The sequence below is a fragment of the Archocentrus centrarchus genome, chromosome 1, assembly GCF_007364275.1.
Source record: "Archocentrus centrarchus isolate MPI-CPG fArcCen1 chromosome 1, fArcCen1, whole genome shotgun sequence".
NCBI classification, from domain to species: domain Eukaryota; kingdom Metazoa; phylum Chordata; class Actinopteri; order Cichliformes; family Cichlidae; genus Archocentrus; species Archocentrus centrarchus.
This window is the reverse complement of record NC_044346.1, coordinates 29,476,807-29,538,197: the sequence shown is the minus strand read 5'-3', so window position 1 is coordinate 29,538,197 and position 61,391 is coordinate 29,476,807. Positions and strand designations below refer to the sequence as shown.

Here is a 61,391-nt window from a genome sequence, read left to right as displayed (position 1 = left end):
ACACTTGGGCAACATTTGTCCAATTTTCTATTGTCCCATTTTGGTGAACCCATGTGATCTGTATGCTCAGTCTTCTGTTCTTAGCTGAGAGGAATGGCACCTGGTGTGGTCTTCAGCTGCTGTAACCCATCTGCTTCAAGGTTCCAGGTGTTATGCATTCAGAGATGCTCTTCTGCATACCTTGGTTGTAACAGTCAGTTATTTGAGTCATTGTTGCTTTCCTATCAGCTTGAAACAGTCTGGCCATTTTCACCCAGAGAACTGTTGCTCACTGGATATTTTATTTTTTCAGACCACACCAAGTGACTGTGTGGGAAAATCCCAGTAGATCAGTGATTTCTTATTACTCAGACCAGTGGGTCTGGCACCAACAACAATGCCACCTGCAAAGTCACTTAAATCACCTTTCTTCTCCATTGTGATGCTCTGTTTGAACTTAAGGTTCTCTTGATTATGTTCACCATGCCTTAAATTCATTGAGTTGCTGCCATGTGATTGGTTGATTAGAAATTTGCTCTGCTAATAAAGCAGAGCCCCATAGAGCTAGATTGTCCTGTTTTCAGATTTATTTCTTCAGCGTTTACAATATTTTATTTATATTATTATTTTACATTACTGTAATCAAGACAATAAAACGTTTATTTGATTGGAAGCAGTATTGACATTAAATACAGTTGCCTGGGTCTTTAGTTAGTTGGATTAGCTTTTATTTTTACTCATTATTTAGTTTAAAACGATTTTTGCAGCGTTGGAACGCTTTAATAAAGCATTTATAGATGATTATAGTATTAATCTGTTATTTACTGATTACATCAAAAACAGTTCGTTTCAGTCACATGACTTCGATGGCACCCAGTTATTCGTTGACTTTATCGTCACGTGCCCGGAAGTTGTAAATGAAGCGGCTGGGGGAGTAGTTTTGAAATGGAAACAAGCCCCGGTTTGTCCCTTCGAGGTTTTAGTCAGTAAATAAATCCATAATGCCACTTTAATTTTAAATGTATGAGAATAAACACTGCGGCAGCCTTCGTAAGCGATGAGGCAGAACGTTAAACAACTAATTCATCAAACATGGGTATGTATAGAGGTGTTAGCCTGAGAAGCTAGCTGATGACATGATTTGTTAAACAGTTGTGTCAGATAGAACTACTTTCATAGGTCTGAATCTAATTATACAGTCTTTGTTTTTATTTAAATCCTGAAGTACCCGCGCAAAATTTCCTTACATGCAAATTAAAACAGTTTCCCTCCATCGTTGCGCACCAGTGGGTCCAGCTTAAACTAGCTGTCTTTTGCAGGGTGACGATAGGCTGAAAAAGCCTCGTTTTGTGAGGAAAAATACGCTGTGATGGACGACTCGGACCAGGATTTTGAAGATCTCAGCCCGAAGGTGCTAAGACGTGTCCGCAAGAAACCAGGTGAACCCAGACAAGCGAGGAAAGCAGGGAGGCAGACCTCCAGTCAAGCAGGTGAAGAGGATAAGAGGAGGAGAAATAACAAAAAAGCTGTTAAGTCTGTGAAAAAGCTGTCTTGGTCCCAGCCTGCTGCTGGTTTTGGTGATGGAGGAGAAAGGTGTTTACTCACTGAAGTGGCTGGACATGAGTCAGGGGATGCTGGGCAATTTGCAGAGCCTTTAAAGGCAGCAGAGCCAAGTCCTCTAAGAGCAAAAGACAAAGTGCTTCTCAGAATGCAACAGTTCAAGAGAGAGAGTCCACAGAAGATGATTCACAAAACCCACATCCAACCAGTAAACCATGAGAACAGCTGTGCACAGCAAAACAATCAAGGTGAGATTACATGATCCTTTCATTAGTTTCATTTGTACTTAGCTTGAAATTTTTCAGTTCAGTTTAGTTTCAGGTAGTTTATAGAGTGTTTAGTTTTTTATAGTTAAAAATGTTTAGCTTTAGTTTTTATTAGAGTCAGTTTTTCTTTATTATCTAACAGGTTGTATTTGTCAGGGGCAAAAATTACCAAGTTCAGAACTGTACAGTAGTAAAAACGCAACAGTATAAACACTCAGCCAAGCGTGCATCTCAGTCTGAATAAACAGATACACCAAAACCTCATGGAATTGGTTCTGACAACAAATTTGACCAAGGCTCTGAAATTATGGATAATATTTTAACAATGAACATAAATATAATTTATTAGATGTTATGCTTTTGGCAAAAATTGTAATCACAATTATTTCAGTGAATATTAACATTTTGATTATTTAAATCAGTTGTTCAGACTTTGGGAAAATAGTGGGTTTATGAAGCTTTTCCATCTTTTAATTAAGCGGATCTTCAACCCTGCTGTGGGGGGACTATAAGCTAGTGTGCTCCTAGTGCAGGAGCCAAGCCCGGATAAATGTCTCAGGAAGGGCATCCGGTGTAAAAGCTTTGCCAAATCAAGCATTCAGTTCATCAATTACAAGTCAGAATACATGTGGGCGAATGAGAAGGACACAGGTGTAACAGCGTAGCTATAAGGAGTATAGGTAGTGAAGGTGAGTTTAAATACCTGTGTTCAACCATCAAAAGCAACAGACAGTACACAAAAGAGGTGAAGAAGAGAGCCCAGGCAGGGTGGAATGGGTGGGTGTGAGTGTCAGTGTTGATTTGTGACAGAAGGGTAGCATCAAGAGTGAAAGGGAAGGTTTACAAGATGGTAGTGAGACCTGCTATGATGTATGGTTTGGAGACGGTGGGGCTGACAAAAAGACAGGAGCCTGAGCTGGAGGTGAACTGAAGATGTCAAGATTTTCACTCAAAGTGAACAGGATGTAATTGTAATTAAAATTAAATTACATAAGCACTCTGGAAAGAATTAGGAGTGAAGCTACGAGGCAGCATTATTCTGCCTGCTTGTGTCGTCATGGGACCTCACATAGCGAAAATGGCAAAATTATGAAGGCAAAGTACAACTTATAAATACTGTAATATTATTTGTAGGGTTCAACATTTTCTGTTTCTGTATTGGTCTGAGACATGTCTTTGCCTAAATTTTAAATTGAGTTCGAGAGGATGGAAAAAGAAATTGGAGTCAAAAGGGATATTTCACTATAGGCCATATAAAATGTAACTTCATAGATTATAGACTATTGAAAAACTACTGCCGACTTGAGTTCCATCCGTTAAAACAGGAAATGTTAGCCATACCTTTTTCTTAACGTGAAATCCTGTTTTCTGAAGTGCTTCTGTTTTTCTTTTTGCTCTTATATTTTGCACTTCAGCAGTTCACATAACCAGTAAAAATACCAGCACAGCCCTTACTTTAACCTGTATATTTCACGACCTCCCCTCTGTTTGCAGATACTCCAGATTCCTTCAGCTCTGCTCCTCCTCCAGAGCCTCAAGACAGTGATGAGGCTCTGGCTCTGCAGCTGCAGCAGGAGCTGGACAGAGAAGCAGCGCAGGTCCAGATTGTGGACTTAGCGGATGGGGGTCTTTTCTTCTGTCAGATCTGCCACAGAGACTTGACACACATGACGCCAGAGGGTCGCACACAGCATCTCAATAGGTCTGTACATTTAGACTGCATTTTAGATGATACCTTTTAATAAAAGTGGACACACAGCAAGGCTTCCTTGATTACATGCACACATTAACTCTTCCATGCATGAATTATGAGAACCTCATTCAAGATTTTTTTTCCTCAGAGGTTTTATTCCACTTTAGGTGAAAAAATAGTTGCAACTGAAATTTTGTTTATGAACCTGTGTTACAAACATGTCCTCTCAGCTGTACACCATGCGTTTGACTTTTCAACCAGAGAAATATGTATTTAACAAACCAATAACAGAAAATGATATAGCATCCTCAGATCCGCAGTCACTACGGCTAGCAGTGACTAATCCCTGATCCTGTTAATTACTTTCAAATAACAAATAAAAATAACTAAAACAACTTACCTTGACTGGCCAATAGGTAGCAGTGTACGGGGTGATGCACAAGCATCTACTGTTTGCTGATATGCAACTATAACAACAAAACACATGCATATACAAGAGAGCAGCTTTTGAATAGCTGTCCAGTGCAGTGACCACTATGCATTAAAGGGCCAAGAAGTAAAACAGTCTTATTTTCACTGTTAAAACACTAGAAGAGATTTTATAATGGACAAGTAACCATCATGTGGAGTTGATTAGTCAGAAAATAAAGCAATGACTTTTCTAATTGTCAATCAGTTCATCAAGCTACAATGACAAACATTTGCTTGGTCTTAAATATGAGGATGCACTTCTTTTCTTATTTATTTAATTAATTTGAGTGTATTCCTTGTAAGAATTTGAAGTAAAGCCATTAGCACTTTAATGATAATGAAAACTAAATTACCAGAAAGAAAAGCATCAGAATTGGAACATATGTAATGACATTTGCCTAAAATAAAGACATCCTGAGATTACAAGTGTTTTCCACCCCTCCACCCCCCCAAAAAAACATCTCCAAGTCTGTGTTTTTAAAAATTTCTTGACTTTGCATTCATAAAGATGCATAGGTGTGAATGTGAGCGTAAATGGTTGTCTGTCTCTCTGTGTCAGCCCTGCGACAGACTGGCGACCTGTCCAGGATGTACCCTGCCTCTCGCCCTAGGTCAGATGGGATAGACTCCAGCCCCCCCCCCCCCCCCCCCCCCCCCCCCCACACACACACACACACACACACACACACACACACAACCCTGAATTAGATAAGCAGAAGTGCTGAAGTGCCTCTGAATAATCAAAATGCTTTCCTTTATAGTTTTTTTTTAATGAATAATCTCTTTTTACAGGTGTTTAGATGAGAGTGAAAAGAGTGGTCCAGCTCCTCCTCCTCCTCCTCCACCTCCACCTTCTGGTGTTCCTGATTGTCCCATCTGTGGTAAGAAGTTCAAGTCCCAGATGAGCCGCTCAGTCCACTTGAAGCGCTGTTCTTCAGATATGGGCATCTCTCCAGCTGTACTTGTGCAAGCTCTGCAGAGACAGGCTGAGGAAAACCAGAGTGCTACTACTGCTAACTTACTGTGAGTCAGCCTCAGAACTTCTCAGACGAGATACAAGGAAGACTTTTGATGATAACTTTGTTGCATGGCTTATGAGAACTAAAAATGTAAATGACAGCTCACTCTAGTTACTATCTTCTTTAGCATTCAGGCTGTTGGCACCAAAAGGAAAGGCCCGTCCAAGCCAGGCCTCCCAGCAAGGAAGAAGTCCAGGAAGAAGCCTGAACCCTTGGATGAAGAGACCATGGTGGCTCTGGCTCTGTCCTCCTCCCTGCTGGAACAGGAGAAAGAGGCAGAGAGGCAGTATCAAACAGAGACTGCTGCCCTTCACACGTCAGTGACTCAAGAGCTGAAGTGGAGGCCAGACGCAGGTACTGAAGCATCATTCGTATCATCTGTGTTTGTCAAAAAGCTTTCTTATGAAAGAGCAGGATAGACCTGAGTTTGTTTTAATTAAAGTTCATAACAGCAAATAATTACATAATGCATTTCAGGTTACTTTACATAGTAAACTCAAGACCTTGGGGTATTACAGAGAAAAACTTAACAATTACCCTTTTGGCAAGCTCTTGGTGGGGAGAGGCTGGGTGAGGGGAGAGCAAAGAGATAAAACAAGAGTACCAAGCAACATTAGCCAATACAGTACCTCAACATGTTTGTAAAAAAAAATGTTCCAATTCCAATCTTCTCCTCATCTCAAGAATGTCTTGTTCCAGCTGTATCCAGCTTGTCATGTGGTTTTCAGCCTTATGTTAGCACACCTCAGAAATGTGCAGCTCCAGACACAGAGATGCCGGCAGAAAGCAAGGTCACAGAGGGAAAACTGTCAAAGAGAGAAGACACGTTTAAAATAACTGAATTCCCAACTTATGAAGTCAGAAACCTAAGTGCGTTTTATTAATTTGACTTCTGAGCTTCAGTTTAATATTTAATGATCAGCATTCCCTGGAGCCAGGATACCCTGCCTTAGACTTTGTTTTAGCTTTGTCGCTAATTATGATCATTGATTACTTCTGGTCATTTCTCAGTTATCATACAAGAGAGAATAAATAACAGCTCAAAAGCCAAAGTGAACAAAGCAAAGTGCATTTTGTCTCTTGAGTTTTGTGTTTGGGTTGTAGGAAAAGGTTTTAACGGAGGCAGTTTTCATGTTGGATGTCAATGAGGAATAAGTATTTAAAAGTACAGTTTGATGATTGTGGGTTTGCATGTCTGATGCCTTTCAAAGCCCTGCAGCAGTGACTATATGACTGTCTGTTAGATGATAATTAACTAAAATACATGACTATACAGTTTAAATACCTGCTTTTAGGTCACGTTTGTTTTCACTCAAATTTAAATTCACTCATATTAAAATCATGCTTTAAATACTCATATTAGCTGCAGATGTGGTTTTTAGATGGAGGGAGCTCCTAAATCTTCTGCTCTCCTGGGTGCAGGTAAAGGACGTAGAAAAGGGAAAAAAGGAGTCGTCGCTCGCCCTCCTCCATTACTTCTCATTCAGGGTGCTGAGGGGGCACTGAGGAGGTTGCAGGAGCGCGTTTCTGCTCTTCTCCTACGCAACCCACCCAACTTTCCCCCCACCCCGCCCCACAGCCCCAGCACTCTGCCTGGCTGGAGTGGTGCTGCCCCCCTCTGGGAGAAAAGTCGACTGCTTGACGGAGATTCCGCCTGTCAGTCTGATTTCTACGTTCCGGAGCTCCGGGAATTCTTCACGCCCTGTGAATCAGCAATGGTGAGAGAGACCAAAGAGATGTTTACATATTTTACTGTATTATTTCTGTCAGGTTTGAACTGAGAGGAGGATTTATTTAATCAGACTGAATGGAAGGTTCTCTTTGTTTGCTTGTTTTAATCAGATGCAATTTTAAACAGAGAAAAATGTTGTTTGGAATCAGTAACAGCTGCCAGTGGATCAAAATTTTTTCCATTTTTCCAAAGAATACAAGCGATGTCTACCTAGTTAAATAAATATATCCTGTATGTTTTGTTTTGTTTTTTTGCTGAAATTACATACTTGTAAGTCATGATGAGCTGGATTTACAGTTGGTTTCACACATTTTTATCCAAAAGTTGAGTGTCCTTTTCAAAAAGCCCCTCACACAGTTCTCTTTACCAACATGGAAATAGAAATGGACTTATGTAGCACTTGTCTAGCCTTACTGACCAAGCCACATGTACCCATAAAGTTGATAAAGTGCTTTATTCTGCACACTTCAGGCACTTTATCCATGACCTGTGTAGAATCACCAGTTAACCTAACATGCACATCTTTTGGCTGAGGGAGGAAGCTGGATGCAGGAAACCCATGCAGGCACAGGGAGAACATGCAGACTCAGAAAGGCTCTAGCTGAGCAGGAGATTGAAACCTTCCTGTTGGGTGGCAGTGCTAAACGCTGCACCACCATGCCACCCAACAGTGACAGTAGAGACATAAACCTTTCATAAGTGAACTCAGTACGAAGAAAGCAACTGTTAATAAAAAAGGCTATTTCCTCTATTTCCTGTAGATTTTATTAGATTTGTTTAAGCCAAATGCATCTGCGTATGTTACAATATCTGACCAAAGACTGAGCATTAAATCAGCATTAAATTTGTGCTGTTCTCCTCCACTTCTAGACTAATGCAGCCTCAGTAGGCTCCAGCGACAAGCCTGAGTCTTCTATCCAACCTGTGGGCGAAGGAACCCCCGTCACTGGATCCAGGGCCTCCATCCTACCATCCTCTGCCAAGACGACTCCCTGCTCTCCAGCTGCCTCCACGCCCGGCACAGGGCAGCTCTCAGTGAGCAGTCAGGCTCTGCGAGACCTGATGGACCTGGCTGAAGATGGCATGACACTCACACAGTATGGATACACAGCCAAAGGTAACACACACAGGCAAAATTTATATTGTAAAACATTTTTTTAATGTAGGGTAGCATTATACCCTTAGCTATCCATCCATCCATTCTCTTCTGCTTATCCTGTTCAGGGTTGCGCAGTACCCTTAGCTAATGTAATGCAAAATTTGATATACAAATTTATGAAAGAAAATCTTCCTGTTTTTTGGACCTGCACAGGGAGGCAAAGAAAATGAGTGTTTCTTCAATTTTATTTAGTGAATTTTAGATGCCTTGATATAAAATGATTCCTCTTTTTTGTTGTGACTTTGCTGTTCATAGTGTGTTTTTCTCCAAATCCTTCCAAAGGTAGTGAGGTTTCAGTAGGTTTTAAGCAGAAATCTGATTGGCAAATAATGTATTTACTTGGTACATGTGTTATTAGAGATTAATTGATTGGTTTACATTTGATACTATATAAAATAATCATATTAAATATTAAAAATATGAGATAGCTTTTTTTTTTTTACTGGAAGCATTTTGTGAGCTGTCCTTGTTGTAAATTATAATTGATGTAATTTTTCTGCTGGCAGGCTTAAAATATGTGTGAACACATCACATACACACCTTTGCACACTTTTTTTCCTGTTTTGATTGAGCAAAAACAGCGGGCCTTGTTATACAAACAGTATTTAAAATTGAACATTTTTCGTTCATATATACTGCTAAACGATTTAATCCCATTTTTGCAGACAATGCCAATGAGAGCGGCTTCATCCAGGAGGAATCAGAGGAGCAGGGTGACCTCTGTGCCAGCGGTTTCCTGCCAGAAAGTGCCCACACGCATGCAGAGGAAAGTCACAGCCAAACGATGACAGCGGCTGATCAGTCAAAAGGCAGCCACCAATCAGTAAGGCGTTTCTTAACATTTCCCACCAGTTATTTTCTCTCCATTTCATCCTTTAATCCTTTAAGTACCATTTCTGTAAGATAGCTTTTTTTTTTTTTTTCTTCTTTTCCTTCTTGCAGTTAGGGCCATACGTATTTGGAAATATATGCATTTCTTTTGTACTCCACCAATTATCTCCCCATTCTTTTGGTTTGTGTTAGTCCTGGTTTCATCTGTCCTTGTTCTTGAGTGTAACCAGTGGTTTGCTGTAAACGCTCTGTATTTGCATTCATGAGGAAGTCTCTTGATTGCAGACCTTGACAGTGATACATCTACCTCCTTGAAAATGCTCGTAACTTGGCTAGATGTTCTGAATTTGTTTATCTTAACCAAAGAAAGAATTTGCTCTAGTGGTCTTCTGTGGTCTTTCAGGCCTTTTGGTGTTGCTGAGTTGGCCATTGCATTCCTTCTTTTTAACCATAACCACAGACTGTAGATTTGGCCACTTCTAAAGATATAGCTGTCTCTCTGATAGGCTTATTTTGGTTTTTCAGCCTTCACTTGCATCAACATCTCTTTGGATCTCACATACCAGTGAAAAGCTACCAAATACAAGTTCAACATGTGGGATCACATCCACATATTTTATTTGCTTAATTTGTCATGAAAGAATGAGAGAACAGGCGTCACCTGGCTGTCTTAACTGCTTGTGAGTCCAATTCATTTTGAGCCTCTGAAAATGTGGGACTTTATATAAAAATGTCTGTAGCAGAATAGAATAGAATAGAATAGAATGCCTTTATTGTCATTATACAGGATGTACAATGAGATTGGAGGACCACTCCTGTTCAGTGCCATGTAACAGAAAATCAAACTCTCTAAAATAAAAATATTATGAAAATATTATAATCTAGTATGATCAATATAATCAAGAGATATACAGAAATAAACAATGTGTAAAATATACAAAAAATAGCATGTATAAAAATATATACATACATTGGTGCATCTGTACATTGTAAGAAAAGTAAATATGTGTATACATATAATAATGAAGATGATGAATATTGCACTTGGTGAATGAATATTGCACTAGTGAATGAATACTGGATATTACACAATATAGGAATGTCAGATATTGTTCAGTATGAATAATATAATATTGCACAGTTACAGTGGGTGAGTGTGTGAGTTCAGGGTGGTGATTGCTCTGGCGCAGAAACTGTTCTTAAGTCTGTTTGTTCTGGCTTTGATGCACCTGTAGCGCCTGCCAGAGGGCAGCAGGTCAAACAGGTCAAAGCCAGGGTGTGAGCTGTCCTTGATGATGTTCCTGGCTCTGCTGATGCAGCGGGAGGTGTAGATGTCCATCAGGGAGGGGAGAGGGCAGCCAACGATTCTTTGTGCTGTCTTGACTACCCTCTGAAGCCTGACCCTGTCTGCCTCAGTGCAGCTGCCGTACCATACTGTGATACAGTACGTCAGCAGGCTCTCAATGGATGAGCGGTAGAAGGTCAGCAGCAGGTTTGAGTCCAAGTTGTTCTTCCTGAGGACCCTCAGGAAGTGAAGTCGCTGCTGAGCCTTCTTGATAACAGCTGTGATGTTATCTGACCAAGAGAGATCAGCAGAGATGAGGACACCAAGAAACCTGAAGGTGTGGACCCTCTCCACATGCTCGCCGTTGATGTAGAGGGGAGCTGGGTCAGTCCTGTGCTTCCTGAAGTCGATGATGATCTCTTTGGTTTTCATGGTGTTCAGTACCAGGTTGTTCTCTGAACACCAGGCTGTCAACTTCAAGACCTCCTCTCTGTAAGCTGCCTCATCTCCCTTTGAGATGAGTCCGACCACTGTGGTGTCGTCAGCAAATTTGACGATGAGGTTGTTATAGTGGGCCGGACTGCAGTCATGGGTGTAGAGGCAGTACAGGAGGGGGCTCAGCACACAGCCCTGTGGGGAGCCAGTGCTCAGTGAGCGGGTGGAGGAGAGATGGGGGCCAAGTCTCACAGTCTGGAGCCGGTTGGTTAAGAAGTCCTTGATCCAGGAACATGTGAGAGGGGGGAGGCCCAGGGTGTGCAGTTTGGTGGTGAGAATGTCCGGGATGATTGTGTTGAACGCTGAGCTGTAATCCACAAAGAGCATGCGAGCGTAGCTCTGCTGCTGCTCCAAGTGGCTCAACACAGAGTGGAGAGCTACAGCGATGGCGTCCTCTGTGGATCTGTTTGCTCGATATGCAAACTGATGGGTGTCGAAAGTGGGGGGCAGGTGGTCTTTGATGTGCTGGAGAACCAGCCTCTCAAAGCACTTCATGATTACCGGTGTGAGGGCCACAGGGCGGTAATCATTTAGGCTGGTGACAGATGACCTTTTGGGCACGGGGATGATTGTGGCTGTTTTTAGGCAGGGGGGGATGACTGCTTGGGCCAGGGAGCGGTTGAAAATCCTGGTGAGAATCAGGGTGAGCTGGTGGGCACACGCTCTGATCACCTTGCCAGGTACTCCGTCTGGTCCGGTAGCCTTCCTGGGGTTCACTGCCAGGAGCACGCGCCGTACCTCATGCTCCTGGACAGTGAGTGGGGTGCAGCCTGGTGGGGGGGGCAGGACTGGAGCAGATGGGTGGTCCTGAGGCATCTCAAAGCGAGCAAAGAAACAGTTAAGTTCCTCTGCTAGTGACACACTCAGGTCTCCTGCAGTCACATCACAGCCTCTGAAGTTTGTGATGTTCTGAATGCCCTGCCACACCTCCCGTGTGTTATTGCTGGACAGATGGGACTCTAGCAGTCAAATAGAGTAGCAAAGCACTATATAAAAGCTAGTCTATTTACCATTTTCCCATATCTGATGCAATATACTGTGGTTTAGCTTATGTGTCCATTATAGTTGACTGAAACTGGATTTTTGGGGTAGATGATTAATTGATCATCAGATACTGTGACCACCTCTATAAAAGCCGAGGTTTTGGCAGTTTGGTGGTCTGGAGCATTCAGGTGTGTATTAACACAATGCCACAATATTCTCAGCAGTGGGTACTGGATGTCCCAGCAAATGCACCCCAAGCACCCCATCCAATGCTCAAAGAAACTGCGGAAATGCCAAGAAGTACATCTCAGGCTCTACAGACCTCAGTTAGTATGTTTAATGTTAAAGTTTATGACAGTACAAAAAAGACTGAACAAGTATGGCTTATTTGGAAGAGCTGCCACAAGAAAACCTCTTCTATATAAAAAGAGCATGGCAGCACGGGTTAGGTTTGCAAGGATACGACCAAACAAACCACAAGACTTCTGGAACAATGTTCTTTGGACCCACCGGACCAAAGTGGAAATATTTGGCCATTATGAACGGCTCCACAATTGGTGAAAACGAAACATAACATATTGGTACAAACACCTCATATGGGCTGATATGAGCTGTTGTGTTTGTTTGTGCTGGTGGAGGCATGATAATTGCAGTTTGTTTTGCAGCCACAGGACCTGGGCACCTTGCAGTCATTGAGTTGACCATGAACTCCTCTGAATACCAAATTTCAAATCTAGAACAGAATGGCTGAAAAAAGAAAAGTCAAGTTGTTGCACTAGCCCCAAAGTTCAAACCTCGACCTGATTGAAATATTCTGGTGGGACCTTAAGAACAAATGCACACAAACCTCAATGAACTGCAGCAATTTTATAAAGAAGAACAATTACTCCACAATGATGAGACTGATAAAGTCAAGTTATTGCTGCTGAACATGGTTTTTGAAGCTACTGAATCATGGGGTGTACTGAGTTTTTTATGTATGGCTGCAGGGAGTCCTGTGAAAATTTTTTTTTTCCACAGGACTGTATACATACAGTGTAGTTAGTTATACTGAAAAAGGACAGTGATGATGTCATCATTTCTAAACTTTCCAGCAATGCACAGCTTGACTCAGCATCTCTGTCTGCCCAGATGAGATGCATAATCTTCTGCATGCTACAGCCAGTGCTGAGAGCATTGTACACTCTTAGACAAACTTTGTGATGACATCATTTTTTAAATTACCTCAATTTATTATGTTTTATTAAAGTAACAAAAAAATCTGTACAAATCTTACATTAAATATATGTCTGTCATAGGCCAGTATTGAACTGTAATTCTCCAGTTTACTGACCTCTGTGTGTTGTGATGTTTTTCTCCTCCTGTAGGTGGCGCTATCCAGGCTGGCGTCAGACCTGACCAGCATGGTCAACAACCCTCAGCTCAGTGATGTCCAGCTCCAGGTGGACAGTGGAGAGGTCTTCTTTGCACATTCCTTCATGATGTACGCTCGCTGCCCTCTGCTGGCAGAAATGGTAAATCAGTTATTACTGTGCGTTTAAAAGCCAAACCGTGTTGCTGTGACACCAGGGACGCATTATTGTGTAGGTTGTTTTATTCTTGTGTTTCGCAAGTATGAAATATAATATAAATATTGAAGTAAGTAGTGTAGTAGTAGTAATAATAATAATAATAATAATAGTATAAATGAAGGAGGTAATTAAAGGAATAGACAGATTCACACAGCAGTGTGCAGTGCTGGAAACCAACTAGTCACTTCTAATTAAGCTGAACAGAGGTTTTCTATTGCATTTCAGTTCAGTTGAAAGGTCATGTGAAGGTGAGGTATTTCAAAGCTTTAAAAAAATGATTGGGAATTTTGCTTTGTGTAGTGTGGGTGGTTTATCTACTTATGATACATTCATCTCCACATTTAAACATGTTTGCTCAGATGTGATATCAGCACTTTTACTCCCTGTGCTTTTATATATATATATATATATATATATATATATATATATATATATATATATATAATTTTTTTTTTTTTTTTTTAATTTTATTTTATTATTTTTTTTTTTTTAATTTGACCTTTTGCTCCTGTCACAGGTTCATGAAAGTGGTTTTGGGGTGCAGGAGGAAGGCATGCCTTCTGCTCAGAGGGTGATGATCAGTGATGTCCCGGCCCAGGCAGTGTTCACTCTGCTGCAGTTTCTCTACACAGCCCACTGCTCCATCCCCGCATTGCTGCAGCCTCATTTGCTGGAGCTGGCAGAAAGGTACCAGGAGAGGGAGGACATAAAGTAAAAAGCACAAACTACAGGAGAGCAAGAAGATGCAAAGTTCAAAACGCAAAACTGGCATAAATGCATGCAGAATGAAAGAGAGATAAATAGAGAACAGATGCAGCTTGGAGTTCCCCCTGAACTAGCACTCAATGTTTTAATGCCTAATCTTAAAACTAGAGAGGATGTCTGCCTCCCACAAAAAAACTCAAATGCCTTTTACATACATACATATAATTGCAAATAAATTAGAAACAGTTTACTTAAGATATTTTCAAACATAAATGTGGACAGTATCAGGAGAATCGAGTCAGGTTCTTCCTCATTTTTGTAATTTTGTAAATAATTGCATTGAAGAATGCCCGGTTAGTTTCACATTTTTTTTTTTTTTTTTGGACTTAGAGCTTACCATTTTCTAAATAAAACATTGCAAAATAATTGTTTTACTGTCTTTTGTATTTTCCTGACCTATGCTGAAATTTATGTAAGAACTCAGTTGCAGGTTGTTCTGACGGCTTCTTTCGTTTCTCGTTTGTGTTTCAGGTTTGGCCTGCAGGAGCTACAACAGATTTGTCAGCTCCAGCTAGAGGAGTCAGCGGCTCTGGGAGGCGAAGGCGACTATGTAAACCGGGAGGAGAACATCGGCGACCAAACAGACCAGGCCTTCGTGGAGCTCCTCCGCTCCATGTGGAACGAAGATGATGTTGATGATGATGATGATGGGGCAGATTCACACAGAGGAAGAAATGAAGGGTTGGAAGAGGATCATCAAGCTGATGAGGTCACATCAGGCGATAGAGAGATTCGTGAGGAGCAGGTGAATGAGGAAGAGTTGGAGGAGATCTATGAGTTTGCATTCACGCAGAGAAAGAAGGAGAAGGACTCAGAGGAGGAGGAAGAGGGAGTAGATGAGGAGGAAGATGGAGAAGCAGCGTTCACAAAACTGACAGAAATGAAAAGATGCTTAAGTGACAAAAAACTGCAACCTAACTTTCAGCATGAGCCCGACCCCAGCCTGGATCGCAGCTACAGCCGTCTCTTTTCAGACTCATGGGGGGTGTATGAGGAAGCAGAGCCTTCCTCCTTAGCCTCTACCTCTGGCCTGCCAAAGATGCACCCTTCTCAGCAGTCCTCTCATAAACCATCATACAAACGTTCGGGAAGAGCCTTGCTTCAGTCCTCAGCAAGTGTAGTCAGTGACCCTTCCATCAGCCCTTCACCTGGTACATCCAACCTGCCGGTCCCAGGTCTGTCCCCTGGTCAAGTAGGTGACTTAGGAGGCAGTGGAGACAATGGGAAAGTTGCTGTTGAATTGGAAATGCCTCTAGCTTTGAAGCGAGAAAGCCAAGGTCCTCATAGTATTTGTGGCCGTCATTCTCCTGATTCTCCTCAGAAAAAAGAGGAACCTGAGCTCATAGTTTTGTCAGACTCCAGCGAGGAGATTGAGGCCGATGTTGCTATTCTAAATTCCTGCACCCCTTTACCACTTTCTCCCAGCTATACAGAGATCAAATCCAGTCACAACCCAATACCTAATGAACCAGCTCTGAAGAATAAAGAGGCCAGTAGTATGGAGTTAAGTGCTGGTGATCCACTAGACTGTTCTCCAGAAGTTTCCTGGCTGATCCCATCCACACCTGTTCGACCTGGCAGCAGCACCAGGAGCAGCTCCACTCAGACCAGAAGTAGCATGCGCAGGACAAAGCTGTTCCATAGAGGTGAAACATCCCCACCATCACCCTTTTTTTCTCCTCTCGCTTTTAAGAGCACCCTTCACCCCTCCAGCAGTCAGATCAAGGATTCTTCCCACACTGAACAAAGAAAGGGCAGCATCTCCAGGCTGAAGATGGACAGGAACTTCAGCTTTTCTCCAAAAAGTGACAAAAGTGATGGTTCAAGTAAGGAAGGAGAAGGGTTTAAAGTTCCCCCATCTCAACCTAAACTGTCAAATCTCTCAAGCTCGACTCAACTCGATTCCCTCCAAGCTTCTTCAAAGCATGATACCCCTCTCAAACTGCAGCCCCAACCTTATAGCAGCACTCCCTTACAAACGGTGCTCCACCAGGCCCCTGTGCTTCTCGCTTCTTCCCTGCTTCACACTGACCCCAATAAGCAGAAGCCAACAAATCAGAGAAGGGAGAGGGCACCATTGGATAGCCCAGAGAAGTCAGAGCTCGGGAGCTTTCATCTCTCCCCTTTGTCTGACCCTTCAGGCCCGCGCTCTTTGTCTTCTCATGGTCTTCAAAGTTCACAGAGACACAGCATGTTCTCTAATCAAAGTCAACGTTCTCTTAAGTCCAGCATTAGTAAGTCCAGAAATGAGAAAGAAGGAAGAGAGCTGGATTCTGATAATAAAGAAATGTTCAATGAGGGACTGTCAGAAGAAGCAAAAGGGGAATCCAGAGAGGCAGATGTTGAAGAATCTAGTATTCAGCAGAGTTTCATGGCTATGGATGAGCCTCCCCTAGCTTTCAGTGACTCATGGGGTCTCGATGCCTGTGCAGACGCTGATCCAGGCTGCTTCAGTCTGAGACTGGAGGACAGTGAACAACGAGAATCAAACCAGTCATTGACCAATCAACCTGAATCATCCAGACAGAGTGTCCGGTCTTTGAACAGTCGTGGTGGTGTGACTACCCCTTCCCCACCTAAATGTCTTCAGGCACATGAAAGTCCCTCTATCACTGCGCCACTACCTAAACCCAAATTGCTGAACACACCAGAGATTGACAACGGCCTCCTGGACTCCAAAATATGGGACAGCTGGCAAGAAGAAGGAGAAGAGGAACATCTTCCGCTCTCTCAGAGGGTGAACCCCTCAAATCAGCTTAAGACGCCGGGTAAGTAGTTCTGTTGTGTCATTTTCTAATATCATTCTGAATATTTTTTAAATTGCATATTAGTTTTTGAAGCCTAAATCCCCCCCAAAATATCCCAATAAATAAACATTTCTTCAAGAATGGTTATGATCGTTTTATTTTAAGAATCAAAGAGTAGAATAGTTATTTGCAGATGTTTTATGAGTCAGTTTCCTCCACTAATACATAGTTTTTATAAGAAAGTTGCTCCAAAATCTAATCAGATAGTTTGCTCTACCTGACAGCCTGTGGTGGAAGTACGAAGTTATTCTCTTACTCTGAGTTTTCATGTATTCACTGGGCTCACTAAATCAAAACAGTAGGCATCCCAAGGCACTTTATATTTTAAAGTAGAGACAATACAACAGTATAGATTAAAACCCAACAATCCTCTAATGACAAATAACTTGGTGACAGTGGGGGAAATACTCCTTTTAAACAGGAAAAGAAATTCTGTTAAATAAAAACTGCGATTTAGACTTGAAAAAAACCAAAGCCCAATTAGATTCATTCTTGAAGCCCATTGCACTCTGTTAGATGTTACAGGTGTGCTATGCGTTTAATGTCTGTTTAAGAAATATTTGGTTAGGATTTATTTAAAGTACTGCATGCATTTGTCTTTTGTGTATATTAACTTCTGGTGCAGAACTTAGACATGCCTAAACAGTGTCTTCTTGCCTGTGCTTTGTCAGTTTTGTCCCACAATAAAAGGCAGCACACCTTGGTACCCATCACTCCCATGCCCCACTACTCTGACATGGACACGCCTGAGCTTAAGAACAAGCTCAACAGGTCAGTTGGTTCACTCTCATCCTCTCGTTTAAGGTTAAAGGAAGGCCAGCTTTTTTTCTCTCTCTCTCTAATCACGGCGATTAAGTGAGGAATCTATCCGATTACCTCCCCTGGTGTCACTGTCAGTGCTGTCTGTCTGGCTCTGCTCCCTGTCAGGCTGTTTTCCTCTTCTCCATCTGTTAGTCTGTCTGTGCCTCACAAATGCCTTTAACTTTCACCTCCATGCAGGTTTGGTGTTCGGCCTCTACCAAAGCGTCAGATGGTCCTAAAGCTGAAGGAGATCCACCATTACACACACCAGCTGGTCAGCTCAGACACTGAGGATGAGGCCCCATTCACAGGAGGCACAGCTCAGATGAAGGCCCCTGCCAGCAGGCCTGTATCCTGCGCCCAGACTGTGAGGTTTAGAGAACCCAGAGCACCTACTGATGTGTCCCCTGTGAAGCACAACAGAGATGAGGAGGCAGAGCCGCTGTCTAACTCACAGGACTCCAACACCTCCTCAACTGCTGCCAGTGAAGAATCTGAAAGGTACTCTGTGGTGTGTGGATTGTCTTAGATGTTACATAACAGCACACTTGATTATAGACTCAGTCAGTGCTGTGTGCAGTGACTAAGTCTGTTCTCCAGAAGCCACGTTACTGATGGACCTGGAGTTGCTTGCCTGTGTGCGTATGTGTTAAGACATAGCCGGTAACAAATCAAATGGCATTAAAAGTTCACCGGTGTTGGACACCGTTACCCTCCTTCACACCAGAATAGAATAGCAGCAGTTTGTCTTTAGCAGCTGTGACAGGACCTGCTCTGGTCATTGTGGGTAACTTGTTGTGCTGTTGCCTCAAAATCACACCAAAGGGCACATTTGTGTATATCACCACTCATAACCGCACAGAGTGTGTTTACATTTTTATGTCTTTATTGATTGAACCCTTTGAGCTCTAGGCTGTTGACATTTTTTTTTTCCTACCTGAACAAAAAAAAAAAATCCCTTTATTTAGTCAGTAACAAGTGTACAACTGTAAAGTTGAGATGAACAACCTTTGGCTCTATGGATGAGACTCTTGGGACAAATTTGAAATGCAAGAAATGTCCTTTTGCCTCGTACCAGTGTGATTTAAAAGACTTTAAAAGACCATTATTGGCATGGGCACCTTTTCATTGTATAAAGAGCATGTATATAACAGCCATATGACATTACATTGAACCTGTTTTGAAAATGTTCAGCACTTCCAAATTCGACACAGCAGAAATGAACCACAACTGAACCTACATCCATTGTAGTAGTAGTAGTAGTAGTAGTAGTAGTAGTAGTAGTAGTAGTAGTAGTAGGTGGCTTCAGGTAATGGGCCATTCTTAGTAATCTTCAAAAAATGACACCAGATGCATTTTTCTAACAAATATGGCCTGGGCCCAGGATGGGCCACTGAAAAAGGTTTTTATCTGCTCTCCTCTGTTTTCTTATCTTTGACTTCTGGTCTGTTGGTCATAAAAAAACATATTTGTAAAGTACTAATATACTATGAAGCATTCATTCATATTCAGGAAACAGTCTGTATTATGAGTGATAGGAAACAGCTTTTAAACTTCAGCTTTTCACATTGCCATTAACTTGTGCTGCACATTTAACCTGCTCCCAGGCTCATTTTGTACCCAATAACAGACGAGCATGTATAAAAGCACTACCTACTCACCCAATCATTTTTTCTGAAAAATGGGATTACTTTTGGCAGATCCTGTGACGCTTGGTGGTTGGATTAGGAGGGCAAGAGTTTTCAGAGATGTTTGGCTCGCTTTAAAATTGTTGCATAGAAAGAACGAGAGCGGTTTAAGGTTGCACTGCCCCAATAATGGGGAGGAAAAAAAAAACCTCCACGTCATGCATTAATTGAGTTTCTGGATCTAGGTTAATTTTTTTTCTTTCAACATCAGGATGTCTCCAAATGAATGGAATGACTCCAAAAGTTAATCACTTCACAGTCTCACACTTATCTTTTGAGTGCTAACAGAGAACATGAACATCACATAACCTGCTTGTCAGAGGTATTTAAGCTAAGGTTGTACATCACCCATTAGGTAGAATACTCAGCTATAAATGTAGTCAGCCTGTATTACAGGCTAAACCCGTTCATGTTTTGTGATTGATCATCTGATGCCAACACACTCCTAGCTGGAGTCAGAAAACCTGTAGACTCAAGTTAGATGCCTTTCTCTCATTTACAGTCAGGCTGGGAAAGTGTACCGTGTTGACAGTTACTTTGAAATACATTCATATTAGTGTGTAAAACGAACCGCTTTCTTTTCATCAGGTCCAATCCAGAATTATGCATCTTGTCTGATGGCGACTCTGACAGTGATGGCGGCATCTCGGCCTCTCAAGCAGCATCCCGGCTCCAGGATCGACTCCGGGCTGTGCGTTCCTTCATCTTGTCTGACTCCAAGCTGTACAGTCAGATTCTCCAGTACAAGCCTCTTGTTCTGTCTCAGCTTCAGGAGCAACTCAAGGCAGCTGGGATACGCCTAGGTGCCGCCAAGCTAGCAGACTACCTGGACTCTCAGTGCATCACCTTCACCACAGCCAAGCCTGGCCACTCCGCACCGAGCCGCAGGCGGGTCAAAAGGACAGGCAAGGGGGGCAAAAGCAGGTGATAGGGGAGCAAGCCAGGAAAAGGCATTACAGTCACACTTTTAAACTGGCTGCAAGAATGGTTTTTAATGTACAAACTGAAAGATGGCAGATTTTATTTCCGTGCTTGGAACATTTGTCTGAAAACTGCCGCAAGAAAATATAAATTACGAAGAGTTATAGACTTTATTTCCATGCAACCAAAATCCTCAGTAAAAACAGGTTTAAAAGGATGTAAATATTAACACGGCTTCTTTGGGAGTGGTTGTATTTTAAGTGTTTTTTTTTTCTAGATGTTGCAATTATTAAGAAAATAAATCAGATGAATGATGGCTGTGGTGTGGGGTTTACAAATGGCTGCTTAAGCCCCTTTCAGACATGCACTCCTTCCCATTACATCTTACAAGGTGTCCAAATGAACATCCGGGTCACACTTTCCATAAAAGTCATGACAGCAATCTTAAGACAGAGCAGCATTTACACATCCGCTCACAAGAGAAGATCCTGAACAGCTCTCAGCAGCATGTCATATACACCCTGGTCTTCGTGCTCTCCGTTGTCACTAACATTTAAAAGTTGCAGTTCACTAGAGTTGATATTGATTATGTGCATCGCCCCAACTACAGATTTTTGCAAGTTTGACAACAATTATGCAAGTACGGTGTCTCTTTCCATTGCTGTCACATATGTCTGAATGACAAATGTGTCACTTTAACAGATTAAGCCAGTAATGTTATGTCTGAAAAGGGCTTTTGATTTAAAAATGAGTACAGTGAAGATGATGTATAAAAAGTCAGCCCAGTGAAACAGAAGTTAATTTTCAGCCCAACAGTCAGATGTGTTATTGCAATACAACAACAAACTAAGACCCAATTAACTGCAAAGAAATGCCATCTCACAGAATTTTTTGAAAAAAAAATTTTTTTTTTACATTTTTTTTTTGCTCTTCGGTAGCTTTACATCCAAAGATCGACCAAGACGCTCACAGAGCTGAGCACACTTGAGAAAGGAAGCAGGGTGTGGAACAAGAAAATCTCACAGCTTCTGATACATCATTCAAGTAGAGAGAGAGAAAGAGAGAGAGAGAGAGAGAGAGGGACCCTTTAGAGCAGCACAACACAAGTCAGTGCTGTCAAGAGTTCAGTCAGGTCACTGTGTTTGCATCGTTGTGCACTCAGGTTTCTCTACAGCAGTGTGAAGCACGAGGCGTCAAATCACATTCCAAATTAGAGACAACGGTGCAGATCCTGGAGACGGGCTCGCCTCCTTTCCGCCCGTGCGGCGATGATCAAATATGGCAACTTCTGGATGCATCAGCGCGGTGCTTCTTGTCCCAGCTCGAAGCCTCGCCCCAGTCATGACAGGTTGGCAATGTTGGCAAGGAAGCGCTGAGCCCACCACTCTTCCAGGTCGATGGGCACGAAGTCTGCACAGAAAGGAGGACAACAGCTGAAGCTTAACTTGTGTTCTAAGATTGATTCATTCGGTCCGTTAATGGTTACTTTATTTGGTGTTGTATAAACAGACAGCTTGGCTCAAAATTTCACAACTGGGGCCCATAAGATGAGCAAAAATATTTTCTGCATTAGGGACACAGATTTATAGAAATGCTTGTAGTGACACCTGTTTTGTAACTTTGGCTCCAGCACCGAAGATTTTAAAAGGAAACAACCGAGATGCAAGGGAAACGCACACTTTAGCTCGAAGGGTTGAGCAAAGTGTTACATTAACAGCTGAAGAATTACAACCTGCCTCCTTTTGCCACACGTTGTGCATTCACAGCAACAGCTTCCAAATGCAAATATCACACCTGGAATCAACTCCGCATCTTTTAGTTGCTGCATGAAACAGCTTTTGGGTAAGTGCATCTGACACCTTGAAAATAGGAGAAAGGATTTTTTTTTTTTTTAAATGGCTGTAATTCATTATCAGTTAGTACAATATTTTTGTTCAAACCCTTAAACTGGAGTCTCCTCGGCTTTATTCAGACCCACCTCTCGTTCGTCACGTTCACTTTCATCAGGATGTCAAAACACTGAAGCTCAAGGTTTCAATACAGGACTTTTATACAGTCTCTGCTCTAAACATAAAGAACATTTAAAGCTGATGGGGATGGCATAAACTTTGCAGAAATTTGAGATATTTTAAAAAAAAAATTAAGACTGGACAAAAAAGCTGCACCTGAGGGATACTGTTTGCTCATTGGCTAGTGACATGTCAGTCTTATGACTGACCATTGTTGATCCTCTTTTATGACTAATGGAGGAGACAATTCATAGAATGAACATCTGCTGCAAGCTTTTCGAGGCAGCAATACACAAAGAAGACTGGAACAGACAAGTAGGTGTGTGCACTACATTTGTTTGTCATGTCATGACTGGTTAGTCTGGAGTAGCCACGTTCTCATAAACCAAAGAACAGGTTAAAAATTAAAGCATGGCTATTACAGCAGCTGCCCTCTGACTGCAGATAAAGAACTGTAAAAAACCAAAGAAATACTTTGCATGCTTTTTATTCAGAGAGATGAGAATAACCAATCAGTTCAGAGGTTTAAAGACCCAGACATAATAAATACACAGATTACAGGTTCAAAAGCTGAGCGGCTTAATGTGAAGAAAGACGTTTAGCTGTTAGGATGCCATAAAGCCATATAGTAAGATTACATTAAATGAGTGCAGAGTTACTTTAGTTTCTGAATGGCTGGAGGTGACAAAAAACAAAAAACAAAAAAAAAAAAAACAAGGCACGAGGACTCACTCTTCATCGCAGTACTCGGGGTCTTCTCAGAGTACTGAACGGGCCCTGGGCTGTCAGCCACCTCCCCTCTGTCCTCCAGCTTCTGCTCCACCTCCTGCCATACTGCAAATGGTCACACACACACACACACACACACACACACACACAGTCAGTCCAGCAGTAATTGCTACCTAGATATGTAACATGGTGTTTAAAATACAAATACTTAAAGTGAATTATGTTTGTTTTTCCACCCTCATTTCGTAACTCATCCCAAAGCCTAAAAAAAAACCCCTAAAAATCCACAACCAGCACCTGAACTCAAGGGCGCGTCTACACAGCACCGTCCACTTTTCTGGATAATCTAAATATGAAGGTCATTTGTGGAAACCTTGAGGACTGGACAGGTCAGTGGAGCGCGTTTATCAGCTGAGGGTGAAGGTTTTCCAGCTTAAAAAAAAGATAAACCTCAAGGTCTTGTCTCTGTGGAAGAGTTCTCAGCTCGCTTCGAGCACCAACAATCAGCCAAACATTTATTTAATGTGCGCACTGTTTAACAATGTCAAACAACAAACCAGCTGAACATGTGCATGTTCGTGCATACAATGATTTCTAATGATGTCTGGAGGTTACATGTATTACAATGTTACCATTTTTTGTGAGAACATGTTCAACTGGGAAAAAAACAAAAAAAAAAGCTGCAGGTTTTCTCTCTTCAAACAACTCGACAGAGTGAGAGAGGTTCTTTGTGTCTGAGCAGAGAATAAAAGTCAAGCATTCGTCCTAAGCTGAACTTTATGGTCACAAAAGGACACCGCAGAGCAGTCTTTACTGGCAGTAGCCCAAGAGTAACACAGATAACTGGCTCATGCTGATTCAGTTCCACAAATCATTCAGTCTGAGCACAGCAGGAAATATTGGCCAGCACTAAGGTTTACTGGGTAATCTTCAAGACAGGGTGAACGATGCAGGGCCTGGATTTTTAAGTCATTGTTAGGCTTTACTGACTAGAAGCAACACTCACCTGAGACCCTATTGATGACTTGTTGAATTTTTGCAGTTATGCCAGCTGCAGTTGTTTAGTTCAACACACATCAATAAAACTCCTCATTAAAACATAAAAAATAAATAAATTGAAAATATAAAGAAAAACAGAATTTAAATTTTGCAGATCTGTAGATCCAAAGCATCTCATGTGGAGGAGAAAGTGTGTTGGAGAAGATCATCTGATTTCCACAATGTCCCAGTTTCGCTCATTACAACCTCTAACCTTTTCACCTTAAAGTGGACCTTGTTATGCTTTCCCCCATTTTCCATCATATATATATATATATATATATATATATATATATATATATATATATATATATATATATAAAAACCTGGTTTTACCAGATACCTTTCCTGATGCAACCTTGAACCAGTGACCTGTCATTTGCCAAGTGAATGTGTTAACCACTACATGCCTCTGTATGATGCCTATATGATGCATCTGCATCATTCAAGATGGCGGCGCGCACAGACACAGCGACTCACGGCTCTTCCTTTCGGTGCTCTTTTTTTGTACTTTTTGTATTTCTCCAATCTCATTGTACATCCTGTGTAATGACAATAAAGGCATTCTATTCTATTTATTTCAGTTAGAGTGGAAATCCCCATAATAGTCCTCTCAGGCAGAGGGCTCTGGCTCTAAGCACTGCAGGTTGCCCACTTACTGTGCAAAACCTTCTGTTTGCAAGATGCAACCAATGATAAGAAGAAAGTTGTCTTTAAAAAAAAATGGTCATTTCAGACCAGATGAACTGAAGGGCTACATTACTTCCTAAAAGAGGCTGAAAAGGAACATTAGAAACTACAAATCATCCAGATCTACTCTATTAACTAATACAGTGTTGAACGTGAGAATAACGGGTCCCTTTTAAGAAAAAGATCTCTACCAGCTTCTTGTCTTGGAGGTCTGACCTTGCACTTGACTCACATTACCACCCATCTACTGGTCCTGTCACCCTCACCTTCATATACAAATCTGACATTCTCCTCATGTGCAGGAGTGAATCCCTCCGCTGGGCTCTCGGTCTTCTGCGCGGCTGCACTGTGGTAGCGTTTCCCGTTGAGACGATTGAACACAATCTTTGGAGGTGGAGCGCTACAGAGAAAACAAGAATTAATTGCAGAAGAGTTTTTTTTTTTTGATGAGGACAAGCACAAGAGTTAAGTTACAAAGTATTAAGTTCACTGACTGGTGGACATGCAGCACGGATTAGTTGGTGAAGGTGCAGCTGGTTCATTCTTTACTTTGAATATTATGACTGGACAAAAATGACTTGGGTCTAGTTTTTACAGAACTTTAAATCATCTGGCTGTTTGGACAGAATCTGATCAAGTTTGGGTATAAATAACCAGACTTGATCTAAAGATGCTTTAAACAACTGAAAAGGACATAAAATACTAATTCTGTTGGAATGGATTTCACATTGTGTAATTACAAATATAAAATCTAAAAAGTAGTATTTTAAACTCTGACTTTCACATCTGGCAAAATTTAGCTGCCACTTCATTCTTTTATACACATGATGCTACAGTTTAAGTTTTCTTAAGGTGGACAGTTATTCTCCTGGACATTTTGGAGGCTACAGTTTGTTAAATGTATTGCGATGTAGACTGACAGGTTTTCAGTCTACACCTGAAGAAATTGGAGCAGGTCAGGTGGGACCCCGGGTTCTCACTAACCCTTAACCCGCTGCCGCAGGTAGCAGGGCGGTCGGTTACACCGTGCAGTGTCACACTTGAACTGTACACGCCTCCGGCTGGCCCGAGAAGCCGCGAGAAAAGTTATGTCCGATAATGGATGCAAGCCACGCCGACGTGTTATTTGATCGCACCCGCGGTGCACGTGGAAAGTATTTTGGGCTCGTGCCGCTCACACAGCTGCACGCCCAACTAACCCTCCAAAAAATAAATTCAAGTAAAAACAAAGAGTAAATATACTCACTTTGACGTGAGCCAGGACGTCGGCTTGAGTTTCAAGTCGCCGAACTTGCTCTCGATCTGTTGTGTGTTACCTGCGGCAACAAAAGAGAAAATTGGCGCTTTTGCAGCCTTCACGCTCTCTGCACGTAACCCAGCACGGAACCGTTTCATCTGACGAAATAACCCTGAAACTTTCCCTTTCTTGATCCATAAGCAGTCTGACGTTACATTGCATCACGCCTTAGGTAACAGCCACACTAACTCACCTGTCCTCCGTTGTGTAACGAGTTTGCTGGGACCTCTGGTGATTGTGTACATCATGTGAACGCCTGTACCCTCGAGAAATTTTGCAGTGCCCCTTCTTCTTAATTACTGGGCTCAAACATTGAAGATTGACTCTGAAACTTCTAGGCTTTATCCAGTCCTTCTTGGCTGCCACGAGGTGGGGGGGGGAGTCGCAACGTGTCTCAGTTTGTTGTCCGGGTCAGCTGCTCCACAGTCGGCCAGAGGCCCGCCAGAGGCTCGCTTCGACTTGTTGCCCGCTGTGTACCCAGCTCCTCCCCAGCAGGTGATCCAACTGTGATGAAGCGACGTTCAGTACTCGTGTAAGAGGTTGTGTGTAGGTCATTCAAGGAGAACGCGATTCCACATGCCGGGGATTATTAATGGGAGGCGGGTGCACGCTTTCTGACGTCCCTGGATTGTGACACTCTTACCCTCTCCGCTCTGCTGGTACCCCAGGACCGACTGTACCTCCACCAATTTCTGACAGGTTACAAGGGTACTGCACACTTTATTCTCTTCGGGACTGAAAGCGAACATGCTGGGCTAGAGTCAAGCCAGCTTGAATGTAGAACAGGGCTTCCGCGTAAACCTTTCAAAATAAAACTCCCTTTGGATTCCCTTAGTGTCTTTCTTTGCAAGTGGTTTAGATACAAAAGCTACTTTAAATTCCGAAACACCATTTAAAATACGATAATAATTCCAATACTGAGATGTATTTTCATAGTACATTAAAAACTACGCAGTTCATTTGTGTGCTATTGGGTATCCCGCAAATGCAAATCCTATGCAGATGAAGTCAGATTCTACACCAATCAGCCACAACATTAATAAACTGCTTAATATTACATAGGTCATCCTCTCTGCAGTTCCTCTCCACAGGTCAACCTGCTCTACATCTGGAAAAGTCGTTGACCTCTATGTATGTAGGCTTTAGCAATCATTGTATCAAGACACAAGATGGTTGGTTACAAATGTATTTTCTCATCAAATGAAAAAATGTTTTTAAAGATAGAGTGAGGAGTGCAGCCATTCGGGAGGGGCTCAAAGTAGAGCCGCTGCTCCTCCACATCGAAAGGAGCCAGTTGATATGGTTTAGGCATCTGACTAGGATGCCTCCTGGGTGCCTCTTGGGTGAGGTGTTCTGGGCATGTCCTACTGGAAGGAGGCCCTGGGGCAGACCCAGGAGACGCTGGAGAGATTATATCTCTCGGCTGGCCTGGGAGGTCCCCCCAGATGAGCTGGTGGAGGTGGCTGGGGAGAGGGAGGCCTGGGCTTCTCTCCTTAGGCTGCTGCCCCCATGACCTGGCCCCAGATAAGTGGAAGAAAATGGATAGATGATGGATGGATGGATGGATGGATGCAGGAACTTGTCACTATGGACAAAGATACATTTTTTTCCCTGTTTCTGTTCCTCATTCCTTTCTTCAAGTTTCTCATATTTAATTTCCATTTCTTTTCTAAGCTTCACAAGCTCATTCTTATGGAAGAGGTTCTTTATTTCTGTCAAAAGCCCATTTAGTTGTTGCCTCAGTTGGTATGTACTCTCTCAGATTGGAGTTTTCCTTTTGGACAACATGAATGTTGCCAGAGGAGAGTAGTGCTCCGGTGTACTCAAGTGTGGCGTACTCAACTGTGTTTCTTGGGCAGTACTTCCTTTAAGAGATAGCAACAAATTAAAGATGCTGTGTAGTAATGAAGCTGAAGTACTGGAGTAGTAGTACTGGAGTACTACTGGAATAGACTGTATTTATTTAAAGAGTTTCTCAATACATAAAATACACACTAAAATCTAAAAAAAAGACCCACCATCTTTACAAATAAACAAACAAAAGGACAAACTGTTTTAAATTTTGATAATACACATAGACTCAAATCTAGTAAGCTCAAATATTGATCTGTTGTGCTGCCTCTCTATATACTGGGATGTCTCACACACAATTATTAAAATGTAAATAGTGCCTTAAAATATATATTTTCCATCTATGACCACTGATGTGCTCAGTTGTCTTATGATATTTACTTGTGCACAGAGTATATTAATTTGTCTGTGCATAAAGAGATATGGCAAACTGCACTTATAGCAAAAGATTCATAAGTTTAAACTCAACTCCTTCAAGACATTAAGTTTGCAACAATTTGAAGTATCAAATGTCAGCTCTTACCATGTATCTTTTATTTAACATTTTTCTAATTGTGCTTTTTTCTTTCTTCTTTATTTAAGCTATTTTATTATAGGTTGTGTTTAACATTTTGGCTACTTTAACATGAATTGCCTATTTTGGGGGTAAATTAAATATTTTCTATCTCAAACTCAGTTTTCTCCACTCCTTTTTTTTCATTAATTTGCTATAACAACACAAATTGTATATAGTTTCATAAACTACTACTGTTGAGATTTACATGTATACCTGATATAGCTAAACAATATTATGCTTTTTTTTTTCCCTTTTATTTCTAGCCACATTTTTAGAGCCTTTTATTTTGAAGTCGGAGCTGCTGTGTTTCCGGTCGCGTTTTTTCTGTTTACGTCTGGTTAGTCCTCCTCTATGCGACGTCACTAAACGCCCCTCAGACTGGGTTTGCAGGAGCAACGAAACGATCACCTTTCACCTATTAAACCAAGTACGCAGATATACAGGCTCTTTGACAGTAATGTAGAAAACATAAGAAACTTCTATTTTTCTGCAGTGAGTAGATTTGTTTAAACACTTAAAAATGTTTATTACACAATGACTAAGAACTTTGATGAAATTTGAGAATTTAAAAAATAAAATAAAATGTGTGTGTGTATCAGTTTTGGCACCCTACTCTGTACAAGGACTTATTATCATTACTGTTATCCTTTGATGACTTATACCTGAGAGGCTTTTTTTTTTTGAACACAGGTATACTGGTTGTGTTGCTCAGGTAAAAATCACCTCCAAACGATGTGAACTGAAATTCTGCATTTAGCAGCAACTTAAGATCAGCCGGGACAAGAAGTAGCTCAGACAGGCTTAGCCAGAGTGATATCCAACACTACACCTCCCACTCACCCCCCCATTCATCTGCACTATCTGGGTCAATCGCCTGAGCCTCCAGGCCCAAAAGCTAATAATCAACAGTCCACACTACACAAACTGAGCATTAACAGCATGGGCCAAATGATGGATACATGAACTGATCAGCTTTTACATTACACCTGTACTGTACTGAACTGTCAAATGCATTTTTATGTTTTTGTGTTTGACTGAATGAGGGGCTCTAACATATCGGCTCAAAACTGCTCACCTTTATTAATCCATTTGGTGTACACAGCTGTCACATAATGTTACAATACATGAGATGGCAGTTCCAAAATTCCCACAATTATTAAAATAAAAAAACAAATAGTTATTATACACTAGAACCTGCATTGGTTGACCAATGTTAAAAATCTTCTTTGTTATAAGCATAATACAAAAAAAGTGGGGTAAATTAAAAATGGTCTGATGACATATAGGGTATCTCCTGCCTCAGAATGGGAATAAATTTGCAAGTGACTCTGTACATAAGTAGAACTGGTGAAATGATGAGAATCTGTAGGCAGAAAAAAGCAACATCCACCTTCCACCTTGGTCCGGGCCTTTCTGTGTGGAGTTTGCATGTTCTCCACGTGTCTGTGTGGGTTTGCTCCGGGTACTCCGGTTTCCTCCCACAGCCCAAAGACATGCAGTTACTGGGGTTAGGTTAATTGGTGATTCTAAATTGCCCATAGGTGTGGATGTGAGTGTGAATGGTTGTCTGTATTAGCCCTGCAACAGGCTGGCCACCTGTACAGGATGTACCCTGCCTCCCACCCTATCGCAGCTGGGATAGGCTCCAGCCCCCTGCGACCCTGAACAGAATAAGCGGAAGAGAATGGATGAAAGCTTAAACATTTTTTTTATTTTTTATTCCTGTTTACTTTACATTCAGCATAGATGACATGCAAAAGCATGAGGTTGATTTTTCCCCATACATTCACTCCTTAATTCCTTATTCCCGTGCCACATCTCATCCCTTCCTGTTCCTCTGAAATATCCTCATGTTTTCATACAGTGGGGGAAATAATTTTTTGATCCCCTTCTGAATTTGTAAGTTTGCTCACTTACAAAGAAATGAACAGCCTCTAATTTTGATGGTTGTTTCATATCAATGGAGAGAGACAGAATGTAAACCAAAAAATCCAGAAAAAACACATAAAAGTTATAAATTGATTTGCACATAATTGAGTGAAATTAGTATTTGATCCCCTACGACCCAGCCAGAATTCTGGCTCCCTCAGATTGGTTGCGCGGCACACAGATTATAATCAATCACAGACACTCCTGATCTCAACCAGTTATGTGTATAAAACACACCTGTCCACAGAATCAATTTTTCCATTCCAACTTCTCCATCACCATGGGTAAGACCAAAGAGCTGTCAAAGGATGTCAGGGACAAGACTGTAGACCTGCACAGGGTTGGAATGGGCTATGAGACCATCAGTCGCCCTTGGTCTTGAGCTCCGTGCAAGATCTTGCCTCATGGGGTGAGGATGATCATAAGAAATGTGGTGAGTCAGCCCAAAACTACACAGGAGGATCTTGTTCATGATCTGAAGGCAGTTGGGACCTCAGTCACCAAGAACACCACTGGTAACACACTGTGCCATAATGGACTGAAATCTTTAAGTGTCTGCAAGGTCCCTCTGCTCAAGAAGGCACATGTACAGGCCCGTCTTAAGTTTCCCAGCGAACATCTAAATCAGGGGTGTCCAAACTTGCGGCCCGCTTCCGGCCCCGCCCGCTTCCGGTCCGCGAATTGATGTCAAAAATAACATACAATTTGGCCCTTCAAGTTACTTTTTTGACATTTCGTCTTCCCCTACAATCAAGAGGGTTAAGCGAAATGTTAAAAAAGTAACTTAAAGGGCCAAATTGTATGTTATTTTTGACATCAATTTGCAGACCGGAAGTGGGCGGGGCCAGGAAGAGGCCCGCGGGCCGCAAGTTTGGACACCCCTGATCTAAATGATTCAGAGAAGGCTTGGGAGAAAGTGCTGTGATCAGATTAAACCAAAATCAAGCTCTTTGGCAGCTTGAACCACTGTGTTTGGAGGAAGAGAAATGCTGAGTATGACCCAAAGAACACCATCCCCACAGTCAAGCTCGGAGGTGGAAACATTATGCTTTGGGGCTGTTTTACTGCTAAGGGTACAGGACGACTTCACCGTCCTGAGGGGCCGATGGACAGGGACATGTACCGTAAGATCTAAAACCTCCTTCCTCAGCTAGGACACTGAAGATGGTCTTCCAGCATGACAATGACCCAAAACATACCAACAAAGGAGTGACTAAAGAAGCACATAACCAGTCTATAACTTTTATGTAATGTGCTTTTTTGTGGATTTGCGGTTGATATTCTGTCTCCCGCCATTAAAATGAAGCTACCATAAAAATTAGAGACTATTCATATATTTGAAAGCGAGCAAACTTTCAAATTCAGCAGTGGATTTTTGTTACTGTACTACAGAAAAAAGCACCTTAAAAACAGGAACAATGAGACCATAACAGGAACGACTACATGTCAGTCTAGTATTTCAAAAAAATGTTGACCCCCCCCCCCCAAAAAAAAAATCATCTCTAGGTAGTTTCTCTAAGTTTGACTAATGACCTTTTAGTGAGTAAAAAGCACACTTAGTGCATTGCATCTGCAAGACAGTAAAATAAACACAATTAACACAACAAACAAACAAGCAGTCCTGAGTTGATGAGTACAGTACATTGCTGCAGGTCTTTTATAGACACATATTAGCAGCACCTTGTATCAACAAGTCTGTAAATACAAGAGAAAAATTCTTTATAATATTAAAGTGACTTAGTTGTTATCAAACCTATTACTTGGCCTTTTTGTTATGGCATCCAGTTCGTATTTGACTAGGGAGATAAAACTCATACAAAGGGAACCTGTCTTCATTAAATGATAACATATTGTGCAGTGGGTTTATGTGTATGTCAGAAATGAGGGTCACAGTCTTCCACAATGCTGTCTGTGATGTAGTTGACTTTTAGAACCTCCTGGTAATACTCCTTCTCCACTTGCGTGTTGACGGTCCAGGCTACAACCTCGACCCCCCTCTGGGCCCAGTACTGCACATAGTCCCTGCAGACAGCACACACAAATCAGGGAGTGAAGTTCCTCTGGTCTGAATGATATGATTAAAAGTTTTTAAAGAGTGCAAAGCAACAACAACTTTGTTGCTATAACTTAAACAGACACTCTGGTCTTAATAGACAAATCACAGCAGATAACAGACAGATGATTTGGAGGATGAATGCAGTGTACAGCTTCTATACACTACTTTATGAGCCCGTCACATTTTAAAGTGCACCGCTGTATATAGTGGATGAAAGTTGCAGTTGAGATTTCAAACAATACTGCAAAAATGGGCTATATAAGTATGTGTGTCAAGAAATATTTAACCAAACATTTATAACAGATTTGTATTCTAATAAAATCCATGCTGCATACATATTTTTTAGAATTTAGCTACTATAAATAGTATATGACTGAATGATCCAGCCACAAAAACTCACTGTGAGACAAAGTTCTTCTGTATCAGGAACGCTGAGATGCCACAAAGCTTCCACAAAACGTGATGGTGTGCCCAGTCCAACAAGATGTCCAAAAGCGTCATCCAGTGGTGTTTCCACAGTGATGAGAAACGTGGGGTACCATCCCCAAACCGACTCAGGCTCCAAGGCCGGTGGGTCAATGCTGTGACCACCTCCGGGTCACTCTGTCTCATCTGAACACAAAGTGTTCATGAAAATTAGAAGAGCAGCTACAGCAGAAATACATGACAGGAGTATGTGGGATAAACGCTCTGCCTGTTTTGTTTCAAAACTATTTTTTTTTCCAGTCTTCTTGTGAAGCACATTGAGACTGTGGACGGTCTTAGCATATGCAATAAATACATAAAAACTGTAAACTGCACTGAGACAGTTTTAGCTACACGACAGTTGTTGTCAGGTTATCTTAGATTACACATTAATTTGTAAGAAGTGAATGAAAATGAGAACCAAGAGCTCAGGCACTGAGAGGTCTGTGTGCTCATAATGTTTTACAAAAATCTTATAACACATCACCTGAATGTCAAACTAGTTGCATAACACACAGATGTGCCACAAGTTTGTTTTTTTTTTGTTTTTTTAAATTCTTTTGAAAGTGGTCAGTGTTCATATTCAAGCATAGAGAATTCGGTGCCTGGGTGGCTTAGTGGTGAAGCCAGCGACCACATACATATGCCACGTTGCGGTGCGGGCGGCGCGGGTTCGAGTCCCGGCCCGTCACCAGTTTGCCTGCGTGTCTTCCCTGTATCTTTCCCCCATTTCTTGTCTCTCTCCACTGCCCATAAAAGCCGCTGTGGCCAAAAATGCAAAAAAAAAAAAAAAAAAAAAAAGCATAGAGAATTTAATTTTTAGTTCATTCATGTCGGCTAAACGGAGACAAGCTGACCCACTGTGTGCAAACCTAAGTACCTGAACTTTTTGTATCTTTGCTTTGTGTCTTTTTTTTTTAGGGTGCAATTGCTGCTAAACAACCCCTTTAAAATGACCCCTTTGGGGACAAACAGCACCTGACAGTCACTAGCAATTCTTCATCTGTGTAATCTGACTCATTATGTTTATTAAAAGTTGTCTTTGTGCTACACATTAGTTTGCCTCAGTGTCTTTTTCCTCTAGTTGGGCTAGATCATGTAAAGAAAACCACAGAAGAAACAATGTGTTTACTGACACAAACAAAATTTCCTTCTTTCTTATTGTTTTTTTTAGGCCAGCAAATCTGACTCTTCAGACACAAACTATACACGACTGTCTGCTCTTACCCTGTAGATGACTTTGGGCTCGAAGGAGCAGACGATGCTGCTGTTGTAGAGGACTGGATATTTCTTATACATGTCTTTAAGAGCTGCAGCCGCCTGGGGTGGGAAGGAGAAACAAATGGTTACCGTAGGTCATTCAACCGTTTGCAGTGTCAGGTTTACTGTTTTTGCTTGTGGGTGTTCCTCTCCGACCACTAGGTGGTAACTAGCAGCTGTGTATGCAGACAAACAGGCCCAGAAATCATAAATGTCAGCGCTTGAGCCTCTAGCCACAACAGCAGCTTTTCCTTCCTTAAAAAATGTGCAAACACTGCATTTAAGGAGTTCAGAAAGTAAACTAACTTTAAGCTAAGAGACTACTGCGCCCGGCTCTGTTTTTATGATGCCAACACAAACAAAGTCACATTTACTTGTTAAAGTGCAAACGAACAAAGAACGTCTAACAGCACGCAAAATGTTACCACACACATAAAACATTACTTATCAGAGGTGGTGTCCTGAATTTTTTTTTACAGAGTACAGAGAAAACTGGAACACGTGTTTTGTACACCAGTTTTGGAAAAATAACTGACCTTGTAGTAATGATAAGGAAGGCATTACTTAATTTGTGTTATATTCTCAGCCAGAACCAATTTTAGTGATTAGTCTTATTTCACTAATGCAGTGGCGCAATACACTGTAGCACCAGTCTATTGATAATAAGTGAAAAGTTAGTAATATTGAAATTGTGATCACACATTATTAAGCAATGCTGTCTGAAAATAAATCTATTAAATCAACACGACATAACAGAGACTGCACATCATCATCATCATCATCACAGTTTGTTAGTTTTGTTGGCTGCACCTCGTCTGGATGACCTTTGACATCAAAGTAGATGGTGAGCTGCAGTTTGATGCATTCCTCCACTGCCTCCTCCAGGGTTGGGATCTTCTCTCCTACAAACTTGTCCCTGGTGGGAAGAAAAAAGTAAAGCTTGTTTTAACTGTATTTCTTCTCATATTGCACCAGTAATCTTGCTTTTATACTCACTATCACTTATCACTTTTATACTCGTTTACTCTCATGTGTCATTATTTTCTTGTTCTACATTGTTTACCTGTTTCATTATTTTCCTGGGCTATTTCTTGTTTGTTTTGAGGAATGTGTGTGCAACCTAAGTGGAGTGTGGGTTAAAAAGAACTTGTACATTGAGCTTGTTTGCTTATGTGCGGTTTGTTGATGTTACTATATTGACTGTTTTGTGTTTTATTAAGGCAGTCATGGCTCAAGAGAGTGGGTCATCTATTTGGAAAGTCAGGGATTGATCCTTGGCTCATCCAGTCTGCATGCTGTCCTCGGACAAAATACAGCGTTTATCAAACACAGTGCCATCAAAGTGTCATAGAGAAAGCATTACATGAACATGTGTGTGAATGCATTAATTTGACATGTAGTGTAAAGCGCTTTAAGTTGATTATTGGATTACCAGCTATACAGGTGTGGTCAGAAGTCTAGATACACTCATCATGGGTATGAATGTCACGGTAATTTTGGACTTTTAATGATTGCTTTGAACTGTTCTTTCTCCAGGGTGGAAAGATTGTTCAGCATACATTGTTAATGACTTTAAAAAATAAGAATTGGGTGAACAAGTTTAAATTTATTTTTGATTTTCTCTAATCCAGACAGGTGCAAAAACCCAGGAATCACCAAGGCTCAAGCCTGCCATGAACTGGAAACTGCTGGAACACCAGCATCACTGTCCACAGTGAAGTGAGTTTCAGTCCACCTGAGAGGTTGGCGACCAAGAAAGAAGCTCTTGCTCCAAAAATGATACCTTTGAGCGTAACTGAAAGTAAAGGTGAGGCTTCTAAAATTAAGAACACTGTACCAATTGTCAAGCATGGTGATGGTAGCATCATGCTCTGGGGCTGTTTTGCTGTCAGTGGTACTGGTACATTGCACAAAGTCGATGGAATAATGAAGAAGCAGGACTACCTCCAAAGTCTTCAACTTCACCTCAAATCAGCAGCTAGACGGTTGAAACTTGGACACAACTGGGTATTCCAAAAGGACAATGATCCCAAACACACATCAAAACTGGTTTTGGCTAACATTAAGCTTCTGAAACGGCCTTCCCAAAGCACTGGCCTCAAACCTATTGAAAACTTATGGACTATGCTTAAAAGTCAAGTCAGTGCCAGGAAACCAACCAAATTAAATGAACCAATTTTGCCAATAAGAGCGGTCAAATATCCAGCCAGAATTATGCCAGAAGCTTGCTGACTGCTACCAAAAGCATGTGGTTGAGATGCAGTTTGCTAAAGGACATTTAACCAAATTAACCGTTTAAAGTCATTAAAGATGCATGCTGTACGTTCATTCCACGCTGGAAAAAGAACAGATCGAAGAAATCATTAAAAGCCCCAAAATACCATGACTTCCATAGCAATGATGACTGTATTTAGACTTCTGACCACAACTGTACTTCACTAAGATTATATACCACTCATACCTAGAAGTGACTTCAAGTTTAAAGCAACACTATTAGACAATCAATTGAGAATTTACTGACTGTAAAACATACACACACACAAAAAAACAACAACTATAAAATGACATAATTTTACATTCACATCTTTTTTATATTATGGATATTTTATTTTCTATTTGTCACTAGGTGGATGTTTAAAACTACTAATATCATATCAGTGTACAAGGTGCTTTGTAAGTGCCTCACTGAATATATGTGTCATTCTTACCTGAGTCGATGTTTAGCAGCTGCATCCAGTTTACCCAACTCTGACATTTTCATCTTGCTGAGGGGCCCCGACCCACTGGTTGTCCTGTCCACAGTCTCATCGTGCATCAGTATTGGGATGCCATCTGCAGAGAACTCCAGGTCCAGCTCCACACCAGTTGCCCCATTTTTACTGGCCTACAACAGAACAGCCAAACTTCAGCATTGGATGTTTTTCCAGGTGGAGTCAGTGGTCATAAATCTGTCCTAAAATTTCCCTAGAACAGAAAAAAGCCATCCCTAATTCCCTGCCTTTCTTAAGAACTTCGCAGCAACTTTGCAACACTTAAAACAGGTTAGACAACTACAAAACACTAGCAGGTGTCTTCTTCAGTTGCAAATGTCTCGGTCCATGGACTCACACCTCATATACACCTGATATAAGGATGTGCTCTGAAACTTTACCTGGATAAATGAAACCCAGTGCATGGGTCTAAGCATTTTCAGGTGGTGTTAAAATACATTTTCTTTATCTTGACTTTATCTCAGTATGCAGAGTGGTTAGGCTGGCTGTGAACTGGCTGATAACATTGTGATAACAAGGTGCTGCTAGAAGAGCAGTGACCTTAAAATCCCCTGTACAAATAAGTTATCCAGATACAGGCTGTATGTGAATACCAGAAGTAAAAGATACAAGAGGTCATAGTACTTCCTCTTGTAACCACTGCTAGCACACGCTGAAACTGAAGAGTACCGTGAACAGTATGAATGACCCAAAGGCTCCAAAACCTTCCCACCTCATTCTCTTACCTCTCGGATAGCTGCTATCGTGTTCTCCGGTGCGTCGTGTCCGCCGCCCCGGTGAGCGACAATCGACACCTTGCCGGTGCCCGCCGTGCCCTTGACTGGGTGGAGCACCTTCTGGGTTCGGCTGGCCGGTACCGGTGGGAAGCTGCACATGGCTAGAAAGAGGAAGAGGAAGGCAGTGAGGGCCACAGTCCACATCGGGCTTCGAGTCCCCAGCAGGATCCCCACGAAAATAAGGGAGTACAGGGTCGCTTCATCTCCTAGCTGGAGCATTGTTGTCCTCCTCACTTTGTCTTCCCCACAGGAGCCGAAAGTAACACCTGGCAAAAAACGCGCCGCATGTGAGGAGTAGGACGTTTACTATCCTCCTGACTTTAGATTATTCAAGGCTCTAAATGAAATACGATCAAACTTTGCGCGACTACGAAACACTCAGCACAAGAGCAAAGTCTCAACCCGTGATTCAGCAGGAACCGTGTATGTTTACACTTCCCCATGGACGCTTCCGCAGTGAAATTGACACAAAAACACAAATTAGGTTCAATCAAAATTTCACTAAAATTCTAATTGCTGTCCTAACACGATAATCACTGACATATCTCCCACAGGGTGCCCCGAAACAAACAAAATCTTTTTTTTTTTTTTTTTTTTAAAGAGTTAACAGTAAGCACATCCGGGTCAAACCGCGTAACTACTTCCTGTTAGTTTCAGTTTCAGTCACCTATCTTTCTTGTTTCTTTGTTTTTCTTACATTTAGCTTGTCGAAGATCATGGTAAGCCTCATTTTTCACTCAAACAGCTTTTACTGTTATTATCCGAAACATTAACTATTGGCCACATAAGGTAGTTACTGCTGTCTCTGTGTTACTGCTGTCTCTGTGTGACAGCTCAGTCGGGACGTGCAAGCCCATGTTGTTTTCACACCTGCACAGCAGCTGCTGGCCGTGTACTGTAAGGCTGATGGTTCACTTGTAACTACGTTTATTTAATTTTTTTTAAGCCGTTGCATAATATTCTGTTGTGTATATTGCTTCCACCGCAACTGATAGGTTGGAGTGGCAGGGTGGAGTGGAGACGAGTATCAGGGGTGATCAGTACTATATCAGTGCACATCAGATACCCTCACTGTCATAACAAATGCTTGATCACCCAAACAAAACCATCTAAAGAAAAAAAAAAAACTGTAAAGAGAAACTACCATGGAAGCTATCTATCATATGATGTCAGCTGGACCAGATGTTCATCAATGGTTGAGAGAAGTTAACTGTTGCTAGCATGGTAGCAAGCAGTCTAAACAGGCACTAAGAAACCAAACATTCCTTCTGAGAGAAACTTGGCCTACTGTCAAAGACCACGGGATCTGAACCAGAGGCACCAAGGATATCTGCTGGATTGTCTGAAATTGTCTGAGAAAGCAGATGGATGCAAGCTATATACTAGTGGAGCTTAACATACACGTGGAAAGTGTGTGTTTGAGAATCCATCAGTGTCTCTATTTTCTCCAGAGACTCTGAGTATTTGGTGTTTTTCTTTCTTTTCTTTTAATAGGGCTATTGTAGAGTATATCTTACGTTATGGCATCAGAGAGTGGTTTGGAATAGTCAAGTATAAATCTCAAATTTTTAATTTAATTAAATGGCAGGAGAAATCACAGGAACAATACTCCCCAAGATATTTTTGTGCAGTCTTCTGTTCGGGAGGTTAACAGGATTTAATCTCACCCCTCACACATGTTGTTCTCTGAGGTTGTGTTGATGAAGTCTGGGGTACAGGGTCCCTTTATGTAAGTATAACTGCTATAAATATTAATTTGTTTCTCTGTCAGTTAAACTAATAAATGAACATCTCATGACTAAATGACAGGGAAGTGGCAAAGTGTTTTAGGTTAATTGTTGTTTAATTGCTCATTTATTGTCATTTCGTTTAAAGTCTGGGTGCCTTTTTAGGGTTTTTGTCTTGATTTGTGTTGATGTCTGATTTTTGATGCAGCAGTTGCCTGATCAGGATGGTTTTCTTCTACGGGAGACAAAAAAGTTATCTTAAGTTCAGTTTATTCCCATAGAGGATAGCTGATCAAATATTCTAACAGTTTTGGCTCTAAACACATGCTGAATTTATCTTTTTACAGATCAGGTCAGTGCTCCGGAACAGATTCACCTCCCACATCCTTTCCTTCACCAGAGGATCATGTCTGCTCACGGGTCGGATACCTTACAGTTTGCAGCCTCGTTCACAAAGTCTAACGCCAATTCAGCAACACCTACATGGACCCCTTATCCCTAAAATCACAGCTCTGGTTAAATACTCAGATGTGTCCACACAGAAGTACACTATGATTTACACCCTGCCATACATTAAGCTCCTTAGAGCTGTGTCCAGGCTCAAACTTCTCCAAACTGCAATCACTGTGGTCATCTTGCCCCCGGTGTACATCCTCTATTTCCAGGGAGCCGCCTCCAGCTTTCTTGTCAGCTACACGACCGGGATAGCGCTGTTTGCCGGTGTTATGCTGTACACTGCCAGTCACTTCTTCAGGAGGGTTGTGGGGATGATGTATCTAGACCCATCCCAGTCCACACTCAAAGTGTCCCACCTCACTTTCTGGGGAAAGCGCCATGATATCTACCTGCCAGTGTCCGATGTTATGACCATTGGCGATACAGGGGACAGCGTAAATGAGACCATACTGAAACTTAAGAGATACAGCAGTCCGGAGACGCTGTATTTCTCAACGCATTTTGGGCGTGTGGTGGATAAACAGGCTTTTGAGACGGTGTTTGGAAGTTTAAAATGATTGTTTCAAAAAAAAAAAAAGCTGTAAGGTATTCTGAATAGTATCACAATACATGAGATGCATCTGTTGTCCATGAACAAACTTCAGAAAGTAAAAAATTATACAGTGGAGGATTTTTGCTGTTATAATTTATAACTAAGATATTTTAGCTGACATGGGTCTGAATCATCAACAGTTGATAAATTACTGGATAAAGTATTTTTCTTATTGCTTTTAAATGAATGTTAGTAAGTAAGAGTGCATATTTAAAGAGAAGCAGCAGGACTGTGGCAGGTTAACATGTTTGTTAAACAGTGGCTTTTATGTGTGCAGCAATAAAATAAAATCAAATGAGATTGGCCCAACATTTTGAATGTGTAAATAGTCATGTTGCATCACCAGACCATGGTTGCACAAAACAGGTAAATATCCTAACGCTGTATCCTAACAACCATCAGCGTGTAAGTGTGTTTGATAGATAAAAAGCTTATATAAAAGTGCTTTGAGTACTCAGAGTAGAAATGCACTGTATAAACATAATTCCATGTACATTTACTATATAATATCTAAAATGTTGGCCCTGGAGAAAAATATAAAGTTGTTTCTTTTTTTTTTTTTGTATCATATTACATGACCTCTAACAAAAAGGTTTCGCTCGCGACTCACAAGTTTTGAGAATGATACAAGTATTGGTTTTCATTCAGTTCTCATGATGGCAATTTGCATATACTCCAAAATGTTCTGAACAGTGATCAAAAAAGTTTGATGGCTGTGTTCTCTTTGCCAAAGAACACCGCCGTGAATAAAGAATGGTACCAAAAATCCTCAGAGAGGAAGTTCTCCCAAACATCCGAGAACAGTTTGGTGAAGAATAATGCCTTTTCCCACATGATGGAGCCTCATGCCTTAAGGCAAAAGTGATAACTAAGTGGCTTGGGGAACAAAACATTGAAAAAAATTGGGCCATAACCAGGAAACTCCCCAGAGCTTAATCCCTTTGGGAACTTGTGGTCAATCCTCAAGAGGCAGATAGACAAACAAAAGCCTGCAAATTCTGATAAACTCTAAAGATTGATTATGCAAGAATGGGTTGCTATCAGTCAAGATTTGGTCCAGAAGTTGATTGCCAGGGCAAATTGCAGAAGTTTTAAAGAAGAAGGACCAACACTGCAAATATGTAATTGTCAATGAAAGTCTTTGAAACTTATGAAATGCTTGCCATCATGTTGAGATTGTTCTGTCAACAACTGCTTCAAGGTAAATAAAAAACAAACAAACAAAAAAAACCCCTGAATATTAAAATTTGTTGAAGTGCTCTGAACAATTAAAATGTTTATATCAAAGGTTCCTTAAATTTATCTGTTGAGGATATGATCCAATATAATATGTGATATGATCCAATATTACAAAATGACTGTGTTAAATGTGTGTATGTCAAATTAATGCATACAAAATTCTGAAATTAAACACAGCACATGCAGATTATGAATAAACAATTATTTATATTGGAAAGAAAAATGTTGATGTTTGAACTTTTAAATGATCTAAATAATGAAAACAAGTCAAAGAACTGAATTTGGTACTATTGCATCTGACCCATTACAAAATGTTTTAATGTTGAGTTGTAGTATTCAAACTGATTTATTTTTTGCACACCTTAATGTATTTATTTTTAAAGGATACAATCAAAACACCACCATAACAAAACATGTTTTTAGACTGTATTGCATATTGACAGTCCTCCCTGACCAAGGCCCTTTCTTGCTTGGTTACTTTAGCTCAAGTGTTCAACTTCTGGTAAGAGACCTTTTCACAAAAGATGTTCAACTAATAACATTTTAATCACATAGGGGAAGAGTATTCATTTAATTTTTCTACATCATAAAGTGCCTCTTAATTTAAAGTGCATGCATCATAAAGTAGCTTTTCAAGCAGCTGCATCACCACAAAAGCTCTTTCACTGCCATTAGCTGTCTCAGAAGCAGAAAGCTGTATGTTCCATACAGCAAAACACAGAGTGAGATTAATAAAGGAAAACTCAGAACAAAACACTTCGAAAAACCATCTTGTTTCTGTTTAACTGTTTGCCACGTTCTGATAGTAATGGTCAAACTGAGGAAGATAACATTTGGCTGAATCTAACAGTGTCCATCACCCTTCTTTGGCAGGTCAAGTGTGTCAGAGGTCACATAAAGTACCAGGCAGTAAACCCAGCGAGGATGGCCATCCAGGCAGCCAGAGCCACCTGACAGGGTGGATGTCTGAGAAGCATCATGGCTAACTGGCATGCATAGGTGGGATTTCCACTAATGGCTGTTCAGAGGAGATGAGAATACAGACAATATCAAAAAAGAAAACAAAGCAGGATAATTGAATTAGTTACTTCATGTAACTTTGTGACTCTAAATGGTGGTCTGACACTTCGCAAAATGAAACACTAGTAATAAATGTCATAAATATAGTAAAGAAGATCCATTTCTTACCCATTTTGGCTGCATAGTACGGGCACTTGCTGATATCCCCACCCTGCATAATCTCTGCGTGACTGTGTCCAAACCCTGCATCTTGGACCTCTTCTTTAATGGTCTTTCCAAGTTCTTCAAGCTCTGTGAATACCTGTTTTCAGAATAAAAGTAGATTTTTGTCACCTTTACCTTTCTCTTCCAAACAACGTGGGGTTTTTTTTTTTTGGAACCTGCTGTACACTCTGTCGTTTCTGTCATCAGGTCCCTCACCATCATATTAAAGCCAAAAGCCTGATTGGATTCTTCCACAATCCTGTCTTTGGTCTCAGCATCCAGTTCCAGCTCATTCATCCTGCTGCGGTAAAGCTGCTTGAAGCCTTTGTGACTGTGGATTCCCTCAAACTGGTAGAAGTTGAGACCCTCTCCTGTCGAGGGGAACTTTAAAGCCCTCTGTGCCACTTTCTTAAGGATCTGTCCACCTGAGAGATCACCCATGTAGCGGGTGTAAGAGTGGGCCACCAACAACACTGGGTCCTTCTCCCCCACCTCGTGGATGCGGTCCACATAAGGCTTGGTGCCTGTAGAGAGGCTGATCTGGAGAGAGAACATGGCTGTGAAAGCCCGGCTGTTACAAAACCTGTCTCATATGCATATCAACAGATATAATATTTGATTAAATACGATTTTTGTGGTGATAATAACAGCATAATCATACCTTAATTAAGTAACAGAGAATGTCAGCCACTTCTGAGACTGATATATGACTTTCTACTCACCTGGTTCTCCCAGTCTTCTCCATAGAAATACTCCAGGTCCTGGGCCAGTGCCTCACGCCGGTGCAGCTCTGCGGGGAAATAGATTGGAGCGATATGAGGATGGTCTTTGTTCTTCTCAATCTCCTCCTCCATGGCCGAGTAGACAAAGTATAGAGCTGCTGTGGCTCTCTGACAACAGAGGGAGGAAGGAGGATAGAATAAGTGGGTCATACTGTTAAATAGTGAAATGATTATATTGTATTCCTGACAGCACATTTTGCCAATTTCTTTAGGAGTATTTTTCTGATCATGCTTTAGAACCAGGGCAAAGCGTAAAGTTAGACTATATCACACTGATAACACCAAATATTTCTTTCGGGGTGGTTGGTGGTCATATTTATCCTCTACATTTGCATTAAACATAGCACATGCAGATTCTGAAGAAACAATTATTTATATTAGAAAGAAAAATTTGCAAAGCATGGTCTTAGGGATACTGCTGGGTGTGTTTGTGGCAGAGCAACATTCAGAGGAAAATTATTATTCCCTAAACTGGCTACAGTCATTTCAAACCACTTTGCTGGAGGACGGATTTAAACTGTACATTAATGCAAGATAAAATCGAAGCATACCTTAAACAACTCCCTTTTGATGCGGCCCCTGAGGAAATCTTTGACAAACTGGCAGTTCTCTGCTCTGTCGTGGGACTCCTTGGTCCCCTCGGCCAGCAGCTCAGACAGGTCTGTTGGACTTGGTGAAGCAGAAAAGGACAGACAGGAAGGTGCAAATGAACACTTAACTATTGTTTGAATAACTTCTACAATATGTCAGTAGCAAAATAAGTCGCTGCTTCTTTAGATTTTTTTTTTTTCTTCATACCTGAGAACTTCATGATCATCCTCCTCCTCATCATCCACAACAATTCTTGCCCTTCCTCTTGTTGTGCTGCTGGATGTGGATTCTGGTGTCAGTTTGTTTTCCATCTTACAGGCTGTCTCACAGTATTTTCCCCTTAAGAAGGAAAGACAGAAATACAAATATACAGGTCAAATGAGTGCTGGCAGATGTGAATTATAATGAGAAAACTAATAAAAAACAAACCTCCATGACTTCGATAGAGGGAGTCATCAATATTTATACCACGTTGAGATGTTAGGATACAAAAAACCCCCAGGAAATTTAAAAAGTAAGTATCAAAATAAACAACTTCTCACCGGTATAAACAATTTATTTGAAATAAAAAGGTTACAAATCACTTTATAATGTGACATCAAAAGCAGTTTGTGCCCTACAGTACAATGCAATGTATTTCCCTGTTAGCTGATCAAACACCAGGTGAAGGAATTACTGTATTAACCCTTTAACATATTTTCCTAAAAACACCAGTTTTTGGAAAAATATTGCACCGTCAGAGGCCGATAATCCATAGAGGGCACCTGAGGGGACAGTTACAAAACTGACACTGCGCTTCCGTGTGTTTCGTAAGTAGCTACGGTTACAGCGTGCTGGTCACACTGTAAAGAGCCACTCTCTGTTTGTATAAACACACCACAAACTGCGTGTTATTACAATGTTTTCGGGATATAAGAATGCAAAGCTAACTCACCTTGTCACAAGCCCGCCTGCATAGCTCGTCCGCAAACAGCAGTCTATGTAAAGGGAGGCACGGTTACCGTGACAACAAGCCAATCAGCGGGTTTGCTGTAGCGAAAATGCATTCTGATTGGGTAAATCCTCAGATTCTACACCAATCATAAGTCAGTATGAAAGGCTCGTGGTTTAACCACTCCTGATTGGTGTTTATCCCCATTGCTGTACAACGGTTCTTATTCATCAAATTTCAATTAGTTTTAGATCCTCTGTATGGTTAAAGTTGTTTTCACGTAAATTAAATGCCAGTTTACCCGCTTTTTTTCTGTCACCACACGAATTTCACCCAGTGTTTCACCCAATCATTGATAAACATATCTGTGTATGCATCCAATCACCTGAGGGTGTACAGTACTACGAAGTGAGATCTTAGTTGGTTATGTGGAGCTTAAAGGCAGTTTTCTGTGTCACGACTGTGCCTCTGTTTTTGTAACATAGGAGACTGGTGTGACCTGCACATTGACCACCGGGAAATTGGCACTAATTAGATTAGATTCCCCCTCGTTACACTGTTTTGATTTTAGTGATTTAAAAAAAAAAAAAAAATTGTATTTTAAAATTTTCACTGGTTGTCTTGCTGAGACTGTTGGTTCGACTTTTCGACATTTTTACCTGGCTAAATCGCCTTATCCATAAACTGGTTGGGAGCAGGCTATGTTCAGAGTTTTGGTTTAATAAAATTGGCTGGAAGCGCCACATTTTCACTGATTCTTTTATTCACAGCATGTTTTAAGTGAATTATAGATTCTTAAATGGTTAAGTTGTTCAGCAGGACCTTACTAAAACCACTGAATGAAGAAAGTGTGAATGTGATCTTTTTCATTGAAAAGTCCACTGCGCTCTCTCGGAGCTCTCCATACCACATCTCCACAGCTACGTCATCTGGGCCAATTGCTTTTCCACTCTTCATCTTATTCATAACTCCTTACTAATCCTGTGGACTTCCTGAGTCACTAACTGTACTTCATCTATCCTCCTCTCTCTCTCTTATTTTCTTCATTAATACAGAACACACTAAGAGTACATGCTCAATCAGTAAAATTTTTTAACTTTAATCTGATAAACGAACAATCTGATTCCTCTTCCGCTTATCCTGTTCAAATGTATCCAGTTTAAAGTTTCGGAGCTGTAATGTACAGTTGTCATGTGCAACTTGAATTAAAAATGTTTTATTTTTATTTATTTCTTTTTTTTGCATTTTTAATGCTGAAAAAAATGCAACAGAAAGGCCTTATTAACAGAGAATGCTGATAACCACCGTCATGATACCTGGTATCGCCAGCTGGGGTTTTAGGACTTGTCGAGCCAGCAAAGGCAAAGAAAACCTGCCTGTGTTGAACTTTGTTCATAGTATACCCCTCTGCTTAGAGCTCATTTAACTCCACTCATCACCACTCTGCTTTGTAGTATGTTGTTTAGACCGCCAGGTGTCACTAGACTCCATGTGACGGCTCTCTGGCGCTTCTACAATTTAACTGAGCAGCTGAACTGTGTCAGTAGCAGCACAGATGGAGCAGCTCATTTTAAAACCTCACACTTGGATTATTATGTCCAGCCAATAACTGTCTATTGCATTTTTAAAATTTTTTATTTTATTGGTTAATTTTAGAAGAACAGAGCATGATTAAAAGTAAATAGACCAATTGCCCTTGGGCAGCTAAACAAGAAAAAACAGCACAATATGTAAAAATCCATCAGTGCAAAACTATGAATTTAAAGACTATAAAATAATGTAGTTAATATAAATAATATGTCCTCCCAGTCTAACAATATATAGGCCTAACCTTACTTGACTCTCCAGTATCTTAACTTCCCTTTCACCCATTAATTTAGGGCTAGCATGAATGCTTTATGCATTTTTTGTTTTGTTTATTGCTTTGTCATATTCCTCTCATGGCCTCCGAGTTGCATTGCTGTTTTGGTAATCTGTACATCTGTCTGAGATGGTACTAATTTTTGTGGTTTCAGTCACACCCTGGATAAAGAACACCCTCTGTTCACCTACGGCCTCCCAGAAGAACACTTGAGAACGTGAAAAAAAAGGAACAAAGGTACTCAGTTTGAGTTTTTTCCTCTGCAATAACCTCAGTGTATTGAAAAAGATTCTGGCAGCTCAAAGTGCATCTTTCATGTCTTGAAGGGGGCCCCTAAGCGCTCCGCACAACTGTAGGAAAGCCCCACTTCTACTTGTTGCTATCCTGATCCGAAGCGTCCAACTGCAGACCCACCTCTGTTTGTTTGGTCATTGTTAATAGTCTGAGACGAGCTTCCTATGATCAACAATATTACACTGACCTCGACTCCATTGCCTCCCAAGTGATTTTGTTGTTAGATTGAATACAATTTCCTGTGTTTATGAATATTTTGGCTGCTTTTCTCTGATTCATTAGTCATTAACAATATATAGGAAGGCATGTGCAGCTTTTTTGAACTGATGTGTAATACGCTTAAGTATGCCAAGTGTTGCTTGCATTGTGCCAAGGAGGCATTTATCGCAGTGCAACCTGGATACTATCATGTTTGTATAACTCCCTGTAAGTGCTAAACTAAGCCCACTGCTCTCTGGGGTTTGCATGACTCCACTATGATGAACTTCCAGCCACGCCAAGTCCCGGTAATCACACGTGTGTCATGCGGGTAGAGTGTACCCTTTTATTGTTTACCACATTCCAATTTGTTTTTTGGCACAACATTTTGGATCTTTATTACACAAAAGGGAAACCTTCCTGTCTCTGAAGGATTTCCTCTTATTTTGAATAATGAAACAACTCAAGCTAAAATAATCCAGGGCTGGATTCATCTTGGCTTGGATCAAAAATTTAGATGTTGTTTACTTCTAATATGTTTGGGGATAATAACAACAGTCCCTTGACATTTTCTGATTTTGTTTTTTCCAGTGACATTTTCTCATGTGAGAATAAATAGCTTATTCCTTCACTGACTAACATGAACTGACAACATGTCTTCCTGCTGTTGTGACATTCTTGTCAATATAGCACTGTGCAAAAGTCTTGAGTCACCCCTTGTTTTTTAATGTTTTCCTAGGAAAATGGAGTGATTTATTGAAACGTGCAGAAATAAATGGAAATACGGTAAGTATATTAAAAACAACAACAACAACAACAAAAAAAAAACAGTTTGTACAATTCTACAAATTGAGCAAAATGAGTTTAAAAGTTAATATTTGATGTGGCCACCTTTAATTTTGACCACAGCCTTAACTCTTTCTTTTAAGTAGTCTTCAGGAATAGTTTTCCAGGCTCCTTGAAGGACCTTCAAAATTCTTCTTTGGATCTTGGCTTTTGTTTGTTCTGTTCTCTGTCAAGATGATCCCACACTGCTTCAATAATGTTGAGGTCTGGGCTCTGGGGAGGCCAATCCATGACTGATAGTGTTCCATTCTGTGTTTTTCCATGCAGGTACGGTTTTACTGCACTGGCAGTGTGTTGGGGATCATTGTCATGTTTAAAAATGAAGCTGTTACAGCTGTGACAGAGCCTTCACGGTGTTTTAGAGATGGCTGTAGGCACTCACTTTCGTACCTCTCTCCTGACCTTCTCTGTACATATTGATGATAATATGAACCAAAAATTTCTAATTTCCAGTGTAGTTCTTGTATGATTTGGCATACTTCAGCCTTTTTCTCCTTGTTTCCCTTCCTTAAGAATGGCTTCTTGACAGCCACCTTTCCACTGAGACCATTTCTGATGAGGCTTCAGTGAACAGTAAGTGGATTAACTGAATAGCCAGGTGCATCTCTCAGGTACTGTGACAGGTCTTTGCTGTTTTTTTCCCTATTGCTTAAAGGCATGACTTTCAGATACTGTTCATCTGCTGTAGATAGTTTTTAGGCCTGCCACTTCTTCTTTTCAAGATAACACATAGGTCCTATTGCCCATACCTATAATTTTTCCTTTGACTTTTACCTTGAGGTCAAGGCTACTGAGATTCAAAGTTGTCCAAAATTTTTAGTAGCTGCAGCTATGGTGTGAATTTGAACATTTTAGGTCACATCATTCTCGAGTTATAGTCATTCAAAATTTTTTCAGAAGATTTGACCTTTGACCTTTACCTACTTTTGCACAGTATTGTACTTCTTTAATTCACATCTCTGCTTAATTTTGGACATAAAGTTCATGTAGAAAAGCGCAACAGTATTAATTACTAATCCATCCATCCATCCATCCATCCATCCATCCATCCATCCATTCGCTTATGCTCATCCGGTTCAGGGTTGCGGGGGGGCTGGAGCCTATCCAAGCTGTCATAGGGCAAGAGGCAGGGTACACCCTGTACTGGTCACCAGCCTGTCGCAGGGCCAACACAGAGAGACAAACAACTTTTCACACTCACATTCACGTTCTCATTCACACCTATGGGCAATTTAAAGTAGCCAATTAACCTAACCCCAGTAAGTGCATGTCTTTGGAATGTGGGAGGAAACCGGAGTACCCGGAGGAAACCCACGCAAGCACAGGGAGAACATACAAACTCCACACAGAGAGAGGGAGAGGCCTGGGCCAAGGTGGAATCGAACCCAGACCTTTCAGATGTTAATTACTAATATTTTTGCTAATTGCATCTAAAGAATTAGTTCCTCATTGTGGGATATACACGTACTAGCTTTCTTACCAATACTCAGATAAAAAGATTGAGTCTCTCAGGCCTGTATCTAATGGAGAGCTCAAAGTGATCAGCTCAGCTTCCACATAAAGATTAACATGCTGTGCTTCATATGTGTAATCTTTATAAAAATGGTCTTTTCATCAGTCAGAACCTACTTTCCAAAATGTTTTTTTCATGAATGCACAGAAAAATCCCTTAAACAGGGGGCAAAAACACAATGCTAATCATTTCAAAGAAGAAACTTAAAATATGCATTCCCAAAACTCTGAAGCTCAGTGATAAATATGCTGCATTTTGTTTGATGATGATGATGATACTTTATTGATCCCACAATGGGGAAATTTGTTTAATCCATACTCAAACCAAAATGATCCTAAATAAAAATGGGTATTTTTTACAGGGCGTGTATAGCTATGTGTTAAAGCTTGTAACTTTCTGCAGGACCACGACATGTCAGTTTTTCATTTTTGTTTGTTAATCTGAACAAATTAATTAGTAAAATAATTGTATTTAATATATTTGAAATTCATGCACAAACCAAGCTAAAATAAGCAATCAAAAATTTGCGTGGCCTTAACCAAATCTCCTAATTTTGCCATTACAAAAAAAATAAAACAGCTCCACCTCCTTTGTTAACTTCTAACGTATTTCCAGCTGACAAACATTTACTGCCAGTCAAAGTACATTCCTGGCCTCGCTGCACCTGCTTATTAAGGTACATTAAGGTAAATTTTACATTCAGACAGATTACTAAATATTAGGTTTAATATTTGAGAAGCTAACACAAATATTAAGTGACATGCATATCTAACTAGATCTGTCTTTCTAGATTTGATTTCTCACTGCTTGAACGATACAACACAATTGGTTTGCTGGCAGCTACTTTTTTGATTTTTAGCCACAGAGACTGAACAGATCAGCTTCACTGATGGGTTTCTGGGGTGGGAGCCTGAATGTTGGTACCATAAATCCTGGTGACTGTGGTGGCCAGCAGAGAGTGTGTTTAACCCAGGATCAAATTTATAATTAGAAACATACATCCCTGTGTTTGCCTGCAGGAAACAGCCCAGGCCCCCATGTGTGCGTGAGGCTGTGGGCTAACAAAGAGAGGAAAGTGTATACATGAGGCAAGCATGCAATGTGATCATAGACTGGTATTTAAGTGCTGTGATCACCTCATTAGAATGTGCAGGTGGATGAGAGGGCAGGATGGAGAAAGCCTATGAGACAAGGGGAGCAAACAGTCATACTTCTACTGTATGTTTCAAATAGTCATCAATGAACTGTGAGGTTATGCTACAGACAAGGGTTGACTCATATACTAGTAGTCATGAAACAAAGGCTACACTGTTACGCATCTGTGAGTTTAGTATAGAAGAACAACAACAGATAAAAAAAACAAAACTGAATATGTGTTTAGCGTTGCATCTATAATCATGACTTCTCTTTTGTGCGTCCACAGTAGCTGAACAGAAGCTGTTTTTTTTAATAACCCAGAAAGCTCTTATGAGGATCTTGCTCTGCAATTGTAGGATGTTTGCTTTCTCTTCACCCTCCGACATTCACTGATCCCCCGTATATCTTAATCCGCTATGTCTCCAAGGAAATCTAAAACATATGGCGCTGACCTTATGTCTGATTAGAAACATTATATATTAGAGATGGAAATCCTATTTTGTGATTGAAAACAGTTACATTTGGTTGAAAGCCACAAAACAGGAGATCCAACTGATCCCTGCTCACAAAAAACACACCCAGGGCTTTCTGATACGCACAAGACTTCTCACTAGTTGTACTCATAAAGGCACAGATTACTTAGGATTCAGTTTCCCAAAATTTGTCTCTCTCATTGGGCTGACTGAAATGAAATCAAAATTAAACGCAGACATCTTAGGACCTACATATAATCCTCAATATATATCATTTAAAATAGCAAAATAACCATATATTATAGTAAATATAACAAGCTAAATAAATTAAACTCATGAGAACATCTTAAACAACTATGAATGCAAACTATCAGATCCAGCATTTTCCATCTGTTTACAAACTGCTTCAGAGGTCACATCAAATTCTGATGCCAACTGTAAACGTGGCTCTAACCTTTTCTAAACATGCCATAGTATAAATATATATTTTGCCAGCTGTAAATCAAACATTTAGAGGAAAAGAAAAGGAAAAAGGAAGACTATGCTCTGTATAGCGCCTGTAAGTTTTTGAAGCCATATTTAACACACTTTATACCATCTTCTGTTTCATCAGTTGTTTTTGTGAATCCTTCAGTCCGACCACCCTGGCAACGCAGGCCAAAGCCAGACAAAGCACTCGCTTGAGGGATGTGTATGAAAACAAAAAGAGTTAGAGATTCTCTGGTTCACTCAATGTTTTTTCCAGTAATAGTCAAGGGAATATGTTGTTGGGTAACACGGGGTGAAGCTGGGAGAATCTGACAATAGACAATGGGTAATACGCATCACAACACCTATTGTGTACTCGGGTGAAATGTCTCCTAGTTTAATTTGTGGAGTCCAAATATTCCCTCCTTTGAGCTGGACTCAAAATTGCTTTTCTTTTTCATACATAAGCAGCATTCTTTCACCAGGGACTCCACAACACGAAAATGTTCTATTTTTGTGTATGACAGTACTGAGGGGAGAAATGGATTTCTTTTTAGGATAAACTGAAATTGTGTACGGCAGGAGGCACTTCAACCTGTATGGATTTAATAATCCCAAATGGCTTTGGACTGGCTGTATGCTCCATTTGTCTTTATAAGGTTAATTAGGTCCTCAAAATGCATATGGTAGGTGACCTGCATGAAACACTGCACCACCCTACAGGGAGCCCAGCAGAGTTCATAGGTTAAATGTACATCGTTAACTGTTAGCAAGCATTTGACACTCGGGCAGGTACTTCCCCTCTCTGGACTGAATCTTTTCAATACAATTTCCCCTCCCTCAAGAAACACATTGAAGCCAGCTTGCAGGCCCCGTTCTCACACCCGACCTCCAGAGAAAAGAATTGTGGGTCACGCTGTACATTTGAATTCTTTGAAAGCGATGCCTCACCCAGTGGGGGGTTCCTGCTGAAAAGAGGAGAGCGACTCAAGCTTGGCCTCAGAGACTAATACAGGATGGAGGGAGGAAGACTACTCTGCTCCCAACATTATGTCTCCAGTGTTCTCAGTGCCAGTTCCAGTCCTAGTTTTGAATTCCTGAATTCTGATGGGGACTAAGAGCCTAAATCCACATTAGCAAGGTGTCAAATGGGCATAAAGATGACCAATTTGGTTAATTAACTCTGTTTACCTTGGCAGCACATGTCAGACTGACAGTCTCCACTTTAGAGCTAAGGGGGATTTCCTCAAGGTCAATCTCATCAATAATGAACAATGCCACATTACTGGATGAGGAAAGGAGCTAGCAGGAGGGTGCGAGGGTGGAGTGAGGTGGGGTGCTAGGTACCCTTTGGGTGTTGAGTGATGTAATCTGGTCAGTTATTGTAGCGCTGCCACTCGAGGCTTCAATTACTTACCTTGAATGCGGCACAATGTGCACAAGAGGAAGTCCGGGTTTTGGTGTATATCAATGCTTGGCAGGTTTATAGCTTAATTGTACCGTTATCAGCAGCTCCATTGTGTACACTGTACTTTATGAGATGAAGCATGCAGTATATATATATATATATATATATATATATATTTAGCATGCAAACAATGTAAAAAAAATATAACATGCATTTTAAGCACAAATGGCAAATAACCTACAAAAAGTCTGTTCTTTATTACTGCACTGCATAAAGGGTGGCAGTACAGTACAAACCAGAGTGGTCCCTTTTAAGGCTAGATTTTTTGATAGATTGACAGCTCATGCAGTATGTCAAACTAATAACTGGACCAAAGTGCAACCTGCTGATGCATGGTTAGGGACCCAGCATGAAATTTTATTTTTTTTTTATGTTCCACATTTGAAAGTATGCTCAAATGCCAAAAAAGGTCAAAATGAAACAAACTTTTGAGGGCTGAAACTACAGACTGAATTATAATTCAATTCAATTCAATTCAATTCAATTCAATTCAATTCAATTCAATTCAATTCAATTCACTTGGTGACAGTGGGAAGAAAAAACTTCCTTTTAACAGGAAGAAACCTCTGGCAGAACCAGGCTGAGGGAGGGGCAGCCAACTGCTGCAACCGGCTGGGGGTGAGGGAAGGGAGACAGGACAATAGAGACCTCCAGCTCTTTTTTGTTAGTGCCACCATCTCCAAATCATACATCACAGCAGACCTCAAAATCATCTTATAAACCTTGTAGACCTCTACAGCTTGCAGCTTCAACTACTCATTCACACATGTATTCTCTCTTGGTTTTACTGTGAGCCCAAAAAATTGGCATTGTTTCTCCTGTCTCTGAATCATATCAGTGCTCTTCAATATAAAAGTCTGTTACAGCTGACCTATTGAAAAAACTTTTAAAAAAGGAGTAACAGTTGTTTTAACTGGAGACTGATGTATTTTGCTTTCTCCTGTGGCTAGGAAAGCGACTCTGATCTGAATGGAAATGTTATTCACTGTCATATGATGGATGTGATTGTCCAGGTCATCTCATGTGTCTCCTACCTCTATGATGCCTAATTTTTTTTTTACGTTCAAATTATTTAAATAAATGTTTCAATTTTCTTTTATTCTTACTGAAATACAGTCAGCTGATCTGGCTGCCAGATGGATTTTATTTGTCATTAAGCTTCTTGTTGTCCAGCATACCACCTACCAATGAAGCGCTTTTAGTTTTAGCTTGAGTTCAGTTTCAGTGCATGCACTATTGTACACTACACTTACTGTTAGTCATCTGACATCCACAAAAAGAAATCTAAATCTCTGCCAGAAAATCATTCCTTTAAAGCATGTTAGTTTTCCCAGAACCCACTCTTAATGACACAGTGCAGCTGAAAAGAACCAAATGGAAAAATTTAATCCTTCTCATTATTTTGTTTAAGACAGCAGCTAAACTGCTGACACTTTAGTCCCATTCTTCTTACACTCAAGAGAAAGGTGCTGACAAATGAGTCATGGCTTCAGGGAAGAGGAATATCAAGGTGATACAGAGATGATGATTAATGATTAACTTAGGGTTCCAATACCTCTTCATAATGTTGTGCTGCTTAAACAAGGGTTAAGCAGCAACCCATGTACTGTGAGGCTAATCCAGCAGTCAGGGTTTGAGTCTGCCCTGGGCCAATTTCTGTGCACTCTTTCCCTGCTTTCCTGTCATCTCTCTTGACTGTTGCTGTCATAGGTTTTATTGGAGTTTAATAATGGTGTCAAGTGCATGAAAAATTCTGGAAATTCTTTCTAATGCCTACATACTCCTGGTGTATGGCTCCAAAAGCTATGGTATTTACCTCGAAAGCTGTTATTTACAATTTTCTGCACAGTGCAATAACAACACACAATTAGATTCTAAAGTGAGCTTAAATGTTTTCATTTTCTTTGATTTAACAATCATTCTGGAACTACATTTCAAATGAAACAATGTTGCAAATTTCTGACTTAAAATATTTTTAATGATCAAACTTTAACAACAGTATTTTATGTTGATCTTGTTCACTGAAAATTTTACTTTTTGCAAGTTAAGGAAAAAAATAAACCCTGAACTGTGCCGAGTTTCTTTCCGCAATATGATTTATTTTCAAGGAATCAGATAAAATCTTTTAGTGCAAACTCGAGGCACATTTGTTCAAGAAAGCCCACTCCCTTCTTTAACTATCAGCTGGAGGCTGTTATTGTCATTTTTGCTAAGAACTGATTGAATATGGGCTGGTATTTCCATGTACTGCCATATAAACACACACGTGCATCTGTGTGAGGCACACATAAAAACAAGACACAATGGAGGAAAAGCCGATATTGTATCTGAATTCCCTGAATTATATGACCCGTTTGTGTTAGCAAACTTGGAAGAAAGGTCTGTTATTTGTCCTCACAGTAGTTCTACAGACCCAATAATGTTGCATATAGTTAATACAGTATATTTAATTTTTACTCAATCCCATGAGAAGTTATAAAAACTTCACATTAGCTTGATATTGTCAAGCAGCATTACAACATTACTGTGTTAATAGCCTAATACAGTAATATTTAGATCAAACCATCTGTGATGGATGTGTTTGTCTTCTTTTTGAATTGAGCTTCTGAATTCTTCTGCAAGGTACATATGCTGAAAAAAAAAAGACCATCATTGTATCCTAAAATATCCCTCTGCTATTCCCTACGACTCTGTGGCGCTTGGAGGTTCTCCCTTAGGGACCACTGGCTAATAACAGCATACAATCAACAAGTGCATCACTTTTTTGTCATATTAGGGCACATCAAGAAAGGGACCAAGAGAGCCAGAGACAGTTCCTCCCCCAGATTCCTAGGCCTCTGCTTGGTCTGTCTCAGTGGCAAAATGGACAGTTCCTGTGTTTGTGCCTGTTCCTGTCTCCTGCTGTCACTGTGAGGCGCGTCGCCATTGTTTCCGCAGCGAGCGCCGGAGGTCAGGGCTGCTCCCTCTCTCGCCCCAGGCTCTTTCTCTCTCGACCTTGCGGTCCAGCTCAGCGAGGGGAGCTGTGAGAGAGCAGGAGGCCAGGCTCCAAACAAAGCTGGTCACACCTAAATGAACTGGAGATACAGTTGGAGAATGGGCTGCTGAGCTCAAGTGCTGTTGCTTCTAATAGTCCATGTAGTGCACACACAGCAACAAACACAGCTCACTCACACATTTACACGTCCACCTTTTGTTGTGCAGCAGGGGGATTCCAGGTTTCTTGTAAACACTGTGCAGGTAAACAGACTCCCTGTCTGGCACATTGAGATTAGAAGTGGGTGACTTTTTTCTACTGTGCTGAACTCACATGCACTTTACCTGATTTTATTGAACTCCATACCTCTCCGGTCACTTTTCTGCTTTTCTATTTTCTGATTCATTCTGCTACTTTCTTATCTCATGACTGGCTTCTGTTCTCTTCTATACTCTGCTCTATATCATATCTATTACCCAGATTTTTGTTCTGCATTCTTTAAATGACAGCACATCTCATGCATTAACAGCTCTGCGCTGCAATAGTGTTGCAATAATTATGCGTCCATCTTAACGATGATGTAGCTGCTGAGTCCAAAATTAAACCAGAGCTCGGTAGACAAAAGTTTATTATCTTTATGCTCTGCGTTCAGATGTTTTTATCATCTGTGAAATGTCAGCTGTGCTATCATTGTAATCTGTACATGCATTCATCATTACTCAATCTATATGAAACCTGACAAAGTGTTGAATTATATCTGGATAAAATCCAGCACTGACTTTTCAATAAATACAGACTTCACTGAGCTGCTGTGTCTTGGCAGATTCTATAGGACTCAAAAACGCATGTTTATACAGTCTTCTCACCTCACAGAAAGCATAAATTGGGGGAATTTTCTCATCAAATTACCGTATTTGTTCTGGCTCAAAAATCCGATGCTTTCTGTGTGGTAGCGTGATGGGTCATGATTTATTGTTTTTTAAAGAAATCATCCCGATAACATTGCTAATTGAGCGTTAAGGGCCCATCATGATTGCAAAATTCATCTCTGCTGTGTATCATTATGACAGAAGCATAACTGAAACCTTCTGTGCTGGGGTCAACTTACATGTAATAAATTATATTTTAAACATTTGCTTATCTAAGGAAGCTACATTGACCACATTGTTCCAGTTTCTGCACTCACATTTGGGAGCCACACATTTAACTGCAGCGGATGGCATTATGTGTGGCCATGAAGCAGTTGTCACTACTGGCTTTTTTAGAAGAAATGGTAGAACATAACATTAATGTATTCAATGCATAATTCGCTTGTATAATTTTGCAGTGTAACACTTACAAGATTGTGGTGCTGTTTGTACAGAGGTCATAAATATGATCTGCTCAATTTTGCCTTCAATAATTTTCTCGTAGCCAAAGGTATGTGGACTCAGCGTACAGTCATGCATTAGTAGATTACTTTCATGTTTTCACCAAAGGTTCTACCCTCTTTAAACATGACAGTGTGCACAAAGTCAGGCCCATAAACAAATATGCTCCCAGTATTTGTGAAAACCTTAACTGAACAGTAAAACGCCACAATTTTAAATGACTGAACACCTCTGGGGTGAAGTGGAGCAATGACTGCTGGCGTGGTCTTATCGCCCCAAATCAGCGCCTTGCTAATCTCACTAATGGTATTGCAGCTGGGGCTGAATTTCATCGAGGTTACAAAATCTCGTGGAAAGCCATCCCAGAGGAGTTTAGGGTGTTATAGCTGATGATGAATGGCCATGACTCTAAATGAAAGCTGGTGTGATATTCAGGTGTCCACAGACCTGCATCTGTGTAATGCTCACTCTTTCACCCATGCATTTTCCTAATGCAAATACTGAGTATAAATGTCCTTTATCTCCTTCAAAATCCTCTGTTTTCTGTCCTGTGACCCTGCTTTTCTCCTGTAGAGTTATTTGCTCAGCCGGTAGCCGACACCTGGACTTTTATGTCCCTGCTGGCTTCATAAGTTATGCTGATTTACATTTTAAAGGCTTTTTTTGTTGCTACTTTTCATATACTATTATTATATTTTATTTTACCCTTTTAACACATAGGTTCATTTCAGTCTACTGAATAAATACAGAAGAGTGACAAATGAAAGAAAACCCAAAATGAAGTGTCTAAGTCAGGTGCTGGACCACCACAAAACAGCTTCAAAACACCACGGCATTGATTCTAGCCTCTGCAGTTCTACTTCAGAGACCAAACCCCAATCTTTTGAAAGATGTTTGATGATTAGCAAGTGCTGTTGAAGATGCTGGTCCAAAGTCTTACATAGCTGTTCAGCTGGATTGAGATATAGGAACTGTGAAAGCTGTAACATGATTTAAATAAATTTCTTGCCTATAAAATCCTTCAATGACCCCATCATGTCCTGTGGATGGAGGGTATTGTCATCCTGGACTAGATCAGTGCTATCAGGTTTCTCTCAGGATTTATTGATTTGCACTAACCCATCCCTCTAAGGGGAGAACTGGATCAAAAACATGTCAATAAAATGCACCACATAGCATGTCAGCACCATTTCCCCCACTGCTGAGGGGTGGCAGTGGCAGCCAGGGGGAGTCAAGGGTTCACATTTTTCCTTTAATTTGTCACCCACCAATAGATATATTTATCCTGTCCCTCAGCACAGCTAAAGTAAGATTAAGTCACATATTGCAAAAGGTTTACTTCCACAGTGCTGTGTTTTTCATGTGTATATTCAGTGTGTCTAAATAAACAGCTCAGGCTGTGAATCAGCTTCAGGGAAAAAGGTAATTAATAGCACTACAATAAACACTTTAGGGCATGTAGATATTTTCTGTTTTCACTTCATGGTTTAAAAAGCATCTGTGTCACATCGTCATCAGCTGCAGGTAGCTGAGTCACATAAAGCATCGGCTTTGACTGTGAAATCCAACATTTTCCAGCTGAGATCAAGTTCTTAGCTAATGGCCGATGCCATCTGGTCCTGATGAGGAAAGGAAACACGCTGTAAACCTCACGTAAAGCTAGTTCTTTCACTATTCTTAGATTATGAGTTTCTCCAAACAGAGGCATAGTGTTAGTGATAGATTCCAGTTATGATAAGGTGTCTTGTTTTCACTATGACATTAGTAATCTCCTCATGATCTCAAAGCAGACATGTGCGCCTCGTCTTAGTTTTAAGGAGAGGGCTGTGCTCTTCGGTGGACACTGCTGTGAGTGTGATTCTTCTTAAAATGTTAAAGATGTTAATATTTGATTTTAAACAGCTTTAATCTGTGCAGAGTGAAAAAAAAAATGCCACATCAAAGCTAGTGCTGGTTAAAGACTGACTAAGTGACCAGTTACACTGATCAATACCTTTTTGATATCTTTGAAATGTGTAATCATGTGATTATAGTGAATTATCTTGAATTCGGTTACACTTTTCTGTAAAAGACAAAACAAAAAACAAACAAACCGCTGGATCTTAAATCAAACCTGAACTTCATCAACAATGACCTCAGCTTCGTTAACACTTTGCTGTCTCTCTTGACACTGACGGTGAACAGGACTATTTCCTGAGGCCTTACACCTTCCAGCACTGAGCTTCAAGTGACCTCACGTCAGTCACCTTAATCAAGAAAAATCACAAATACAGTTCAGATGAACGCCTGTCAAACAAATGATGGATTACTTACAAAGGTTCTCATTATAAATGAAGACAAATACACATTTCTGCTGCACATGTGTTTTGGACTTTCAAGAGAATAAAGCGACTTTCCCATAAAAGAATTTAATTTCTAACAGCTTGAAATCGCTTCTTCAAGGTCCAAAACGGGTTAACAGGGACCTGAACTCTTTGCTTTTGGTGGACTTTAGTCTTTGTTTGAATAAAGTGGTTTTGCATTAACAGCAGGGTGCAGCACCCACATGGGACATGGGAACAAAGGCTGCTGTGTAGAGTCTGTTTTTGTGAACCTAACTGTTTTAGGATCATGGAAAGAAAAGCCAAGGTTGTACTTATGATATTTTAAAATTACTTCAAGTGGATCATTTAACTGTAATAGACTGTGCTTATTATCCTTGTATGTTGGTACAGTAAATGTAACTGTATATCGAAGAGATATGTTTTATATTTTGATTTTAAAACCAGATAAATTTAGGTTTCAAATGACATGACACTAAGTGAATTGGTACATTCTCATTTACCATTGTTCCAAGGTGCATGAATAACACTTCAAGCTATTTTGTATGTTATCACTAAGCAATTTTTGCTTTTGTCAGGATCATATCACATCATGTAATCTAAATGAACAACACCCTAACCCTGAACCTGATCCTAACCCATTTTGTGTCATTTAATGCTTAAAATGACAAATGAAAATTTTAAAATCCAAACATATGACACATGAAATGTGGTGCGATATTTATACATAATCCCATGATATCATATTGCTCACTCATCATTTTGATACATTTTGAAATTGAATGACTATATAATATAAAGCTATTACTCGCCCAGAAACTGTGAACACAGCTGTGCTGCTTTGAGAGCCATTTGACTGCAATCCATGTTTTGTCTTTTGTTGGATCCTGTCCCAGCTGTCATAGGGCAAGAACCCTAAACTTGAATATATGCATGCTAGTCACAGAGGGACAGACAACCACTCACCCTTAGATTCACACCTACAGTATTGCCAATTTAGAATCGGCAACTAACCTAAGCCATGCATGTTTTTGGACTGTGGGAAGAGCAAAGAAACACACAGAAAGGCCCCAGACTAGAGTTGAACCCAGTACCTTCTTGCTGTGAGGTAACAGACTAACCACTGCACCACCATGTTGCTTAGTATTACACAGTTAATATTAATTTATACTTCTGTGTTGAATCTACCAAGTGCCTAGGATGTTTGCAAGTGGCCAACACTGTTGCCTGCATTTATACCTTGTGTGCCTCCATTGCTCTGCAATTTTGCAGCCAAAATGCAAGATGGCAGTGGGTTTTTTCTCTGTTGACTCTCTTTAAGATGATTCGAAAACTGGTGGCATAAGAAGAAGCTGGACATGCTTAGGAGGAACCAGCAGTACTTCTAGGGAGGTGCATGTCAGGTTAGGCCAAGCGTTTCAGAAGGCTTTGCTGTTGTGACTTAACTATGGTGTAGAGTTTTCCACAGGAGG

General features: G+C 40.7%; 5 protein-coding genes across 5 annotated transcripts; 2 read left to right on the top strand and 3 right to left on the bottom strand.

Moving 5' to 3' along the window:
* The first annotated feature begins 904 nt into the window (after positions 1 to 904).
* slx4 (SLX4 structure-specific endonuclease subunit homolog (S. cerevisiae)) lies at positions 905 to 20,343 on the top strand. The gene is made up of 14 exons (XM_030734980.1): positions 905 to 1,075; positions 1,299 to 1,787; positions 3,300 to 3,507; positions 4,762 to 4,992; positions 5,116 to 5,342; positions 6,411 to 6,706; positions 7,591 to 7,837; positions 8,545 to 8,702; positions 12,842 to 12,988; positions 13,563 to 13,732; positions 14,282 to 16,578; positions 17,289 to 17,388; positions 17,617 to 17,919; positions 19,695 to 20,343. Exons 2-14 carry the CDS (start codon positions 1,349 to 1,351, stop codon positions 20,032 to 20,034), a joined length of 5,163 nt encoding a protein of 1,720 aa, XP_030590840.1. The 5' UTR covers positions 905 to 1,075; positions 1,299 to 1,348; the 3' UTR covers positions 20,035 to 20,343.
* On the bottom strand, positions 20,316 to 26,559 carry mcrip2 (MAPK regulated corepressor interacting protein 2). Its single transcript, XM_030734989.1, has 5 exons — positions 25,984 to 26,559; positions 25,740 to 25,809; positions 24,760 to 24,893; positions 22,769 to 22,870; positions 20,316 to 21,437 (listed from the first exon to the last, which is right to left on the bottom strand). The coding sequence occupies exons 1-5, from the start codon at positions 26,036 to 26,038 to the stop codon at positions 21,367 to 21,369; spliced, it is 432 nt and encodes a 143-aa protein (XP_030590849.1). The 5' UTR covers positions 26,039 to 26,559; the 3' UTR covers positions 20,316 to 21,366.
* Positions 26,560 to 31,025: 4,466 nt separating this feature from the next.
* On the bottom strand, positions 31,026 to 38,041 carry gde1 (glycerophosphodiester phosphodiesterase 1). Its single transcript, XM_030742511.1, has 6 exons — positions 37,404 to 38,041; positions 36,616 to 36,791; positions 34,718 to 34,823; positions 33,875 to 33,967; positions 32,583 to 32,794; positions 31,026 to 32,148 (listed from the first exon to the last, which is right to left on the bottom strand). Exons 1-6 carry the CDS (start codon positions 37,671 to 37,673, stop codon positions 32,001 to 32,003), a joined length of 1,005 nt encoding a protein of 334 aa, XP_030598371.1. The 5' UTR covers positions 37,674 to 38,041; the 3' UTR covers positions 31,026 to 32,000.
* Positions 38,042 to 38,079: 38 nt separating this feature from the next.
* Positions 38,080 to 41,538, top strand: tmem186 (transmembrane protein 186). Its single transcript, XM_030736434.1, has 2 exons — positions 38,080 to 38,173; positions 39,529 to 41,538. Exons 1-2 carry the CDS (start codon positions 38,171 to 38,173, stop codon positions 40,192 to 40,194), a joined length of 669 nt encoding a protein of 222 aa, XP_030592294.1. The 5' UTR covers positions 38,080 to 38,170; the 3' UTR covers positions 40,195 to 41,538.
* Positions 41,539 to 41,765: 227 nt separating this feature from the next.
* Positions 41,766 to 45,132, bottom strand: hmox2a (heme oxygenase 2a). The gene is made up of 7 exons (XM_030733328.1): positions 45,000 to 45,132; positions 44,273 to 44,404; positions 44,026 to 44,143; positions 43,415 to 43,582; positions 42,909 to 43,232; positions 42,657 to 42,789; positions 41,766 to 42,486 (listed from the first exon to the last, which is right to left on the bottom strand). Exons 2-7 carry the CDS (start codon positions 44,374 to 44,376, stop codon positions 42,359 to 42,361), a joined length of 975 nt encoding a protein of 324 aa, XP_030589188.1. The 5' UTR covers positions 44,377 to 44,404; positions 45,000 to 45,132; the 3' UTR covers positions 41,766 to 42,358.
* Positions 45,133 to 61,391: the final 16,259 nt, after the last annotated feature.

Bases quoted from the DNA above. Each gene is read 5' to 3' on its own strand.
- slx4 (XM_030734980.1), top strand. From the start codon at position 1,349: ATGGACGACTCGGACCAGGATTTTGAAGATCTCAGCCCGAAGGTGCTA. The intron at 1,788-3,299 runs GTGAGATTACAT...CTCTGTTTGCAG, and splicing joins TGCACAGCAAAACAATCAAG to ATACTCCAGATTCCTTCAGC. The intron at 6,707-7,590 runs GTGAGAGAGACC...CTCCACTTCTAG, and splicing joins CGCCCTGTGAATCAGCAATG to ACTAATGCAGCCTCAGTAGG.
- mcrip2 (XM_030734989.1), bottom strand. From the start codon at position 26,038: ATGATGTACACAATCACCAGAGGTCCCAGCAAACTCGTTACACAACGG. The intron at 25,810-25,983 runs GTGAGTTAGTGT...TTGTTGCCGCAG, and splicing joins CGTTACACAACGGAGGACAG to GTAACACACAACAGATCGAG. The intron at 22,871-24,759 runs GTGAGGGTGACA...GACCATTTGCAG, and splicing joins TGTCAGATTTGTATATGAAG to TATGGCAGGAGGTGGAGCAG.
- gde1 (XM_030742511.1), bottom strand. From the start codon at position 37,673: ATGCTCCAGCTAGGAGATGAAGCGACCCTGTACTCCCTTATTTTCGTG. The intron at 34,824-36,615 runs GTAAGAATGACA...TCTTCCCACCAG, and splicing joins GCTGCTAAACATCGACTCAG to GGACAAGTTTGTAGGAGAGA. The intron at 32,149-32,582 runs GTGAGTTTTTGT...TGCTGTCTGCAG, and splicing joins CAGAAGAACTTTGTCTCACA to GGACTATGTGCAGTACTGGG.
- hmox2a (XM_030733328.1), bottom strand. From the start codon at position 44,376: ATGGAAAACAAACTGACACCAGAATCCACATCCAGCAGCACAACAAGA. The intron at 44,144-44,272 runs GTATGAAGAAAA...TGCTTCACCAAG, and splicing joins GATGATCATGAAGTTCTCAG to TCCAACAGACCTGTCTGAGC. The intron at 43,583-44,025 runs GTATGCTTCGAT...CTCTGTTGTCAG, and splicing joins TCAAAAGGGAGTTGTTTAAG to AGAGCCACAGCAGCTCTATA.